Here is a 72089-nt window from a genome sequence, read left to right as displayed (position 1 = left end):
ATACAAAACCCATTGTCCAGAAAGTGAGCCTTTTTAGCATAATTATGTATTTGGGAAGAATCTTCATGTTTATTATTCAGAATCTGAGAGCCTGGTCACTGGATGATCCTTTCCCGCATCCAGAAAAGACTGGCCCAAGAATCTATGGTCAAATCAGATGTCAGGACTGAGAGACTTAGATGCCATCTGGAATGTACCATCTTCAAATATTGGTGACTGGAGGAAGCAGGTGGTGTTACACAAACACATAGACATGCGAGTTCCACTCCTGGGACCTGACTCTGTATGGCTGAAGTGCAGCATAGGACAGCTGCTGCAGACATGTGCCTGCTTATGCTGCTGCAGGAATCCCAGCACCCTGATCTAGGAGGCCTTCATGCAGTAAGTTGTCTCACTTGACAGATGGTAGGTAGCTTGGAGACCCTGAAAGATTTCAGGTGTTGATGAACTGATCAGAATTTTGTAACCTGCCCCTTGGTTTACAAAGCTAGTTCCTGCTGTGTCTTCCCCACCATTAGAGAGCTGGGTGCAACCTGAGGCATCGCCATTGAGGCCAGTGGTCACATGTCCCCTTCCCATTTCTCCTCCCCTAGATAGACCTTCCCAAGCCTTGCTCTGATTTCCTGGGTTCTTCAGGTTTCTGACCTGGGTGTGATTTAATTCTTCATATTCCACAGCTCCCCTCAGGGGCCAACTCTGCCCATCTCCCATGTTGGACTTTTTGTCCCTGTGATAAAATCCCTGACACAAGTGACATGAGGAAGGCATTATTTTGCTACAGCCGTCAGCCATTATGGCAGGGAAGGCACAGTGGGACAGGACACGTGACAGAGAAGTGGAGAGCAAGCTTCCTTCTATTGTTTCCAGCTCCTGACCCTAGGGAATGAAACTTCCCATGTATAGGGTGGATCTTCCACCTCAGTTAATCCTCTCTGGAAGCCTCAGAAACACACCAAGAAGTGCCCTTTTCAAAGCATTTCCCAATCCAGCCATGTAGACATTAACCATCCCCTCCCTCTACACATTTCCCCCCGGACTCTGCTGGCTCCAGTGGAACAAGGAGGGAGGAGTTTGGCTGCTCACAACTTCGGGACTCTGGATACTGTGCGTGCACCTTAAGTCAAAGCCCATGAAATTCAGGAAAATGTGAGCTCGTAGCCTAGCAGTTAGGCTGAGCTGCCTGGTGTCCCAAGCATAGCATACAGCAAAAAAACCAGCAGAGAAACCCAGGCCACTGTCTGTGGATGGGGTCCAGACTGGACATTGCCACCTTCCTTGGAGGTAAAGCCAACTTTTCTAATTAGGAACATTTTACAGTCGTTACTAACTACCCTCAAATTCCCGTGTTGAAGGTCTAACCTCCAACACGACTGTTTGGAGATAGGATCTTTATGAGGTAACAAAGGATAAACGGGTCATAGATGAGGTGTTATCTCATCTCATCACACCGTCGGAAGAGGCACACTAGAGCTCCCTTCTTGAGGACAGACCATGCGCACAGAGAGGTAGCTGTTGACCAGTCAGGAGGAAGCCTTAGCAGAAACCAATTTAGACAGCAGTCTGAGCCCTTTCTTGAGGTGCCAACTGTTCTTCCCATTGGCTTCTATGGCACTCTGCATGGGGCTCATGTTTCTGTAGTGCATGGTTTACATTCAACAGAGTTGGTTGTCATGTGACTCTCTACACCCCAAATCTCATTTCTACCAGTCCTATTCCTTGGAGACAGTCACAAGTACCAGTACCATACCCCCTCCATGAAGTTGTGGGGACTTGGATAGTCATGCTGTATGTAATACCAAGTGCAGTTTCCTCAGGACCAGAGTCTGGAGGATGCTGGGGAGGTCAGGGAGACAACAGCAGCACATCCCAGACAAGGCAAAGAGCAGAGACTCTATTTCAGGTGAGCAGTACATTGTCTCCCTTGAGGGAGAATGTCCTTAGCGAGTTAATGGACACTTGAGTTGGGGCCAGCAGTAACATGCTTCACTTGGCAAGTGGCACCAGCAGCTTTTCTGGGAAGCAACTGTGTTTATGCAACATAGCGCGCCCCTTACATCACAGAGGGTGGGGCTGGACAGGTCTGCTCTGAAGGTGCAGCACCTGTGCACTTTGAGCCAGCTAGAACAGCAGTCACTCTACACAGAAGAGTTCCTTGGTAGAGCGCTGGGTAAATAAGGAACATACACACACACTTAGCTGTCTCTCTCACCCCCCTGTGGCTGTCCTCCTGGGAAGAACTTGACTCTGGAGCCAGCTCTTCTGGTCCAGATCTTAGCCTTTCTTTACCAGTCCGTAAGACAATGATCATTTTCAGGCTGAGAGGTCATGTGTGCCCTGAACCTGGGTGGCAAGGACTGTGATAACACGGGGGCCAGGTGGGACGGGGCAGTGCCATGAGGAATGTCTAGATGATGTTGACAGAACCAGGGCCTAGATAATCTCGGGGACTTGGGGGAGCACTTTGGTTTCTGAGAGGGAGTAGGCTTTCTGTTTTTCTGTCATATAAAGATCATCAGGCTCACTCATTCCTCTTCCATCCAGTGCAGTCTGAGTGGGAGGCACCGAGCAAAGACCCCCAGCACCACTGCTGACCTGGGGTGAGTGCTGGATGTGCCGTCACCTACTATTGCCAGGGCAGTTTCTGAGCCGGCCAGCAGTCACACACCTCTTACAAACAAGGGGCAACTGGCCCCTCCGAACTAGGTGTCAATGACAAGGCCTCCTCAAGGCTACTGGCACAGAGTAGCTGGACCCCAGCCATTTTTAATGCTGGTCCTGACCTGTAGTTCCAATGGCCACGTGCAGAAAGACCTCATCTGGTCTTACACAGTAGAAATGTTAAAAATATAGCAGCCAAAATGGAACTAAGATGTCCAAATTTATCATTATTAGCACAGAATGTTCCAGAAACACAGGAAAGTATGAAAGACAGAACCTAATGGCCACCTTCTTCAAATCACCCAAGGTTAGTCCTGGTATATTTTCTGTTAGTCTTTCCTCCCTGGAGAGACAAATCTCTATCCCCGACTTCTTCCTTTGTTGTTCAATGTTCTTTAGCCACTCTTTTTTCCCTGGAGTCAAGACGAGCCACAGCCAGAAAGTGCTTCATGGAAAAGTGTGTATTTAAGGTGTTTCCAGTTCTCAGCTGCCAGGTACATCTGTAGCCAGTGGCAAAGAGTTCACAGGTCAATTGTTCCCTTTACTTTGAACTTCTTGGCAGATCTCTCACTTGACCGAAGCTGGAAGTTGCTTCCATAAATGTAGGAAATGAAGCCATCAATTTCTATGGTGAACACACAATTTAGCTTGGGGATAACTGAATGGAAAAGAAGAAAGGAAAAAGAATGAGGAACAATACAGACAGTGCGTTCATGTTCATGTAAGCATGATTCATGCACGTTTACAATTTAAATTGTATTAAAGTAGTCGGAGGCTGCTTGTTCACTTCCCAGCTGCCAAGACCCAAAATAATCACACAGAAACTATATTAATTGCAACACTGCTTGGCCAATAGCTTAGGCTTCTTACTAAGTAACTCTTACATCTTAAATTAACCCATTTCTATTAATCTATTAATTCTATTATTGCCATGAGGCTTGTGATTTACCGGTAAGGTTCTGGCATCTGTCTCCTTCGGCAGCTACACGACATCTCTCTGACTCTGCTTTTTCTCCTCTATCTCTGCTTGGAATTCCTGCCTTGTTCTGTTTTGCTCTGTCATAGGCCCAAATAGCTTCTTTATTCATTAACCAATAAAAGCAACAATACAAAAGGACTTCCCACAACATTATTAAGGTGATGCTAGACCTTTATGGCCAGCACTTAGGAGACAAAACAGGCAGATCTGAGAGTTCAAGGCCAGCCTGGTCTACATAGCAAGCTCCAAGCTAGCCAGGACTGCATCTAAGACTGTCTTTAAAAAAGTGTACAGGAATGAGAAGACCCATGCCAGAAGTACGCAAAAAAGACCTGGGCTATTTGATTCACAGTCTAAATATAACTCACTGCCTAATTTCCAGATTTAGGGGTGATTAACTTAATTCCCAGAACTGAGGGCTCTCACACCACCAAAGCCAATTTCCCATACAGTCTTGAATTGGTTCTTAGATTTGTGCAGAGTGGGGAAACTTCTACATTACTTCCTTAGACTTATAAAGTGAGCAGAAGAACATACAGGGAAATGGAAAAACAATGAAGCAAGGCTGTGGGGGTAGCTCAGGCGTAGAGCCCAGGATTAGCTTGGTCTTGATTTCTAGCATCAACAGAAATGAGTACAAACCCCTCAACTGTTGTTTGAACTTTGGATTTGTGGGCAAGGTCAGGTACTGGGGTATTGGAAGATTCAAAAGTACCTGCTGGAGTGGCAATAACCATGCTATGGTGTGGGATTTCCCCCTGTATGCTATGATTTCCATTAATGAATAGAAAAACTGCTTTGGATCTATAGCAGGGCAGAACTTAGCTAGGTGGGGAAAACTAAACTGAATGCTGGGAGAAAGAAGGGCTGAGTCAGAGAGAAGCCATGGAGCCTCTGCCAGAGACAAACTCTGGGAACTTTACCTGGTAAGCCACAGCCTTGTGGCAATGCACAGATTAAGAGAAATGGGCTAAATTAACATGTAAGAATTAGCCAATAAGCTAGAGCTAATGGGCCAAGCAGTGATTTAAATATGTGTGATTATTTCAGGGATAAGTGGCTAGGGATGAACAAATGGCTCTCTCCTCCCAACAACACTAAAACTCAAGAGTATCTCCAGCAAGGGTGCAGTTTTCAGAACTCCAGTGGCAGGCTGTTTTGGTTTCTTCTGCCTGTCTTTTAGTTATTCATTTGAGAGGTGGTGACCTTAGCAATGAGTGCCGAAGACCCAGATAAGCAGTTCTTCTGTCCTATTTATGGACAGGCTGCTGTGTTCATGATGTCTCTTGGTAGCCATAGGGGCAGGGGCCTCTCTCTGCAGTTCATAACATAGCAAGAACCTGCAGACTCTGACTCCATTGTCAAGTAGAACCTGAAAACCTCAAGGAAAGGATAATGCTCTCTCTCTCTCTCTCTCTCTCTCTCTCTCTCTCTCTCTCTCTCTCTCCCTAGGGACACAGCACACACCTTTCAGTCTGTCTTCTTTGGTGATGATCTTGAAGACACGCTTGGTCTCCTGCAGGAGCATTCCTGTGACCCCCAGATAGGAGGGGCACTTGGATTTTGTCACTGCAAAGGAGAAAAGCAGATGAGGGTAAGGCCTGGGTAGTGCCAGCAGTCACAGCTTGGCCTCAGGGACTAGGAGCCTGGCCCTTCTAAGCTGAGGAAGAGAAGGCCCAGAGGATAGTGGCTCTGTAGCTGGGCAATGACCAAGCCAGCAAGAGCCCAGGATTCCCAACTCTTAGTCCTGAGCTTTGCAATCTCTGGGCTGTTCTCAGGTATCCTTTGGGTTTTATGCAGGGTTCTGGAGCCACAAGGCCATACACATAAAGAACTAAGTCCAGTCGTGTTGCTTTGATGGAGTAAGTGCCATGGGCAGGACATCCATCATTCACTTTTGACTCTCCTGAACATTTCCTTGAATGCAGTCCTCCTGTAGAGCTGCCCAGAAGTGACAGGCGATTCACCTCACTGGCAGGGCCCTGCCTCCTCCATGTAATCAGCACTTGGAGCTAACTATGTGCTTAGTGTGCTAGGTCAGTGCTGGGACAGGACACTGAACGTGATGGCCTGTATCCTGCTCCTGTGAGCTGAAGCTCTCATGGAGGACAGTGATAGACAGCACGGGCTATTCTATTTCTTGATACTGATAATGGCTATGAGGAAAATAAGAACAGCACAATGAGAGTGGAGGGGAAACCTTAGTGGTGGTAGACTCTCAGGAAGTGACATTAGGAAAGGGACCTGAGTTACAGCAGGAGTCAATGCACGAACCTTCAGAGCCCCTTCGTGGAGAGAAGGAGCCAAGCCAAGGTACCAGGTGTGCAAGTCACACAGAGGGCAGCCAAAGGACACCATAGATTTTTACTCTGACTGGATGGGAAGCTGCTGGAGGCTTAGGACAGGCAAATGGCAGTCGGGAGTCTGATGTCTGATGACAGCCTTCATTCTGTGTATTTCTTCTGGTGTGTATGTGGGAATAAAACAGTATGTGAGCCGGGGGAGGGTGAGAGAAGCTTCCACAGCAGCTTGAGGGAGTTAGAGGCAGGTCAGATTCAGGAACTAGGTGTGTTAACCGACTTGAGGTGCAGGATTAGGAAAGAGGTAATGTGTATGTACTTCTAGGTCTCTAGCCTGAACAAACTGATATGGAGATGTGTCATAATCAGAGAGCTGACCTCAGGGGAGACCAAGGGCTCTGTGTGAGGTACTTTGAGGCCCCTCCTGGCTGTCCAAGTAGCTGTTGGGTGCCATGGGGTGAATGAGTCTGGCAATCATGGAAAAAGTCTGCACTGGTGATGGCACCCTGGAAACATGAAGAGGGGGATCTGTCCCCCAGAGTCTGCACTAGAGGCGAGGTGACAACAGTATGAGCTGACGGCATGCAGACACCACTTAGTGCGTGTTTAACAAGTCCCAGCACGGGTCAGGACACAACCACCTTAGATCCTCACTGCTTGTAACTTAGAGAAACCTCAGGATGGCAAGTGACAGATTCCAGGCTGAGTACTGCCACTGAGTAGCAGTCTCCAGATGACCATATGCTCTCACAGAAATTACCTGAAATAATAGCACCGTGAAGATCCGCCTTCAGGAGCTTTGCTTGAATCATCTGTGGCTGCCTAGGAGGTCAAGAGAGCCCACAAAGAAGAGCTGGTAACAAAGCAAACAGGATCACAAACGCCCACAGCCAGCTGGTTTCCCAGGCTGCGTCTCTAGTGCACGCAAGACTTGGGATCTAATCCCATGGCAGGCATCAGAAATAAAACTCACGTGTCTGGCTTGAGCCCGTTGCACAGGTCACGGATGTACTGCTTCCAGAGTTCATGCAGAGGGAGGAAGAGACTGTATCTGTCAGAGTCAGAAACACGAGCTTGGGATTTCCAGTGTTCGGCAAACCAGAGCTGGGCTCAAGGCCGAGAGTAAGCACGAGGGAATACCCGAGACTGCGTGGAAGCCGTAGGTGCCCTGACGACAATGTGACGAAGGCCAAGTACATTCCCCTCCTTGAACCTCAATTTCTTCCCTGGCAGAACCTTTTCAGGGCTAAATTACTGCTCTCGAGAAGGGAAGAGGGGGCCCTTTGCCTTGATGCCCTTCCTCCTGGCCAGTTGTAGACATGATGGAGGAGCCCCTGGCTCTGAGCAGGAGAGCATCTGAAGGTGGTGATGTAGCCTCAGCCATAACAACCCAGGTGCAGGTTTCCAGGCAGGCCCTTGTATAAGGTGGCAGGATCGTCTGGAAGGGAGGGTAAAGGACCAAGAGCTTTTCTCTGGGGTTATCCTTTGTCTTGGTGCCCATTCATACCAATCCAGGATCAGAGTCAGGAACACCAGGCTCGAATCTGAAACAGGCACTTCCTGCAAGGACTCCAGGAAGGCAGCCCCAGTGCAAAGTGACACTCTCTTGCCTTCTGGGACAAGAAAGGCTGCGTGGCTATGGAGTGTTATACAAAGCCTAAACATAGTGGCTGTAAACACAAACTCAGAACCATCTCGAGGGAGACATCCTTCCACAAAACAGTGACACATTCCTTTCAGAAACTTCTGAAATGCCAAGGCAGGACCTCTCTCTGGCAGCAACCTCTTAGTGGATGATTCTGTCTGGTGATGTTAAAGGGTATAGGAAAGCACATATTAAAGAATATCAGCCTGTTGCTATGGGAAACAGAGACACTTACTAGTGAGGCTAGGAGAGAAGTTAAATGATGAAAAGTCCTCAGTCTGACCAATGCCTGTCTTTTAGAGGCCAAACTATGACATAAGAAAATTGGTATCGGGAAGCCGCCCCCTTGTGGCAGATGGCGAAGAAGCCCCTGAGACTAATGGGGCAGAGCTGTCCAGGGAATCCTTGGGATCCCCAGTCCAGAGCCCTACCAGGAAGGCTAGGCAATGGTGAGTGGCAAGGCCATGGGAAGACTGGAGTACCTCTGTTGCTCTGGGCTAAAGTCAAAGAGCCTCTGTCTCTCCTCTGTTTGGAAGAGAGGCCTTTGGATTTCTTCTTCTGCTTTGGTTTCTGGCGAGTGAAGTATTCCAAGACCACAGCCTTGCGCTGCAGATGGCTCTCACAGTCTTGCTGGCTCAAATGAGGGATGGTCCGCTTCAGGAAGGCCCTCACAAAGGCCTCAGCCCGCTGGGTTCCCAGCTCCTGCTCAGAGACAGGGTGGTGTGGTTCACTGTTCCGCTCTCAGACACCAGGGCACTCATCCCGTTCCTGAGAGCCACCATCTCTGCTGAGCTAGGCTCACACATCTCCTGTCTGCCTAGTGTTTCCTACACACAACTACCAAAATGTAAAAGTCACACTCATGTGCTAACTGTGACACCGCCCCACACTGCAGCCAGGTCAAACGCTGACCAGTCCTGCTTCCTTGAGGTTACTCTACTGAGCATTCAAAATCCTTTGTAATGCAAATCTTCTCTAATCCTTGTGGGGAAGGAAGCTTGAGAAATGAACTACACAGGTTATTTAATAAGTCATGACCACAAGACTATCTTGAAGTGAAAGAGAACTGGGGTTGTTAGGGAAATGAGCCATTTCAGTATTAGGGGAAACTGTCTGGGGGTTCCAGGTAGGTCAAGGAGGAGAAATTCTGACAGTGAGCAGCACAGTCCTCTTCCCTTGCTTTCAGCCTTGTGGACTCCACGCGGCTGCCCTTGGAGAGGTCTGCTCCAGGCCCACTTTGAGGCAGAAAGTGTGAAGTGCATCTCGGGCACACTCACTCTCAACCACAGGACATATACAGAGTTATATGGACTCCTGGGGAAGGTTGGGAGACTGTTTCACAGCCGCATCAGTCCTGAAACATGCTTCGTTTCCCACCTCTCAGGCTGGGGTAGCAACAGTCTACTCTACACTGGCCGGCAGGTACCTCGCTTGGCCTTCATCTGCTGCAGCTCTGGGCAGTGTTCTTTCCTGAGCACCTACCTCTTGGCTGGGCCATTTGCTGGGTTCTTTTTGCATCACCCAGACAGTAAAAACAAGTCTGAGGCTAACTGCCAGCTTTAGGTTAGCATATCAATAGTAAATGATACCCTCTTTGTGCTAATACAGGAGATAAAAAGAATACATAATCTTTGAGGTAGTTCAAGTCAGGGATGGCTAAACATTCATCATCAATAGAAGGACAATTTGGTTCTTTTAAATACATATGTGGTCTCTCTTTCAAGGGGAAATACAATTAAAGGTGGTTAACTGGCCTTTTAACATCTTGATTTAAAGGATATTCATTCTCTCTCTCTCTCTCTCTCTCTCTTATTCTCTCTCTCTCTCTCTCTCTCTCTCTCTCTCTCTCTCTGAGACAGGATTTCTCTGTAGCTCTGACTGTCCTTGAACTTAGAGAGCTGCCTGCCTCTGCCTCCAGGTGCTGGGATTAAAGGCGTGCCCCACACAACCTGGCAGGATAGGAGCCACAGGTAAAGCTTCTGCCCAATTGACAAAGCCTGTGAAGCATCCAGAGAGAATCTGTAACATCCACTTATGGAATGGGCTGAGCACTGAATGGGGCACAGAAGCAAGATCAAGACATGTTTCTGGTAAGCACAGGCTGTCTGTCGTTCCATACAGAGTGGGAGATGACATGAAATTAAGAGCTGACTCCGGTACCCTAAGAAAGGAGCCTAGAACATGAAGACACCAACCAAAAAGACCTTGATTTGGCCTAAAGTACGACCTGTGCAGATGAGTAATCCATGGAAAAGAACAGCTAGATGAGTCTAAGAAGACATTGAGCCTGCTCTGCTGTCAAGTCTACTGCTCCCAGCCTCCTCTGAACGACTGTACCTGCACCTCGTGCTCTCTGGCTTCTTTGTGAGGAAATGCACGGTAAATCACAGCTGGGGACAAACACAAAAATAGACGATTACTTCTGTTAGGAATGAGTATAATACCCAAGGCTTTTCTAACTATGACAATAGCTACACTTATTTAGAGAAGGAATACTGAGTTAGTAGGAAACGGCAAAGCTTTCTTGGATGATCCTCCTGTTTTACTCTGCAGTGTTGGGGGGTTAAACTCAGTGGTGTTTTATACACGCCAGGCAAGTGCTTCACCTTGGATCCATGTCCTGACCCTACTGAACACTGCTTAGTTACATATTACTTAAACAAGGCCTCACTTTGTATCCTAGGCTCGCTTAGAAATTGCTATGGAGCCCACAGTGGCCTTAATCCCCCAACACTCTGGTCTCAGGCTCCCAGTGCTAGTTGCTGGGATAATAGACATGTACCACCTCAACTGTCTTACATACTTCTTCCTCTTTCCTCTGGCTGGATTTGTCCTAGAAATTCCCAGGATGAGGTTTAAAAAGAACACTTCTCAAAGCTTAACATGTTTAAGAATCACTGGTATCTTATTAAAGCATGGGTTTAGTTCCTACTCCAGATTCTGCCTGTCTAAAAGAAGTCCTCACTGGAGCACTCTAGAGTTGATCTCATTTAAAATACTGGTTATAGTTACACGTGGGCAGCGCTCACTAAGTAGTGAAGACTCTAAAGGTGAGGTGACATTAATGGCTAGGGCATGTGGTTGGTTGAAATACTACAATTTGCTGACTACAAGAAATTCGAAACAGATTTTTCACAGTTCAGAATCCTGACAAGATAAAATACAACAGTCTTTTTTTCAAGTTCTAAATATGTCCAGCATGATGCTGAAGTCCCTTTAACCATCCATGCTCCTGTTTCTTATTTGTTTGGAGGAAACCATCATGGTGGCACTGGGGGACAGAGTACAGGAGTAAATGGGATAAGAAAGAGCAAATGACCAGAAAATGTAGCTCACACGACCCCCTATACATTTATTTCTAAGGTGAGTGTAGTGACACACATGGTTAATCCTGTCACTTCAGAGGGAGAGGCCAGCCTAGTTTACACTGTGAGTTCCACCACATAGCTCGCCTTATCCCAACAGCAACAACACAAACAAAGAAACAAAAACCCATCTCTGTTCTCTTGGGCTTCCCTGAGTACATGTTTGCCCAAGTAAACAAACCAAGGTAGTTAGCAGTTTTACATGGAGAATCTGGTTCTCCCTTGAACTGTAGATTGAGTTTGTTTACTGAGAAAATTGTGCAGGGCCTGGGACCCTAGGAATAACTTTGTTTTACCTACGCCAGATGCCTATCATCAGGATTAGAAGTCTTTATGCATCAGTACACATGTAACAGCTCTGGTATACTCATTGCTTGTCAAGCAGTTGATTTAAAAGGACACAAATACACTCAGAAGTGTGTGTGCACATTTACTTTAGTCTCATTAATTCTTCTAAGCAATTTTAAATTAGTTATTCCTAACTATGCCCATAATATTTCAAAATTTTATTTATTTTTTATTTTTTTTCTTTTTAAAAGATTTATTTACTTTTATTATGTATACAACATTCTGCCTCCATGTATGCCCGTGCTCCAGAAGAGGGCGCCAAATCTCATTACAGATGGTTGTGAGCCACCATGTGGTTGCTGGGAATTGAACTCAGGACCTCTGGAAGAGCAGCCTGTGCTCTTAACCACTGAGCCATCTCTCCAGCCCCTAATCTTCTAAAAAAAAAGTATTTATTTATTTATTATGCATACAATATTCTTTCTGCGTGTATGCCTGAAGGCCAGAAGAGGGCACCAGACCTCATTACAGATGGTTGTGAGCCACCACGTGGTTGCTGGGAATGAACTCAGGACCTTTGGAAGAGCTGGCAATGCTCTTGACCGCCGAGCCATCTCTCCAGCCCAAATTTATTTTCTTAAAAAACCATCTCTTTACATTTTACATACCAATCCCAGCTTCTACCCCATCCCCCTCCTCCCGTTCGCTTCACCTTCTCCCCCACCCTACCACCATCCACTCTTCAGAGAGGGAAAGACTTCCCATGGGAAGTCACCAAAGTCTAGCAAGACCAAGGCCCTCCCCAGTATAAGGCCGAGCAGGGTATCCCTCCAAAGAGAATGGGTTCCCAAAAGCCAGTACAAGCAGTAGGGGTAAACTCTGGTCTCACTGTCAGTGGTCCCAGTCTGCCCCAGTCATACAGCTGTCACTATAAACTAGAGGGCCTAGTTTGGTCCTATGCTGGTTGCCTCTCTGTCAGGCTGGAGTCGGTGAGCTCCCAGTTCATGTAAGCTGTTTCAGTGGGTATCTCCACCATGGTCTTGACCCCGTTGCTCATATTATCGCTTTCCCTCTCTTCGACTGGACATTGGGAGCTCAGACCAGTGCTTCACTGTGGATCTCTGCATCTGCTTCCATCAGCTTCTGGATGAAGGTTCTATGATGACATTTAAGATAGTCATCAATCTGACTACAGGTAAGGCCAGTTCAGGCATCCTCTCCACTATTGCTTAGGGTCTTAGCTGGGGTCATCCTTGTGGATTCCTGGGAATTTCTCTATGCACATAATACTGAAGTCGAGATATGCCAAGGCACGCGATCTCTGAGAACAGGACAGGGCAGGAGTGCGAATCATCTTGATCGTATCCACTCTCCCCTCTAATAGTGCTCCAGTGCTTGCTTCCCCTTCCTGACACATCTGTGTTCTGATCAAATACCACCGCCTTAGGTTTGAGATACTGCGCCTGGGAAGATTTTTTTACAGGATGAAGCGTGAAAAGCCAGGCTGTAGAGGGGAGCAGGCACTTGGCCACAGTTATCAGGGCAGGCAATGCCTAGTTCTGGCCAAGGCCTTGGATCCACCTCTTCTAGTTTCCCGGGTGAGAACACACTCGATCGATCGTGACATCTATTCCTAGCTTAGAGAGAGTCGGGCCGATTCACACTCTGGGTCTCGATTTCTTTTGTGTGCTGAGTCAACTCCATGGATATTGTCCTGGGACTCTTTGGGACAGGTATCCCTGATTCATCTTCCAGTCCCGACCCTTTCTATACTGTGATCCGTGCCCAATTTCGTGTCTCTCATCCCGCTTACCCTTCATCGTCGGAACACTTCCGGAGCGCTCTGATGACGTCTCCTTCGGGCCTCACGATTCTTTCTTTTTCTTCGTTTTGTTCTGCAGCTTTCGGTCACCAGGACTCTTTCTTGTCTAAATTTCCGCTAGAAAACCAAGAAACAACGTAGGCACAGTACACAAACAGACTTGCTCCAGCGGGCAACAGTGGACTGCGACCAGATTTCGGAGATGGCGCCTTGCGTGACGTCATCAACGCGCGTTGTCGTCTGGCGGTACATGCGCCTTAGGTTTAGCTCCGCGGCCAAGGGAGGGGCGAGCTAACCGCCCCTTCTGTGCCGGGAGGAGTCCGTTCGTTGTGTCATCTTTCGTTTGAGTCTCTCACCGGTTGAAAGAGTCGGGTCACGGGTCAGAATTAATGAAGTACAGCGAGGCAAGCTGTCATGGAGGAGACGCAAGGGAGATTGGGGACAGGGAGGGCAGAAATGGGTCTGAAATAGTGGAGGTAATGGCTGTAGTGAGGTCTTAGGATTCCTTCAGCGTGTTTGAGACAGGGTTTCTCTGTGTAACAGTCCGGGCCGCCCTGGAACTCACTGTAGACCTGGTGCCCTAAGACTTAGACATCTGCCTGCCTCTGCCCCCTGAGTGCTGGGATTAAAGGCCTGACCACTACTGCCCCGATTGTCTGTCTGTCTGTCTGTCTGTCTGCCTGCCTGCCTCCCTCCCTCCCTCCCCCTCCCCCTCCCCCTCCCCTCCCCCCTTCTCTCTCTCTCGCTCTCGCTCTCTCTCTTCTCTCTATTATGGCGTGAACCACCGCCAACTGTTTATTTGTTTGTTTGTTTAGCAAGGGGCTCTTGTGACGCTGACTGGTCTAGAATTCCCTCACAGATACTATTCCCATCTTGTAACGGTGTCCGGGAATTTCCTTCTGTCTACTAAGGACAGCTACTAAGTTTTATGATCCCGTTTAAGGGTCTCTTTTCTATGAGTAAAGAAGGAGAGTAGCTTTATCTGCTTTTGCTCTCAGAACGCGTGCTTTTTTAAATTAATTTTCCCCTGTGAAGACAAAAGTCTCCCTGTGGAGCCCAGACACTTGCTATGTAGCCCAGACTGAGGATGGAAGTGTCAGTCCTGTCACAGCTCCTGGAGCACTAGAATTTCCCTGCCTCTCTGACTGCCTCTAACCCAGACAGCGTTCTTGAGACTGGGAACATTAATTTCTGTCGGTAAGATAAAAGACAACAAGTAATTCTCATGGCTAGAGATCTGGGACACAGAGGCCCAGCCCAGCCTTCTCAGGTTGCTTGGGTTCTGTCCAGACACTGCCCTTAACTTCTCATGAGTGCTGCCTCTAACTTGGATGGTGGGTGAGAGAAAGCAAAGTTATTGTCCCTGTACTCTCTTAAGTCAGTGATTTTTTAATACTGAGTACTATGCATACAACCTCCTTTTAAAGAAGGACAAAGAATTCTCAGAGAAACTTGGGCAAACACCACCACATCCTTGTTTAAGAAACATAGGCTTTGTATCTCTTTGGGTGATAGTTGTGTGCCATTTTGATCTTAGGCAGTATAGGACATGCTAACACACATATGGTTTAGAGCTTGAGGCCAGCCTGACAGCAACAGGATGGACATTCTGTGTGGCATTCGCAAAGGCCTGTGACTAGTTTAGCATCTATAAGACTGTGGAGAGAAAGTGCCCTTGGGGACTCAACATGTGAACTCAGTATTGTACCACTTGATTTCTTTTTGTGACTGGGTCTTTGTAGGCCTGACTGTCCTGGAACTGGATATGTAGATCAAACTGGCCACAAACTCTACCTGCTTCAATCCCAAGAGTGCTGGGATTAAAACATTTTAAAAGATTATTTGACAAAAATTGTATATATGTATGACATTTAAAATGACACTTTCAAATTTATATATTGTGAAGAATAGCTAAATCAGACCAATTAACCCAATACCCTCATATAATTGTTTTTGTGGTGAGACATTTAAAATTGTAGTGATGTTTTTCAAGCAAATGATGTTGCTATAGTTACTATGACATAATTAGAATATTATATGTGAACTTTTGGTTTTCTTTAAAAAGTTAATTAATTAATTATTGATGCTTAGGATCAACCCAGGACTAACTTATGCTGTATACCACTAAACTATTCCTCCTCACAGTTATGAACTTAGAGAAGCACAAGACAACAGCGGACTAGGTGTGTAGCTCAGTGGTAGAACACTTGCTTTGTACAATGAGGCTCTGAGTTTGATTCCCAGAGCTGCAGGGATGAGGTTGGGTTAGACAACAAAAGCAGCAGTCATTTTGTGGGTCGTATATGACTTCCGTGGACACAGTGACAGAGGCAAAGGCCAGTCTCTTTCAGGATCTTAGGAGTTTCTATTTTTAAAAGAACTATTTTTATTTTGTGAGTGGTTTTGCTTTGGTTTTCCAAGACAGGGTTTCTCTGTGTAACAGCCTTAGCTGTCCTGTAATCCACTTTGTAGACCAGGCTGGTCTGCAACTCATAGAGATCATCCTGCCTGCCTCTCAAGTGCTGGGATTAAAGGTGTGTACTACCATGCCTGGCTCAATTTTATAGTCTTTTGTCTTTACGTAGCTATGCGCACTGTGTATGCAGTGCCTTTAGAGGCCAGAAGAGGGAGCCAGATTCTCTGGAACTGGACTTAACACAGACAGTTGTAACCCTTTGTGGGTTCCATGTGCATTGATCCTGATCCTTGGGAAGAATAGCAGGTGCTCTTAGCTGCTGAGCCCTCTCTCTAGCCTAGTTATTAGAAACCACTTAATGAACTCTTTTCAGATAGCCAGCATAGCTTTGGGTATCTGCCAATGTTCCCTGTGATACTCAGATTACAGTAGGGTAATGAGTTCCCTAGAGCACAGTTGTCTGCTTACTAAATATTTGCTCTTTAAGAAGGAGATGCCCCCACTTTATCATCTTCAGAAAACAGTGCAATACAAGAAATATCTATTAGAATTCTTGTGATTATTCTTTATGATAGCAAAGTCTCAGAACAATATTTGACAGTCATGGGCTGAGCAAATAAAATATGTGCTAATTTATTTGGTAAATTTATCACGTAGGTGATAGAGGGCATGTCTATAATCCTAGCACACAGAAGGCTAGGCCAGGAGGGTAGAGAGTTTTTTTTTTAATTTATTTATTTATTAAAGATTTCTGCCTCCTCCCCGCCACTGCCTCCAATTTCCCGCCCCCTCCCCCGATCAAGTCCCCCTCCCTCATCAGCTCAACCGGCAATCAGGGTTCCCTGCCCTGTGGGAAGTCCAAGGACCACCCACCTCCATCCAGGTCTAGTAAGGTGAGCATCCAAACTGCCTAGGCTCCCACAAAGCCAGTACGTGCAGTAGGATCAAAAACCCAATGCCATCGTCCTTGAGTTCTCAGTAGTTCTCATTGTCCACTATGTTCAGCGAGTCCGGTTTTATCCCATGCTTTTTCAGACCCAGGCCAGCTGGCCTTGGTGAGTTCCCGGTAGAACATCCCCAATGTCTCAGTGTGTGGGTGCACCCCTCGCGGTCCTAAGTTCCTTGCTCGTGCTCTCTCCCCTTCTGCTCCTGATTTGGACCTTGAGATTTCAGTCCGGTGCTCCAATGTGGGTCTCTGTCTCTGTCTCCTGTCATCGCCTGATGAAGGTTAGTATTCAGGAGGATGCCTATATGGAGGGTAGAGAGTTTGAGACCCTCTTAGCATACACAGTAGGACCCTGTTTGAAAAAGCAAACAAATGAAAGGCTTCAAAAATTCTGATTCCTAGGCGTCTCTTATGAGAGTTGCCTAGCAGATGAGTACCTAGAATCTGTTTTTAAAAAGGATTTTAAAAATTTGCCAGAGAAACCCTGTCTCGAAACAAAACAAAACAAATTTGCATGTTTGTGTGTGTGTGGTGTGCATGTGTGTGTGTGTACACACACATGTGCACGTGTGTGCTCACTGTACCTGTGCCAGTAGTCATAGCGGCTAGAGAAGAGTTCCACTGAATCTGGAGTTTGTGGAGCCACCTGCTGTGGGTGCTGGGACCTCTGGATGAACAGCAAGATATCTTAACCCCTGAGCCATCTTGCAGCCCAGAATCTGTATTTTTAGAGGATGTTCTCAGGTGAGGTGTTCTTAAAGAACAGCTGAAGTAGGGTCACCTTACAGGTTAGATAATCACAATGTTTAGGATGGTTATGGAAAAATGGTAAATGACACCAAATCTACACTGAAAAATTATACAATTACATTGAAAGATATCATAATGGGTCACGAAATGTTTTTGCTCATTTAAAAAATTCATCTTATAGAAGTGACACCTTAACTTTCCCCTTTATAGCAATGAGCGGTAACCTTTGCATCATGGATGTGCACATATTTTTCCACAAGCGAATCTGTGGAAATTCTGCGAGAAGTTGCGGTTCAGTGACATGACAGTGACTCCACCCACCTCCAACAACTTAGTATGGAAAAGTTGAAGTAGGATTGGTGAGTTGGCTCAGCAGGTAAAGTGTTTACCATCTAAATCTGACCATTGAATTTCATCGACAAATTCCACTAGGACAGAAAAGAACTGACTCCAGAGAGTGACCTCTGACCTCCACACATGCCATGACACGCGTGTACCAGCGTTTACACTCACCCTCTCCAGGCTGTAAATGTTTCTATAGCTAGATTATTTTGCTTGCTGCCCTAAGACCTTCAGCTTGCCATACTGAAGACTGAAGAATTTTTCATATAGAAAATCAAGAGTAAGTTTCAGTCATTAAACACATGAGTATTTGAAAATCAAGTGATTGACTTGAATTACTTTCTTTTTTTCCCTTTTTATTTTATTATTGTTTTTTATTTTTACTTATGTGCATTGGTTTTTTTCCTGCATGTGTATCTATATGAGGGCATCAGGTACCCTGAAACTGGAGTTAGAATTGTGAGCTGCCGTGTGGGTGCTTGGAATTGAACCCACGTCCACCAGAACAACCAGAGCGCTTGACCACTGAGCCATCTCTCCAGCCCCCTTTTTTTCTTTTACAGTTATTATGTGTGTCTGTGTGTGTTTGTATGTGCGCACCACAGCGCATGTGTGAAGTCTAAGGACCGGTGTAGGGGTCAGTTCTCTCCGTTCACTCTGTGCCCCTGAAATCGAAGCCCTGCCATCAGGTTTGGCAGCAGCATATTCACCCACTGTGTTAGTTAGGATTTCTGTTGCTGTGATGAAGACTACGACCAAAAGCAACTTGGAGAGGACAGGGTTTATATAAATTTATTCACATCCTGAGTCACAGGCCGTTGAGGGAAGCCAAGGCAGGAACTCAAAGGCGAATGAGTCTGGAGGTAGAGGTGATGCGGAGGCCATGGAGGAGCGATGCTTATTGGCTAACCCCTCAGTGTTTGTTCAGTCTGTTTTCCTACAGAACCTAGGACCACCTGCCCAGGAGTGGTAGCAGCCACAGTGAGGTGGGCCTCTTACATCAATCACTAATTTAGAAAATGCTTTCTGGAGGCATTTTCTCAACTGAAACCTCAGTTTCACCCTGCAGTCGGGTGAACTCGTATCAAGTTGGCACAAAACTAGCCAGCATACTCACAGAACCAACTTGCTAGCCCCTTAGTTTATTTCTTGCTGCCGTGACACCATACACACAAAAAATAGGGTGGGAAGGTTAACTTTGGCTCAGGGTCTGTGATCTGCAGTCTGTCACAGCAGAGTGGGCGTGCTGGAGTGGCCCAGTTCATGGCAGCGGAAGTGTGTGGCAGTGACTGCTTATGTCATGGCTGACCAAGAAAAGCAGAGCGGCTAGGACTGTCTGGGCTCTAAACTCAAAGGCCACTCCTACTTATCCACTTCCTCCAGGAAGGCTGGGCTTCCTGAGGGTTCCATAGCCTTCCCAAATATTACCACCAGCTAGGGAACAAGTACTCAAAACATGAGCCTCTGGGGGACATTGCAGATTCAAGCCATGTGTTCCGTAGGTGACGGAGATCCGTTTATCTAATGACTTCTGGTGACGGTGGGAATTACTTTCTGTAGCCTCCTTCACTTTCAAATTAGGGAATCACATTTCTACAGGAGTTTCCCAACACCACTTAAAACTTAGGGATTAGATGAATTACCTCCAAGCGTGCAATTAGAGCCAGAAGGCCTGGTTAATCATCAGAGGTGTAATCTACCAAGTTTCCTTACTCTTTTATTTCATTTGCTGTATGAAATGTGTGTACACCCATGCATACATGTGTCTCAGCCTGCCCAGTGATGGGATTGTAGATCACTACTGTGTCCAATTCTGGCTCTTTTGAATATGCATGAGAGAGAGAGAGAGAGAGAGAGAGAGAGAGAGAGAGAGAGAGAGAGAGGCCTTTTTGTGCTTTCACAGAAGAAATCCCCTTGTGTAACAGCATGAGAACAACAGAGGGTGAATATTTCCCATCTTATCCAAAATGTCTGGGACCAGAAGTGCCTCTTTCTTTGGAGTTTTCTGAACTGGGGGAATATTGGCATGAATCTGCTGATTGAAGTATCTTAATCTGAAAACGCGAAGCTGGAAATTGTCCTGAAAATCTGATGGTTTTTCAAGATACTTTGGATTCTGGGTTACTTCCGATTTTAATTGTGAATTCTCCTGTGCTTGCTTCATAGCTGACTTGGAGTACTCTGCGATACAACACTGCCTGACAGGATACCCAGCTTTATCTATGCCCTCAACAATTAAGACACAGATTATGAACTTCCTGGCCCTGCTTTGCACTTGATCCAAATACTGGCCTCAGTACAGAGGATTGCCATGCAGGGCTTGGAGGTTGTGGATAGAGGAGAACATGGGTACAGTGGCACCAGCACGCTTCAGGTTGGTGATTACCTATTGTGTTTGGGAGTATACGTGTGTATGTTCACCATGCCATGTATGTGGACGTCAGAAGACAGCTCAGAAGAGTTGCTCTTTTCCTTCTATCTAGTTTAGGATATTGAACTTTGGTTATCAGGCGTGGCAGGCTGCTCTCTTACCCACTGACCCACTTTTCTGGCCATGGTCTTCTAGTTTAATAATGTCTCCAGATGCCACTGAAGAATCAAGAGACTGACCTTAGTTAGACTTTACGTTCATCCATTTATCTTGTTAGTCCCCACAATGTTGTGGATGGACCCAGTTTTCCCACTTTCCATGCAACAGATCTACTATTGAACTCTAGCCCAGCTCCACATTGAGCATTTCTCCTGGGCAGACCGTTTCCTGCATTGAATAAGTAGACACACTGGATATAGAAATTCCAGGCCTGATTATATGCACCCCCCTGGTCAAGAGGTGGCACTGTATTTTAATATTTGGAATTATCAACATTAGAAGCTTTGGCACATAACATGTATAGCCCAACATCAGTTTGTCAGATTCAATTCCCTGGTCTTTCAACTTGTGAAAGTGACTTTTCAGGCTATCTTGACCCCATGTTGTATACAATAGGGCTCTGGTAGATTTCTGTTCCACGGCAGTGTCTCATTATGTTGTCCTGGCTGTCCTGGTCCTCCCTGTGTGTTGATCAGAGTGGCCTTGAACTCAAAGGGATCCACTGGCCTCTACCTCCTGAGTGCTGGGATTATAGTATGAACCACTACTTTACATTTTCAGTAGATTGTTTAGGTGAGCTGAAGGGTCTTGCTGTGTGTTGATCCCATTGAGTAAAACTTGGTTTGGTTTTCTGTGCAGGGCTCACATAAATTTGAGGCTCTTTGGATTTGGGGGCTATTCCTGAGACACTGGAGGAGTTTGCAAGGGTCGCACTGTAGGCTGCAAGGGTATGCACTCAGTTCACACTGTACTTCCCTTTCTCACAAGTTCAGTCTCAGAGAAGTTGGCACTGGCTGCAGGCCTCAAGAGTTCCCTGTGCATGTTGCCATGGTGGTTCCTAATACTGGCAAGTGAGAGAGGGGGAAAGTGGTGGAAGCAGAGACTGAAGTTCGGCTGTGGTGATGTGTCCTAACACCTAGCTGGGAGGAAGAGCCCTACCTCCCCTTCAGGCCACAGTAGACTTGGAGCTACCTTAGCCTGGTTCTGTGAAGAAGAGAGCCCCTCAGCATAGCTGCTTGCAACAGTTTAAAAGCCCTGTGTCTTCTGAGATGAGGAAATACCTTTAGCTTCTCCTGCTTCTTCTGTCCTGTAATGTGCAACATGCAGCTTAAAATATAAAAAGCAGTATAGGAGAATATATAAAAAAGAACAAAGGAGAAAATGATGCAGATGCAGGAAGCCACAGGTTAGACCAGAAAGGACAGTGCTATCAGATGCAGGGAACCACAGGCTAGACCAGAAGAGGACAGTGATATCAGATGCAGGAAACTGCAGGTTAGACCAGGAGAGGACAGTGATATTAGATGCAGGGAACTGTAGGCTAGACAGGGAGAGGGCATTGCTATCAGATTCAGGGAACTGTAGGCTGGACCAGGAGAGGGCATTGCTATCAGATGCAGGAAACCGCAGGTTAGACCTGGAGAGGACAGTAATATTAGATGCAGGGAACTGTAGGCTAGACCAGGAGAGGACAGTGATATCAGATGCAGGAAACTGCAGGTTAGACCAGGAGAGGACAGTAATATTAGATGCAGGGAACTGTAGGCTAGACCAGGAGAGGACAGTAATATTAGATGCAGGGAACTGTAGGCTAGACAGGGAGAGGGCAGAGCTATCATATGCAGGAAGTTGTAGGTTAGACTAGGAGAGGACAGTGCTATCAGATGCAGGAAACCGCAGGTTAGACCAGGAGAGGACAGTGTTATCAGATGCAGGGAACTGTAGATTAGACCTGGAGAGGACAGTGCTATCAGATTCAGGGAACTGTAGGCTGGACCAGGAGAGGGCATTGCTATCAGATGCAGGAATCTGCAGGTTAGACCAGGAGAGGACAGTGATATCAGATGCAGGGAACTGTAGGTTAGACCAGAAGAGGACAGTGCTATCAGATGCAGGAAGCTGCAGGTTAGACCAGGAGAGGACAGTGCTATCAGATGCAGGAAGCTGCAGGTTAGACCAGGAGAGGACAGTGCTATCAGATGCAGGAAGCTGCAGTCTAAACCAGGAGAGGACAGTGCTATCAGATAAAGGAATCTGCAGGCTAGACCAGGATTGAACAGTGCTGTGGACATCTGAGATGCCTGAACCGGAAGGATCCATGAAATACTACGACAGACACATCAACAGCTTAGAGGAAAAGATGGCTGAATAGGTGAGCAAATGATCCTCAGAAATGCTAAAGACCTTGCTCCTTGTTCTCATTGGTGGCTGCACGCATAAAGTAAGCTCATGGATTATTACTGAGCATAAACCCACCCTAAAGTCACAGACACACTTCATGCTCAGTCGTTTGATAAACAGTTATATGTGCGATTGACCCTAGCAGCTGACGTGTACTAGGCAAATGTTCTGCCACCCAGCTTGATCTCTACCCTCTTTATGCGTTTTATTTGGAGCCCAGGGTAGGTGCCCAGGCTACTCTTGAAGTTGTGATTTCCCGGCCTCAGCCTCTCAAGTAGGCTGGAAAACAGTTCGCATCACCGGGCCTAGCAACAATTATCTTCTGCCAGCTCTGAGATCTTTCCCTGAACCTCTGGGACATCGAAGTGCTCAGCTTGGAGAAATAAATACAAGCCTGCAAAATCGCAGGAGGGTCTTCAGAATAATACTCGAGTTGCCCACTAGATGTCAGTGTAGCATCAGGAATTGAAATAAGACCAGTCCCTTCCTGGGGAAGAGAGTGATTTTCCTCTGTGCCTGTTTAAAGTCAGGATCACCCACCATTTCTGAGGAATGCAGCTGGTTCTTGTGAGAAGGAGCTGTGGACATTCAGGATCAGAATTATTTCTCTGTCCACATCCTGATTGGATTTTGATTTAATACTTCAACAGCTAGGTGGCTTCAGTTTAACAGATGTTAAAAAGGAGAAGAGGCATGTTTGCAGATGACATTCATGAACTGGTGGCTGCTCAAGGTGTTGGAAGAGCAGGCGGCCAGCCATCCCAGAGGAGAGGATGCACAGGTAGATCTTAGTGAGCCCAACACAGGGCTGCTCCTATGAACCCAAGGGGCTTGACTTGTCACTCTGGCTTCATCTCGTGTTTATTTCTTATTTATTTTTGATGGTATCCTTTTCTCTTTTCCCATGAAAGGCTTCTCTGCCTGGTGACTTTGTTATGGCCATGGAAGGACATTCATATCTGCAAAGTTCTCTGCATTGAACAGTATATATGTGTCCACCATTGTGTATTATGTATGTCCACAAGCTCATGAATTTAAGGTGCTGGTGTTATTTTCCTGTGACAAGTAAAACTCAAGCAGTCACAGGGAAATTGTTGCCAAATGAGATTATCTATTTTCACACTTAGTGTGTATATGATGACATTTATTGGTGTCATGTCATTGGGATTTCAATTTTCCTTCTTCATCAACATGAGAGACAAGTTTTTGTGAGAGGGGCTTCAGACATGTGTGATGGCAGGATCCCAAAATGCTGAGGTGTGTGCGGGGTGCAGACAGCATTTGTGAAGGAGTGTAGCAATGACTGAGTGACTGGCCCATGCTCAGGTAGCTTCCTAAGTGGTGTGATTCCAGGGAGCACCATAGCATGTCAGATTCCCTGTTTCTATCAGCATAGTAACAAGCAAGCTCTTGTTCCAAGGAACTGCAGGGCCCAAGTTCCCAACAGCAGAGAGGAGAGTCCTTCCATCAGCAGAGGTGGCCAGCTTTCTTCAGGGTCATATTCTGGAATGCACATGCTCTTGAGCGGGTACAAAAAGAACCCTGCTGTATCCCAAGGTACATCTGTAGCCTGCATCACTGATGGAGTCAGGATGTGAGCAGTGTCCCAAGGTGCATCTGTAGCCTGCATCACTGATAGAGTCAGGATGTGAGACGTGTCCCAAGGTGCATCTGTAGCCTGTATCACTGATGGAGTCAGGATGTGAGACGTGTCCCAAGGTACATCTGTAGCCTGTATCACTGATAGAGTCAGGATGTGAGCTGTGTTCTAAGGTGCATCTGTAGCCTGCATCACTGATGGAGTCAGGATGTGAGCCGTGCCCAAGGTACATCTGTAGCCTGTATCACTGATAGAGTCAGAATGTTAGCCGTGTCCCAAGGTACATCTGTAGCCTGCATCACTGATAGAGTCAGGATGTGAGCCGTGTCCCAAGGTACATCTGTAGCCTGCATCACTGATAGAGTCAAGATGTGAGCCGTACCCAAGGTACATCTGTAGCCTGCATCACTGATAGAGTCAAGATGTGAGCCGTACCCAAGGTACATCTGTAGCCTGTATCACTGATAGAGTCAGGATGTGAGCTGTGTTCTAAGGTGCATCTGTAGCCTGCATCACTGATGAAGTCAGGATGTGAGCCGTGCCCAAGGTACATCTGTAGCGTGTATCACTGATAGAGTCAGGATGTGAGCTGTGTTCTAAGGTGCATCTGTAGCCTGCATCACTGATGGAGTCAGGATGTGAGCCGTACCCAAGGTACATCTGTAGCCTGTATCGCTGATAGAGTCAGGATGTGGAGGGAGCAAGTGAGTAGGTAAAGATCACGATTGGGGGTGGGGAGGACTGAGGATCAGACAAGCTACACACACAGATTCCAGTTTTCCCCCTAAGGACAATAAGATTCCACCTGACTAGGACAGAGCCTCTGGGAGCTTGGCTCATCTCTGGTGTGTGTAACTAGGGAAAAGTAGCTTGTCTTCTTATCCACTGGGCCCCACCCACCAAGGATCCCCACAAAAGGTTGCAGGAAGGCGGGATGTGAGGAGACACAGTTTGAAGAGCTCACCCCTGTTTGTCACCTCCCTGAACTGACCACTTTACTTTGCCTACTGAGTTCTGTCTACTCAAGCTGAGTTCTGTTTGTCCCACACACTGTACTTTTCAAAGTGTCCCCCCCACTTCCTGGAGATGCACTCTCTTTTGGAGCCACAGAGCACACATGTTTCTCACTGTTCTTGCAAAGTGATCCCTGTTAATGCTGAACCCCAGTAGAGAGGCAGCCCCAATGGATATGAGAACTGCCCATAAATGCACTCTGGTGGGCAGAGAGGCTCTTCCTTCTCTTTAATTAGGAGATTGATCAGTAACATGGATGAAAAAACTCTGCCTGTTGACCATGTTCCTGGATGGATGGTAATCAGTGATGCTAATTTTCAGCACACGATTTCTGCAGTAGGCACTGATTGGAAGGGATAAAGCTGTGTGGTGGATCACGGTGTGAGATCTAGGAAAGACACACACTTAAAGGGTGTCCAGGAGGTTTGCTTTTACCCACCTAGCTAACAGGTAATGAAATGGGGAAACATTCCTTGTAGCTGGTCCTGAAGACAGATGTTTAAAAGTTGTTCCCTATGTCACATGAATGACCATTTATGCTCTCTGGGTTCCAGTGACAAGAAAATGACAGTGCAGAGCTGGCAGGAGCCTCTGTCCCTTCTGATCCAGATGGGAGTCACTACTGGGAGGCAATGAAACTTTTAGGATTTGGGGACATGGGAGAAGTTAGGTCATAAAGAGGAGTGTAAGATCCTGGCTCCTTTTTGACTTTTTTTATTTTAATTTTTTAATTTATTTTACATACTAACCACACTTTCCCCACCCTCCTCTCCTGCCATTCCTCCCCCACCACCTTTCTGCCCTCCATGCACTCTTCAGAAAGTAAGGGGAATCAACAAAGCATAGACTATCAAGTTGAGGCAGGACCAAGCTCCTCCCCCTGCATCAAGTCTGAGCAAGGAATCCCACCTTAGGGAGTGGGTTCCATGCACCAGGGACAGATCTTAGTCCCACTGGTAGGGGTCCCATAAATAGACCAAGCTTCACAACTGTCACTCACATACAGAGAGCCTAGCTGGTGGTCTTGAGTCTGTGAACTCCCACAGGCTTGTGTCATCTGTCTCTGTGGGTTTCCCCATCATGATATTGACCCCCCCCCCATCATCTAATCCCTCCTCCGTCTCTTCGATTGGACTCCCAGAGCTTGGCCTAGTACTTGGCTGTGCATCTCTGCATCTGCATCCATCAGTTACTGGATGAAGGGTCTGTGATGACAATTAGGGCAGTCACCAATCTGATTACAGGAGAAGACCAGTTCAGGTACCCTCTCCACTATTGTTAGGAATCTTAGCTGGAGTCATCCTTGTGGATTCCTGGAAGTTTTCCTGGCACAGGTTTTTCTCTAACCCCCAAATGACCCCTCTATCAAGATATCTCTTTCATTGCTCTTCCTCTCTGTCACTCCCCCTATGGACAATCCGGATCGCTCCCATTCCCATTCCCTGCCCTCTGTCTCCCTCAGCCCCAGTTTATCCAGGAGATCTCATCGGTTTCCCCTTCCCAGGGAAATCCACATATCCCTCTTAGGGTCCTCCTTGTTACCTAGCTTCTCTGGGACTGTGGATTGCATCCTGGTTATTCTTTGATTTACATCTAATATCCACTTAGGAGTTAGTACGTACTGTTTTTGTCTTTCTGGGTCTGGGTTACCTCACTTAGGATGATTTTTTTCTAGTTCCATCCTTTTGTCAGCAAATTTCAAAATGTCTTTTTTTTTTCCTTTTTTTCTTTTTTGCTGAGTAATACTCGATTGTGTAAATGTACCACATTTTCCTTAACTATTCTTCAGTTGAGGGCATCTTGCTTGTTTCCAGGTTCTGGCTATTCTGAACAATGCTGCTATGAACATCATTGAGCAAGTGTCCCTGTGCTATGATTGAGCACCTAAGAGTGGTATCACTGGTTCTTGAGGTAGAGACTCCTAATTTTCTGAGAAACAGCCCTACTGATTTCCAAAGTGCCTGTACAAGTTTGCACTCCCACCAGCAGTGGAGGAGTGTTCCCTTTACTCCAACACATCTGCAACAAAGCAGTCATCAGTGCTTTTGATCTTAGCCATTTTGACAGGAGTAAGATGGCTTCTCAGAGTCATTTTGATTTGCATTTCCCTGATTACTAAGGATGTTGAGTAATTCTTTAAATGTCTTTCGGCCAATTGAGATTCTTCTGTTTAGAATTCTCTGTTTAGATCTGTTCCCTTTAAAAAATGGAATTATTAGGTATTTTGATGTCTACTTTCTTTTTTTTTAAATGTTTTTTTTAAAGATTTATTTATTATGTATACAATGTTCTGCCTGCATGTGTCCCTGCAGGCCAGAAGTTGGCACCAGATTTTATTACAGATGGTTGTGAGCCACCATGTGGTTGCTGGGAATTAAACTCAGGACCTGTGGAAGAGCAATCAGTGCTCTTAACCGCTGAGCCATCTCTCCAGCCCCTGATGTCTACTTTCTTGAGTTCTTTATATATCTTGGATATCAGTCCCCTGACCTTAGCACAACCGACACCATGTTGTAGGGACCATTCTGACCCTAGAACCCAGCAAGTGGGTCCCAACACCTGCTAAAATGGGAACAAAGACCTAATCCTCAAAGACATAGTCAATAGTTCCAGGATACAGGAAAGTCTAAATGTACTAGCCTTACCTTTTGGCTTCTATAGTTCTGCTTCTTGCTAACTAAATTATGTCAACCCAGGAGGTAGTTTTTGTGCTTAGAAGATCAGAGGCAGTGAGTCTTGGGGCTGCATCATTTATGCAAGTTTCCCAGGCAGCTGCTGGCCAGAAATAAAGACTTTGTACTCAACTTTAAGAGTGTCCATGTGTGTTCTTTGTTAGAATTACCACACAACATAATCACAGTGGAGGCTCTTCAAAAAATTAAAAGTGAATCAGTTATACCACTCACGGGTATATACACACAGCATTTCAGTTCTTTATATTAGAGGCATATCTGCACATCAATATTGATTGCAGCATACTTAAACTAGTCAGGCTTCCTTAGAGGAACAGAACTGATAGAATCTATCCATCTGTGTATTTATAGAAAGGTGATTTACTAACGTGGCTTATAGGTCATAGTCTACCTATTTCAATAATGGCTGTCTACCATCAGAGATGGCAAGAGTAGAGTAGTTGTTCACACCATGAGGGTAGATATCTCAGCTGGTCTTCGGTATATTCTGGAATTCTGAAGAAGTAGGCTCTAATCCCAGTGAAGGAATGGACATGCTAGCAAGAGAAAGGGCCAGCCAGCAAAGAGCAAAGGGCTTTCTTATTCTTTATCCTTTATGTAGGCTGCCACCTGAAGATGTGGCCAAAGTTAAAAACAAAGCTTCCCATTTCAAAAGAGCTGGATTAAGTTGGGTATTCCTACTTCAAATGATTTAATTTTTTAATTAAGAAAGATCCCTTACAGGTGTACCCAATCAGTTGGGTTTTAGTTAATTCCACATGTGTTCAGGTTGACACCAACAGTAGTCATTGCGACAGTACGCAGTAGTTACATTAGGAAAATAGTCTGGGTGTCAGAATCAGAGAAAGGTATAAAGAAAATGTGACGTATCAGCATAATGGAAAATTATTTATTCATAAAAGAATGGAAATTATGCTTTTTTTGCAGGAAAAAAATTGAGTGGAGATAGTCATATAAGTTAGCCAGGTTCCATAAGCTATCCATGTTTTCTAGCAGATGTGGTTCCCAGATTATATTTACATAATGAGCTCCTGTGTGCATATGTTTCAGGAGACTAGAGGCAAAGCTCTGTAGCGGAAAATGATGACAAAGCACTGCGGGGAGAGATGAGAGCTGGGCGGACTGTGGTAACAAGGAGTGTGCTCATACTCAGTATGTGCTTCAAGACATCCCATGTCCAGTGAATGAAGTCACAAGGAGAACGGTTTTAATACCACTATAGCTTTTTATTAATTGATCCAAGATTAAATACATATTTTGTGAGCTTTATTTCATATAGAATATGATACTGCAATTAGAAAACATAAATGTTAAATTATCAGAGAGAAATATTCAACCACTCATTACTCACAAATAAAATAACAGACTTAAGATTTTTAGAGAGTTTTACTAAGTACTCAATTATGTGTGAATAGAAATATTTTACATATCCATCTATATCTACATGTCATCTGTACGCCTATACTTGTGCCAATGTATCAATATATTCACACAAGTCTTTAAAACCTATGTATGCCTGTGTTTTGGTACTTATATCTCTTCTTAGTCACATTGAACAGCACTTTACTCTGAAAACCTGGCTAGCTCTTACATTGCATACCCATAATATTTTGAAATTTCCATATCCTTCTCCCTCTGAAGGAAAAACTGCAGTTTTCCCAGAGAGGTACACTTGGCAGCATTCTCTCGCTCCTGTTGAGCCCGCCTCTTCATGGCTTCCCTCTCTGGCCTCTGCTCTTCAGTGATAGGCTGTGAGATGACTGGCCCTGGAATGTCCACTTTCCTCCATGGGATGGGTTGGCAACTGAAGTCTAGCAGCAGGTATTGGGTTTTAGCTTTGGGAGATGAAAGGGCCTTGTTCCTGGCAGCAGAAAGAGGCTCCCTGTGGAGTAAAGTGTGAGATGATGCTCTGTAGGGTGCAGGCAAAGAGGCAGCCGGCTGAGGCCCAGTGCAAGGCTTGGTTATGTTGGCTCGTGTGGCACTGGTGCCATTTGGCGGAGCTGGCTTGTCAGAGGCCATCAAAGATGTGCTGGCAGGAGCTGGTTGGGATGGCTTGAGCGTGGGAGGCTGAGCTGAGTGGGAGTGAGGCCTCACTGGGTAAGCCATAGTGGACCTGCGTGAAGCCAGGCAGAGAAGCTTTCTAGAAACAGGTTTAGTTTGAGGCTTGTCCGGGACTGGGAAAGGCAGAGGTACTAATTTGACCTTCCCAGGTGGGGGCAGCTCATACTGGGATGGAGATGGACACCGCTTGGGAGCACTGCTCGCTGGTCTCTGAATCTTGCCCAGGCTTTTGTCAAGGCTTTGGCCCTCACGTGGCATATCCAGCAGTGATGTGGTATCAGGGCCTGTCCTGGGATCTTTGTTGCTGCTCAAGTTCAGCAGAGCCCGGGAGGAGGAGACGCCAGTTTTCCTCTCACTCTTCTTCCCCAGTGGGTGAAAGACCTGCACAGACGCCAGCATGTGCATGCCGAGGTGAGTTCGAGGCTTCTTAAAGCTGTCATGGCTGAGCTCAGGTGGATTCCTCTTCCTCTTGGTCTTTGGGATGGCGGGCTTCTCTTCTGCCTTGACTCTGTGACTTGATGGCTTCAGCTCCTCTGTTTTCTTGGAGTTGTTTTCTCTAGTCTTCTTGGCCTTGTCTTGCCCATGTGCCCTAGCTCTGCTGCGCTTTCTGGGTGTGACTTTCTGAGCTTTGCCCTCCAAGTGCTTGGCCACGTTGTCGAAAGCCCCTTCACTGAACCCAGCACTGCCCACAGCCTCTTCTCCCTCCACCAGTTTCTGGAGCTGGATTCTGGCTTGAGGAGCTCCATCAGGCAGCTCAGAGACTTTCTGGTCATTCTTTCTTACTTGGTCTGAGAGTGCACTGATGACGCTGGAGCTTTCCTGGGCCTGATCCCTCCCGATGACTGTGGAGTCTTTGGATTGAGCTGCTCTGGGATCTTGGAATTGGTTTAGCTCTGTGAGGGAGTTGAAGAGTTGGGGAAGGTGAATATCTGCCACGAGTGCAGTCATGTCTGCAAAGTCCTTGTTGGAGCCCACCACACTCTGAAGCACCCCAGGCTCTTCCTGACCTAGGCTGCTGTTTCCCAAGGTGTCATTGTCAAGAACAAGGTTCTGCTGTAGGCTTTCAGCATCAGTGTATTTCAGGGTCTGCTGCATGTTGGGGTGCACTAAAGGTAGAAGTGCTAGTTCTTGGTTTTCTTTTGTGCCCTCATAGGTAACCAGAGGTGTTGATAGATTGGCTATCTTGAAATCCAAGTTGTTATTTTCTGTTTGTTCCAGGCTTGGAGCTGGAGGCAAGGGCAGGAATTCTGAAGGACTGTGGATGGGGGCAGTTAATGACCTGTCCTCACTGACAGGTGGTGTCCTCATCCAGGTGTCATGGGTGCAGGCATTGCCAAGGTCTGGACTCTGCAGCAAACAGAATGTCTGAGCTGAAGGTGTCAATTCCAGGGGTGTCTCCATTTCCACCACTGAAAAAGAGTCAAGTAAGAAGTCAGTGCCTGGTAAGTGAGATGCTCCCCTCCTCTTCCCCTCCTTTTAGTGCTCCTCAGTACTGAGACCCTACAGCAGTGGGGCAGGCATTCCTATGAGCTCTGCTTGAATAGCAAGGGGCAGCACCTCTTTTGGGAGACTCGTAGTGAGTGCTCTGTTCTTTCTGGTGATAATGCAAAGTCATGTTTTCACAGATAATTGTGTGTTCCTTTGTGTTTGTGTGGTGTGTGCACGCGTCTTCACCATGGGGAGGTTACAGAATTCCCTGTGTGTGCCCCTCTCTTGCTTTACCCTTTGTCTTTGAAAGTGTACCCCTCATTTCCTTGCAAGTTTGTTATTAGGCAGGTTGTCTGGTCCATCATTTTTAAGAACTTAATCCATATCTTCCAACTTCTTTAAGTTTTTGTCATTACTTAAATACCCCCAGAATCTTGGCTTTTTATGTGGCTTTAGGTATCCAAACCAAGTTTCTCCACTCCTACAAGTCAGGCAGTTCAACAACCCAGGATTTCCTCCAACCCAACATTTCAAAGTCTTGTTAGTAGTGACAAAAAATTGGTTTAAGAAGTAAAATCAGCCAGGGAATGGTGGCACACACCTTTTATCTCAGCACTTAGGAGGCAGAGGCAGTCAGATCTCTACGATCGAGGCCAGGTTGGTCTACAAAGCAAGCTCCAGGACAGTCAGGGTGGAACAGAGAAACCCTGTCTCGAAAAGCAAAGCAAAGAGAATAAATGATGTAGGTGGGTCTTCTTTCTATGTGTTGCTTTTATTGGTTAATTAATAAAGAAACTGCTTGGCCTGATAGGTTAGAACATAGGTGGGTGGAGTAGACAGAACAGAATGCTGGGAAGAAGGCAATGGGGCAGTCTCCATGAAGCTCTGGCCCAAGATAGACGTAGGTAAGCCACCACCTCGTGGTGCTACACAGATTATTAAATATGGGTTGAAGGAAGATGTGAGAATTAGCCAATAAGAGGCTGGAACTAATGGGCCAGGCAGTGTTTAAATGAATACAGTTTCTGTGTAATTATTCTGGAGCTAAGCTAGCCGTGCAGGAGCTGTGCGGGATGAAAAGCAGGCCTGCTCATCTCATCACTACAAACAAACAAACAAAATTGTAAAATCTTTGGGCTTGAGTGTGACTGTGTTGTAGAAAACATGTCCTAATGATCATGGTCTTAGAGAGAGAGGGAGAGAGAAAGAGAGAGAGAGAGAGAGAGAGAGAGAGAGAGAGAGAGAAGCTTTACCCAACTTAGCAATTGTACATGGGTTATACTGGACTCTGGATGCACTTATATTTGTAAGAGAATTGCAGGGCCAGCACTTGGAATCTGGGAGTAGTTCCTCCAGGACTGGTTTGGAGTTGCATTGTTCCAGAGTCAGATCTCAACACAGGGAAAATCAAGTGTTATGGAAACAGAAAGGCCTTTGTGTCCTCTAGAGCCCTGAGCAATAAATTAGGAAAGAGGTGACTGCTGTGTGTTGATGGATGGGATGAATTAGCTTGCAGGGTGACATACGTGTCTGTGGGGGTAGTCCTTGGACATGTCTTAATGAGTGATGGATGCCACTCATTGCCCTACATTCTCTCATTATAGAGACTGAAGACTGCGATGATTAGCCCGAGGCAAACCTAACCTATCAGAACTTACATTCTCCCTTTGTATGGACTGTCCACTACTGAGAGGTAAGTTGTGCCCTCTTTGTTCGAGGGTTGATCTCACTCCTTCCCCTCCTGGCTCTGTTCTCACCTTGAAGGCTGCTGTCCGGCATGGCTTGAGCAGATGAGGGATAGTAGAAGGCAGAGGTGGAGAAAGGTGTTTGAACGTTCATTGAATGAAACTCCCTTAGCATCATCACCATCTCTGGTTGCAGGGAGGAGGCCTGAGTTCCAGAGTAGGACACAAGGCGATAGGCCTGCAGGCACTGCTCGAGTTCTCCAGCCATCAGAGGGCCCAGGCTGTTGAGGCTGTAGTAATAGAGCTGGCTGCCATCCTGGTAGGAAGGTGCCAGGTTGTATCCTTGATTTGGCACCTCTGATGGTGTGGCCTGGACGAGGCTGGCAGAGAGTGTCGGATAAAGAGGGACTAAGGCATTGGGATCTAGAATGTTATCACACTGGGCTGTCATAGCCAGGGAGGAGAGTGTGGTATTCTGGTCAATGATAGTTACAGTGAAGTCCTGGAATGCAGTTTCTCTCCTGTCAGAGCTTCCTGTGAGATCACACTGGAGAACACCTGCATAGGGGAGTGCCAGGGTGGAGATCTGGTTCTGGTTGGTCAGTGCAGTCAACGTGGTAGTGCCAGCTCGTTGGTAAAGGGAGGCACTGTCTACGAGCTGCTGGCAACAAGTGCTGGAGTCTGATGGCAGGAGCCATGCTGAGCTCGCGGCTGGGGTGGATACCCCATAGAAGTTGCACACACTTCCTGCTGAGGGTGTGGCATTCCTCAGCACAGGCACAGAGGGCTGCAGAGCACTTTCTGCCCCAAAGAATGGTGCACTTTGACAATTTTCTGTAGGAAACAAGAGGACAGTGGGAAAATGGTGAGATGGAAGCTTTCTCGCTTCCTGTGAGGAGCAGTGCTGTCTCCAGGTTGTACTATCCGGAGGAGTCTAACACCTATGTCCCCTCACATATCCCAGACAAATGGGTTCAGAATGATTCTTGTTACTATATAGGATGGCACTCATTTAATAAGCTGCCGGTTCTTCCTGTGTGGAACTGTAATTCCCAGTTGATCTGCTTTAACTCTCACTGTGCTCTAGACACCACTGTTCTTTCCCCTGCTTTGTCTTGCTCTAATACCTGCTTTGACACCGCCTTACAACTGTGTCCTAGAACAAAAGTGTTTAGAGGTAGGAGAACCTTAACAGCTTCTCATGGCTGTATCTTTACCCTATTCTGTGCAGATTTTTACTCTGTGTAGACACAGGGTCTCATTCTGGTCTTGAAATCACACAGATAGGCCTGCTTCTCTATCCAGAGTTCTGGCTCCATAGACATTTGCCATGTCCACCGGGCTTGTCTCTACTCTGAGCTTTTTAAGTAAATGATGTATCAGGAATTTCATATATAAGTACTATATTTAGGTAATTATATGTTCCTCCCCTAACGCCTCCTGTTTCCCTCTACTTCTTGTATAAGTCATGATGTCTTATTTTGTATAGCCATTGAGTGCGTATGCATATATGACTGCACGAATAGCCTGGTGATAACATTTCACATTGCTTGCCTGTGTTTCATGTGACATCTTGGGAATGCTAATGTAGTATGGGTTCCTCTCTGAACAAGATAGTTTCTTAATCTAATAGTTGGTAACTGAATCTTAAATGATCAGTTCCTCAGTAACTGTTAATTTCTTGTAACTCTTTCTAGTGGGCATCCTTGTGAGAATTCCCCCCACCCCATGTGTCAGTTCTTGTCCAGAGAACAACTGACCATGGAGTACCCAGCCCCTGTTGAAATCATCCAGCACAACAGTGCACATAAGGTGTTGGGAATGCTCTGGAAGTTGGGCTGGGTAGATGTTAAGAGCCAGAGACCAGAGTGGGATGTTGTTTTCTATATTTGATAGGGAATCTCAGCAGTGTGGTTGCCTAAAAATGGCTTGGAATATAATGCTATCTTGTGCCTTTAGATTTAAAATCTCTGGCTGTCTGTAACATTCAATTCCCAACTACCTACATGTACCTCTACAGCCATCTGTGCAGTTTATCTTCTTTTATTTCTGTTTTCTAACCCCTGGTAAGAACCAAAGCTAACTGTAACATTCAACCGGAGATATCTATATCAACATGAATAGTGTGCCCATTAAACAAAGATTTAAAAGCATAGTGAAAGTAAGAGAAGTGATCAAAAGAAACATGTTAAAGTTTCTTTCCTTACCTGACATGGTCGGGGGAGAGGATCAGCAATCCACAGTACAATGGAGGAAGGTCATCCTTGTCTGATCAGCTGACCTCAGTGGCAAGTGTGTCCAGTATCAGACAGCACTTACTGGTCACTGGTCACAAGTGATCTGTGATGATCCAAATTTGTTTACAGGCATCACCATGGAAACACCAAGATTCTACCAGGTGCTGGTAGGGTAGGAGGGAGAATGATGTCATAAATAGGCAGCAGCCAATGGGGATGTCTGATTCCTAGCTAAAAGATGGGATTGGATAGAGCAGATGCCAGAAGACCAACAGCAGTCATGAAGGCTGAAATTGGGCTAATGAAAGGAGGAAATTATGGTACAGAAATCCTGCTTCCCATGGTGTTTAGCCTAGGCTATCATGGCAGTGCTTCTTCTAAGGTTCACTGATGAAGCTGTGCATGATGCCCCATCAGCCTACCCTGTCCATACAGTCGGTAGCCTTGGGCAGGAAGGAGAGGAACACCTAGGTTGAGGGAACTCAGGTGGGAAACCATTTCAGCTGATCTGCTTTATGAGCTGTCTATTAGGGTCCGAGAGAAGTCCCATAAAGGACCACCTGTCATGTATGCAGTCAGCAAGAACATTTATTAAAAAAACTGCCAACATGTTGGGGTGGCAAATGGCAATCCCCAGAGAAGCTCACACTTATGTTTTATACAGGGTGAGGGAATTCTAGAGAGGAGAGGTTATTCTGAGGGATGGTTGGTGGGTATAAATCAAACTTTCATGGGATTGGCAGGTGGCTCTAGGAACTTTGCAACAGCAGGGTAGGGAAAGCTATCTTTAGCTAGTAGGAGGCTGTGGGGCATCTGCTGAGCTAGTAGAAGGCTGTGGGGTCCCTGGTGACTGGTTGCTCCTGAGTTGTGATTTTTCCAAGAACTGCTTGCTCAACTCCAGCCAGTTCCAGTAAACCAAAACTAAGGCCTGGTCACTGACAGGGGTTGTTAGAAACCTGTCATGCCTGTGGTCTGGCTCCCTGGCCCTCTCATCCCCCCTTGAGTAGAATTTAAAATCCTTGAGATGTTTTTCTTCTAAATTTATAGGCTTGTATTGTTTTTTAGAACCACTAGTTGGACCATAGAGATCTGCTTCTTTATAAATTTGACTAGCGCGTTAATGATGCAAGGTCCATAGGTTAAGGCCAACATTAAGTGGATCAAAGGCACAGCCAATGATGACAGGAGAGTAATTAACCAGGGTGACCAAGTGAATAGAGATTCATATCATAGCTTTTTATTCTTTTATACATTTTTATTGATATTTATTGAGCTCTACATTTTTCTCTGCTCCCCTCCCTCCTCTCCTCTTCCCACTTCAATCCTCCCCCAAGGCCCCCATGCTTCCAATTTATGTTTTTTTTCTTTTTTTCTTTTTTCTTTTCTTTTCTTTTCTTTTCTTTTTTTTTTTTTGATTTTCGAGACAGGGTTTCTCCATAGCTTTTTGGTTCCTGTCCTGGAACTAGCTCTTGTAGACCAGGCTGGCCTCGAACTCACAGAGATCCGCCTGACTCTGCCTCCTGAGTGCTGGGATTAAAGGCACGCGCCACCACCACCCGGCCATGCTTCCAATTTACTCAGGAGATCTTTTCTTTTTTTACTTTCTGATTCCCATGTAGATTATATCTATGTAAGTCTCCCTTCATGTTGACATTGTTGTCTAAGTTCTCTGGGTATGTGGTTTGTAGGCTGGCTTTCTTTGCATTATGTTTAAAAACCACCTATGAGTGAGTACATATGATAATTGTCTTTCTGGGTGTGGGTTACCACACCCAAAAAATAATGTTTTCTAGCTCCATCCATTTTCCTGCAAAATTCAAGCTGTCGTCATTTTTTTCTGCTGTGTAGTACTCCATTGTGTAAACGTACCACATTTTCCTTATCCATTCTTCGGTCAAGGGGCATTTAGGTTGTTTCCAGGTTCTGGCTATGACAAACAAAGCTGCTATGAACATAGTTGAGCACATGTCCTTGTGGCACAATTGAGCATCCTTTGGATATATACCCAAAAGTGGTATTGCTGGGTCTTGAGGAAGGTTGTTTCCTAATTTTCTGAGAAATCGCCACACTGACATCCAAAGGGGACGTACCAGCTTGCACTCCCACCAGCAGTGCAGAAGTGTTCCCTTTTCCCCACAACCTCTCCAGCATAAGTTGTCATCAGTGTTTTTGATGTTGGCCATTCTTACAGGTATAAGATGGAATCTCAGAGTTGTTTTGATTTGCATTTCTCTGATGACTAAGGATGTTGAACATTTCCTTAAGTGTCTTTCAGCCATTTTAGATTCCTTTGTTGAGAGTTTTCTGTTTAGGTGTGTACTCCTTTTTTTTTTATTGGATCATATGTTCTTTTGGTGTCCAATTTCTTGAGTTCTTTGCATATCTTGGAGATCAGACCTCTGTCTGATGTGGGGTTAGTGAAGATCTTTTCCCATTCTGTAGGCTGTCGTTTTGTCTTGTTGACCGTGTCCTTTGCTCTACAGAAACTTTTCAGCTTCAGGAGGTCCCATTTATTAATTGTTTCTCTCAGTGTCTGTGCTGCTGGGGTTCTATTAAGAAGTGGTTCCTGTGCCAATGTGTTCAAGTGTACTTCCCACTTTCTCTTCTATGAGGTTCACTGTGGCTGGCTTTATGTTGAGGTCTTTGATCCATTTGGACTTGAGTTTTGTTTATGGTGATAGATATGGGTCTACTTTCATTCTTCTACATGTTGATATCCAGTTATGCCAGCACCACTTGTTAAATATGGTTTCTTTTTTCTGTTTGATATTTTTTGCTTCTTTTTCAAAGATCAGGTGTTTGAAGATGTGTGGATTGATATCTGGGTCTTCTACTTGTTTCCATTGGTCCTCTTGTCTTTTCTTATGTCAATACCAGGCTGTTTTCAGTACTGTAGCTCTGTAGTAGTGTTTCAAGTCAGGGATTGTAATGCTTCCAGATGTTCTTTTATTACATAGGATTGTTTTGGCTATTCTGGTTATTTTGCTTTTCCATATGAAATTGAATACCGTTCTTTCAAGGTCTGTGAAGAATTTTGCTGGGATTTTGATGGGCATTGCATGGAATCTGTAGATTGTTTTTGGTAAGATTGCCATTTTTTACCATGTTAATTCTGTCTACCCAAGAGCATGGGATATCTTTCCACTTTCTGGTGTCTTCTTCAATTTCTTTCTTTAAAGATTTAAAGTTCTTGTCATAGAAGTTTTCCACTTGTTTGGTTAGAGTTACAATGTATAAATATCTTAATCAGAGGTAGAAATATATAATGCAATATGATAAATACATCCTAAAATTGTATCAATATACAAAATGTCTTAAACAGAGGTAGAGACATGCATGAATGCATACAATATGACAAAATAACTTCACGTAGGTGTACAGATGTTGTAAAGTGGAATAACAAATATAATTTGATCTTGTATCAATATACAAGAAACTATACCATGCTGGAGAGATGGCTCAGAGGTTAAGAGCACTGGCTGCTCTACCTGCGGTCCTGAGTTCAATTCCCAGCAACCACGTAGTGGCTTACAACCATCAGTAATGAGATCTGGTGCCCTCTTCTGGCCTGCAGGGATACATGCAGGCAGAACACTGTAAAGATAATAAATAAATAATAAATAAATAAAAAAAGAAACTATACCAGTGTAAATTTTCCATAAATAATAGCTCACAAGTATTCACTCTATTACTCACTATTATTACTATTATCAGTATGAATAAGTTCACACTAAATTACCTATTATCCTATTCAATCTTCCTTTTTTTATCTCTAGGCCTACATAATTTCTACCCCAACCCTCAATCCTATGTGAGTAATAATCAAACCCTAAATCGTGTCTCTAACCGTGAGGACAAACTTTGTGGGGAGAGGGAACAAACTTTGTGCTTTGTGGAATTGCTTCCTGCTGTCATGGGGCAATGGGATCTTGTAAAAAATAAAATGATGGTTAAGTTTCAAGATTACTGTTTTGTGCAAATGGTCTCTGAGTAGTCCATAGGGTCTTTTTGTTTGTTTGTTTTGAAGTTCTTATTTGGAGTTCTGGCCAGAATGTTGTAAGAAGGTGCACCATTTCTGCTGGTGGTACCCAAAAACTAGTCTCATAATAGCGTTACCAGCATCATGACGTCATATCAATCAGGTGGAGTCATTGTTGTGGGGCACCATCTTCTTCCTGGAAGCTTCAAATGTTATGGCAGGAAAATCTACTGTTCATTGTGGGAAAACTAAAGCATTATTCATATAGACATATGTTCAATGAAAGATATGATATAAATAAAATGGTCACGGAGAAAGTAAAATATTTCCTTTAAATATATCTTCTTTCTGTACCATACCAGATGGTTCTTGACATGAGACAGAAATTCTGAACTTTTCTTTTAACTCCTTGCTTGGATTTAGAGAAGGATAGCCATTGTCCAGCTCCAAAGCCAGCTCTTATTTTTAAGTAGAGATGTATATGTGTCTAAATAATCAAAATTTACAATGCTGATAATACAGCATCATAAAGCAGATTTCTTTTTGCTTGTTGATTCTTTATGGATAGCTATCTTTTTATCTTTAGGCATCTAGATGTTCAAGGTCTCTCTACTCTTTGAAGATGAATATTTTCCTGCAAGGACAAGAACAGAACCCTGCCCCAATCCTTATGAGGTTTTCTTACCACCTGCATAATTGTCATCTTTGTGTATGAACCATCATTTCTATTTCTCAAGAGGTTTCTCCTTTTCAAACTGAATCTTTATCAATTTTGATGGTATCCATAGCTTTTTCCCCTGTGGAAACAAGTTCAAAACCCCTTCCCCAATGTAGCACATCTCCTGGTGAAGTGATGAGGTGAGCAGGCTTGCTTTTTGTCCCGCCCGGCTCCCGCATGGTTAGCTTTACACTCGAAATAATAACACACAAATTGTATTCATTTGAATACTGCCTGGCCCATTAACTCTAACCTCTTACTGGCTAACTCTCACATCTTGATTAACCCATTTCTATTAAGGTATGTAGCACCACGAGGTGGTGGCTTACTGGGAGGATTCTAACCTGCATCCATCTCGGAGAGGAGAGATATGGCGTCTGACTTTCTTCCCTTCTTCCCAGCATTCTGTTCTGTCTACTCCACCCACCTATGTTCTGACCTATCAGACCAAGCAGTTTTCTTTATTAATTAACCAATGAAACAACAGATAGATAGAAGACCCACCTATGCCATCCTGGTTTCCATTGTGAGGTTAGCTGATGATGGAAGTCACAAAAATAATCCCATACCAGTTCAGAATTATGAATAATCAAAGGGTTATTTATTTAAGAAGAAAACTTACAGATCACTGTCCTAGATAACAGTCCTCTGTGTGAACAGGAACAGAGTCTAGCAGCCAGAAGTGGGAGCCATAAGCAAGAGACCAGGCACATGCTTTACAACTGCTTTTAGAGTATCAGAGACCATACCCAATTGGGCTGGTATCTTAAAGGCTATTGGCTGAAGAAGTGGAATGTGCTTGCACAGTACCTTCCCCTTTTGTTTTAATAAGAGAGTTCCAAACCCAATACAAAACTATATACACTAGGAACAGATATCAAGTATAATTAGAATTACAACCAGCATAAACAATATTAAGCAAGGAACACATGCTAAATGCAATATGAGAAAATATTCTAAAAGTTGTATCAATATACAAAATGTTCTAAAAGAGGTAGAAACATGCATATATACAATCTGACAGAATAACTTTGCATAGGTATACAAATAATGTAAACAAAAATAATAAATATAATTTGAACTTGTATCAATATACAAAACCATACCAATGTAAATTATCCATAAATAATAGCTCACAATTATTCACTCTATTATCAACTATTATTATCCCTTTATTTTCTACAAACACAGTTTTCACCCCAACCCTCTATCTAGTACAAGTAATAATCAACAACCCCTAAACAGTGTTCCCAACCCTAAGGACAAACTTTTTTTAGGGGGGTATGGGGGAGTTGTCTCCTAGGATTGCTTTCCACTATCATGGGGGCAATGTTATCCTAATGGGATCCTGCAAAAGTAAAGTGATGGTTAACTAGATGTATAGATGCAAATGATTTCTGAGCAGTTGATAGGGTTGTTTTTTTATTTTCCTGAAGATCTTATTTGGAGTTCTGGCCAGAACATCATGAGAAGGCGCACCATTTCAGAAGCTGGTACCCATAAATACCAGTCTTATAGAGCGCTATCAGCATCATGCTATCATCTCAGTCAGGCAGAGGTCTTGCTGTCAGGCCCCATCTTCTTCCTGGAAACTTCTGAGTTCAAGGCAGTTGCCCATTGAAAACCTGAATACGTACGTGTCTGTGGTGTGGTGTACATATTTTAATTTACCAAATTTCATAGAGTGGAACAAATCTATCTGCCGTATCTCATTCCTCTGAGTACCCTTTGGGTTATTCCCTGCAAGCAATGGTGTTTGACTATAGAAAGAGCAAGTAGCACATCTCTTTATAATCTCCTTAGCTTGTTGCCATGTAATAGAAAACTTTCTTAAGCCTTGGCTATTGACATGATGTTTTTAAAATGAAATTCAGAGGCCTGAAATACACTTCCAATCAATAATTGATCAATTTCTGCATCACCTTGTGCTAGAGGACCTGGCAGACCTGTATGGAATCGGATGTTGGTTATGTATATAGAACAAAGCCTATTCCTGATTATATCTTGAACCTATATGAATAATAAACTCAATTCTGCATCATCTGGTATAAATTCAGTGGTTTCAATATGCAAGACAACTCTTTCTGAATATTGCGATCAGTAACTCTATGAGAGGTTCTTTAAAATCCCTTAGTACCATGAGAATAGCATATAATTCGGCCTTTAGGACAGAAGTATAAGGGCTTTGTTCCACCTTAATCTTCTGATTTGTAACCTGCCTTTCCTGGTTTATTTGCATCTGTATAAAATGTACAGGCCCTAGTTATTGGTGCGTCATGTACAATTCAGAGAAGAATCTAAGTAGTTCTCTTTATAAGGTTAAGTCTATTGCTTTTGGGATAATTGCTATTAATTTCTCCCCAAAATTTAGCACAAGCTCTTTGCCAAGGTTCTTTGTCTTCCCATTTTTTTTTATTTCATCAGTAGTAAAAGGAACTATACTCTCTGCTGGGTTTATGCCTGCTAATTGATGAAGTTGCAATTTACCTTTTATAATGAACTCAGATACTTTTTCCACATAAGTTTTTAATTTTTTTTACTTGGCTTATGTGGTAAAATTATCTATTATAAGATATCTTCCCTCTGCATTAAGATTCTTGTATGGGATGTTCTGGAAGGCAATATGACTAGAATAAAATTAAGATTTTGGATTTACTCTTATCTTCATGTGCCTCCTGTAATTTTTCTTCAATGACTATCAATTCTTTTTCAGCGTAAGCTGTTAATTCTCTGGGACTACTTAAGTCTTTGTCACCATTTAAGGTTTTGTTTCAATTAACTATTAAGTCAGGTATTATCCCAACAGCCAGCCATAGACTGGAAATATCATCTAAAAAATTTTAAAAGTCATTATGAGTCCACAACCATTCTCTCCTAATCTGTTTCTTTTGTGTTCTAATTTTCTATAAACCTATTTTATAACCTAGGTAATTGACAGAATCTCCTGTTTATATTTTTTCAGGAGCAATTTTTAATCCAGATTGTAGAGGGCCCATAGGTTGGGTAACCTTGTTGAGAGCTCTTAGATCTGTCACCATTCTCCATTTTCCATATTTTTAACAACAAATACAGGAGAATTCCAAGGGCTGCTTGATTCTTCAATATGGTGAACATCTAATTGCTCCTGTACCAGCTTTTCTAAAGCCTGCAGTTTGTCTTCTATTAAATGCTACTTTTTAACCTATATGGGTTTCTCAGTACAAGGCTGTTAGTACCTCTGAAGGTTTGATAGTTACTTTGTGTTCTTGTCCAGCCTGAATGGCTGGTGACCTTCCTTTATAATATCTTATATCCTTCCCAGAAACATGAGTTTTTGGGACTGCAGCATTGTCAACCTGTGTATTCCATTGCTGCAAATGGTCTCAGCCTCATAAATTAACTGCAATATTAGCTACATATGGCCTTAGCCTTCCTTTCTGTCCTTCTGGCCCTATGCATTCAACCCACCTCATGCTTTGTTTTACTTGAGATAGGGTTCAAATTCTTTGGAATTGAATATCTGCCTCTTGAATAGGCCAATTTGGATGCCAAGATTCTGGAGTAATGATAGTCACATCTGCACCTGTGTCTAGTAATTCCTCAATTACAATGTCATTTATATGCACTCTTACCTTTGGTCTCTGATCATTTATAAAAGTCTGCCAAAATATACGTTTCCTATTTCCCACTGGAATTTTTGACTAGTCCTCCAGGTCTATTCCATCGTCCAGAACTATGGTATGTTTTTTTTTTTACAGTATTCACTGGATTGTTTAATATTTCTGGTGAGACATGTTCTCCACAGTTCATGGGAATGGCTGGGCCTTTTTGACATAGTGGCCTGTGAGAGGTGCCCCAAGGAGTTCCCAGTGGTATCAGTTTGCCTTGTCTGTCTCTTGCTGACTGACATTCATTAGTCCAATGTTGGTCTTTGCCACACCTACATATACCAGAAGGGTGAATCCTCCTATTTTTGCCATTCCTAGAGGAGACATTATTCCTAGGAATTTCTTATCTACAGTCCCTTCTTAGATGTCCCATTCTTCCACAATTAAAACATTTGGCATTTTGCTGTCTTCTCATACCATTGGAAATCACTTCTCCTACCCAAGCTTCAGTTGGTCTTTGCCACACCTACATATACCAAAAGGGTGAATCCTCCTATTTTTGCCATTCCTAGAGGAGACATTATTCCTAGGAATTTCTTATCTACAGTCCCTTCTTAGATGTCCCATTCTTCCACAATTAAAACATTTGGCATTTTGCTGTCTTCTCATACCATTGGAAATCACTTCTCCTACCCAAGCTTCAGTACTACAATCAAATGTTTAAACATTAATTTTATGCAAGATCCATTTATCTAAGGGTGCTGATCTAACCTTTAAAGGTCCAAGGATAATCTTACATTCTATGCTGGCATTTTCAAAAGCCACGAATTCAATTACTACATGTCTAGCTTCAGGGTCTGTCACAGCCTTAGTTAATCTTTGCAGGAAGTCAGTAAAGAATTCTCTCTGGCCCTGTTTAACCCTAATATATGACTCAGTCCTCTTTTCTGGTTCCTGAATCCCATCTCATGTGTTTAAAGCTGTTGTACTATATAGGGACAAGGTGTGTTCATCATAGCGAGCTTGTTCCTGAGGATCAGAGTAATGACCCTTGCCAAGAATTTTATCTTGGGAAGTCTCAATCCTTTTACTTTCCCCTGTTGTTCTAAATTTTTTTGCCTCTTCTCTCCAATAACAGTTCCAAAGCAGCTAAGGTCCATTTTCTAGGACTGCTGAGATTAATTGAAGCCAGTCTTGTGGGGTTGCTTTAGTGCTTAAAGACCACATTTTCACCACTTCCCTGACAAATGGTGAATGTAGCCCATAAGAAACTAGTGCTTATTTTACTTCTTTTAGTTCACTCATATGTATTGGTTCCCATGCATATTCTTTGACTACCTTAGCATTCTTTGTACTAGATGGTTTCTCTGAGGAAATTACTCGACATGCTCTTGAAACTCTGTATAACTCATCCAGGGGTTTGGCATGTACTGATGAGGCTAAATCCTGTCCTTGTACCTTCTGTCCCTGCTCATCAATTTCAATAAATTCTTCAATCTTTTCAAATCTTTTACTACTGCCTTTTTAAAAGTCTGAATCTCCTGTCCAGTGGTCTGTTCTAATGAGGATTCCGACTTGTCCAGTAAAGATAATGTCTCATCCTTGGACATATAACTTTTCAACAGATTCTGACAGATTCAACACCACAAATTTTTTCAGAAAATTTTGCCAATCTGATATTATCCCTCTCCATAGTATTGAACCATTTTTAATGAGATAATATTGAAAACAAAGCAAATCCCTAGAATCAAAAAATAGGAAGGAAAATAGCCTAAGTCTTGTACAATATCTTCCATAATATAAGCAAAATAATTATTGAAATCCTAGATGTTATCAGTCATTTTTTGTAGTTTTTCAGATCTTACCTGTCGTAAAGTAATTCTAATGAATTGGAGCAGGTGTAATAATCGTTAGCGGCCAGCAGGTGTCGCACTCGCAGCCATGTGACCGAGAGACATTAGCAGCAGTGAACAGCATGTGTTGCTTACTTAGGTATGGAAAATATGCTTTGTTTAACAAATTAAGAACAGTTATTAATGCAATCAAATGATTCTGAGAGTTGGGGCCCAGGATAAAGAGATGACTCAAAGTTTTCCGTTAGTGCAAGTTGTGGGCTGTGTACACTTCAAGGATCGCAGGCAGCAGTGTGTGGGCTGGTGTGTGGGTCATGAACTGGGATCCTCGAGCTGCAGCCTGCTGAGTCTGAGGGCTGGCTAAAGCCGTGGACAGGAGAGTCAGTCTGTAATGCACCACATGGTTGGTGGACTGATCCCAAAAAGTGTGGACTGGTCCCCAGATTTGGGAGCCAGATGATGGAGGAAGATACAAAATAATCCCACACTAGTTCAGAATTATGTATGATAAAGGGTTATTTATTTAGGGAATACTTATAGATCATTCTCCTAAATCACAATTTTCTTCACAAATGGGGAACAGGAACAGAGTCTAGCAGCTGGAAGTGAGAGCTGGAAGCAAGAAAGTGAGCGCATGATTTACAGCTGCATTTATAGTATAAGAGACCATGCCTAAGTGGACTGGTATCTTAAAGCTATTACCTGAAGGAGCAGAAGGAGCTCCCATAGTGTCTCAATAGGTTAAAGTGACCTGGTTTGAAGGGCAGGCTTGTGAGGTCAGTCCTTGTCAAAGACACTGTTTTAGCTTTCTTAGACCTAATTTTCTAGGCTTTTGGGTAACCATTACCTTATTGTGGCTCAAGGGTTTTCATGGCTGTAGGGGCCAAAATTCTAATTACAGGGTGAATAATGCCTCTAGGTCTTTCCCTATTGATCCTTTCATTTGGTGATATAACCTAAGGCCCCAGGTTTTCCTGACTCCAACCATATGTCTTCTTACCAGCATCAGTGAATTGAATTAGATTTGCATGCCCCTTCTCCAGAAAATTAAGACCATCAAGCTCCCACATTGTTTCATTCACCTTTTTTAGTTTGATAAAGTCTCTATCTCTTGGGGGCCTTCCACCATGTGTGACCCATGGAGACAGCTCCATGAAGCACAGAAATAGTTGCTGACCCCCCACTATTCCCTATCTGGGCCTATCTCTATCATGTCCAGGGCAAACATAAAAATGGGTGACTTCTTATAACTTAGCATCAGATATCTTAGTCCAACCATAAAGCATCCCCAAGATAAAGTACAAATCAGGAGAGTCAGTCCCTAAAGAGGCTTCTTGGGAAGTATGGCCCAGGATCTTTTCTGAGTCAGTGTTTATGATCTTCCATGTGAGAACAAGGGTAGGTGGTGGTTGTTGTCCCCCTTGATGGCCTGACTGGAAACCCCAGCAGGTTTGTACTAAGGAAGCACAGGGACAAGTCCATCACTTAGCTGCATCAGTGACTTTCTGCATTCTCAGTTTTAGAGGGTCCTGTAGGCATGCAATGGCTCCCCAAAGTCCAATGTTGACTCTCTCTGGAGTGTGGTAGACCTCCAAATCAGCCCGTGGATTCACACTGTGGGTGTTGCCATGATGATTGTAAGGTCTCTTCTAGCCACGCTCCAAGGACTTTTTTGTAGTGATATTTTGTTTGTAATCTAACAAATAAAGCTTGTCTGAAGATCAGAGTGCAGAGTTAAGCCAGTAGTTATCTATAGTAACCAGGCTTTGGTGTACACACCTTTTAATTCCAGCAGTCAGAAGACATAGGCAGCTGAATCTCTGTGAGTTCAACACGCTGGGCTACATGAGATTGAATTCAACACTTGGGATCACATGCCTTTAATCCCTGCACTAGGAAGGTGGAGACAGAGATATGGATGGGCAAATAGAGGACTGAATATAAGGTGAAGGAGATAGGAACTCAGATGTAGTCTGAGGATTCACTGAGCCAAATGTAGTCTGAGGTTTCATAGAGACAGCAGCAGTCTGAGGATTTGAATAGACAGGATCATGCCTTTGGTCTGAGCATTGAAAGAGATAAGAACTCTCCAGTGTTTGACTGTTCTGCTTCCCTGATTTTTTTGTATTAATCCTTATATCTGACTCCAGGTTTTTATTATTATTTTTAATTTTTTTTAAAAAAGTATTTTTTCTAATTATACATGCCAAATCCATTTTCCTCTCCTTTTCCTCCTCCTGCTCCCTCCACCTTTCCTGCTCCCACACACCATCACACCCCTATCCACTCCTCAGAGAGGGTATATCTTCCAATGGGGAGTCAACAAAGTCTAGCACATTGCTTTGAGGCCCTCAGGGTATCTAGGTTGAACAAGGTATCCCTTCTGAGAGAATGAATTTCTAAAAGCCAGAACAAGCAGTAGGGATAAATCCTGGTTTTACTGCCAGTAGCCCTACAGTCATCTCAGCCATATAACTGTCACCCACATTCAGCTGGTTCCCTTGCTGTCAGGCCAGAGTTGGAAGGCTCCATTAGCTCAGGTAAGCTATTTTAGTTGGTATCCCCATCATGGTCTTAGCCTCTTTGCTCATATTCTCACTCCTCCCTCTCTTTGACTGGACATTGGGAGCTCAGACCAATGCTCCACTGTGGTTATTTACATCTGCTTCCATCAGTTGCTGGATGTAGGTTCTATGATGGCATTTAAAATAGTAATCAATCTGACTACAGGGCAAGGCCAGTTTAGGCACACTCTCCTCTATTGCTTAGGGTTTTAGCTGGGGTCATCCTTGTGGATTCCTGGGAATTTCTCTAGTGCTAGGCTTCTTGCTAACCCCATAATGGCTCCCTCAATCAAGATATCTCATCCCTTGCTCTCATCTCTGTCCTCCCCACATCTCAGCTTTCTATTCCCTCTAAGTTCTCCTCTCCCTCCAATTCTCCCCTCCTCCCCTTCTACTTTCCCTTTTCTATCACCCCCATGCTTCCAATTTTCTCAGGAGATCTTATCTATTTCCCCTTCCAAGGGATCTATGCATGTTTTTCATAGGGTTCTTCTTGTTACTTAACTTCTCTGGGGTCATTGATTATAGGCTCCTTATTATTTGCTTTAGAGCTAGTATTCACCTATGAGTGGGTTCTTACCATGCTCATCTTTCTGGGTCTGGCTACCTCACTCAGGATGGTTTCTTCTAGTTCCATCCATTTGCATGCAAACTTTAAGGTATCACTTTTTTTAATCACTGAGTAGTATTCCATTGTGCAAATGTACCCCCATTTTCTTGTTCCATTCTTTAAGTGAGGGGCATCTACATTTGTTTCCAGGTTCTGACTGTTACAAATAATGTTGCTATAAACATAGTTGAACAAATGTCTTTCAATATGGTTTAGCATCCTTTGGGTGGTATTGTTGGGCCTTGCGGTAAGTTGATTCCCAATTTTCTGAAAAACTGCCATACTGATTTCCACAGTGGTTGTACAAATTTGCATTCCCACCAGCAGTGGAGGAGTGTTCCCCTTACTCCACATCCTTTCCAGCATAAGCTATTATTGGTGTTTTTGATTTTAGCTATTCTGACGGGTGTAAGATGGTATCTCAGAGTCATTTTGATTTGTGTTCTCCTGATGGCTAAGGATGTTGAACATTCCTTTAAGTGTCTTTCAGCCACTTGAAATTCTGTTGAGAATTCTATGTTTAGATCTGTACCCCATTTTTTATTTGGATTATTTGATATTTTGATGTCTATTTTCTTGAATTTCTTATATATTTTGGAGATCAGTCCTCTGTCTGATGTGGGGTTGGTGAAGATCTTTTCCCATTCAGTAGGCTGTCTTTTTGTCTTATTGACTGTGTCCTTTGTCTTATAGAAGCTTCTCAATTTAAGGGGGTCTAATTTAAATTATTGTTGTTCTCAGTGTCTGTGCTACTGATGTTAAATTTAGGAAGTGATCTCCTGTGCCCATGTATTGAAGGTTACTTTTTTTTTGTTACTTATTTTTTTTATTGCGAAAAGAAAAAAAAACATAAACAAAAAACAAGTTTCCACCTCCTCCCAGCCTCCCATTTCCCTTCCCCTCCTCCCACCCTTCTCCCCCTCCTCCCACCCTTCTCCCCCTCCTCCCACCCTTTTCCCCCTCCCCCCGCTTTTCTCCCCCTCCCTCTCCAGTCCACAGAGCAGTCCGGGTTCCCTGCCCTGTGGTAAGTCCTAGGTCCTCTCCGTCCATATCTAGGAAGGTGAACATCCAAACTGGCTAGGCTCCCACAAAGCCAGCACATTAAGTAGGATCAAAACCCCCTGCCATTGTCCTTGGTGTCTCATCAGCCCTCATTGTTCGCCATGTTCAGAGAGTCCGGTTTTATCCCATGCTTTTTCGGTCACAGTCCAGCTGGCCTTGGTGAGCTCCCCGTAGATCAGCTCCTCTGTCTCAGTGGGTGGATGCACGCCTCGTGGTCCCGAATTCTTTGCTCATGTTCTCCCTCCTTCTGCTCCTCCTTGGGACCTTGGGAGCTCAGTCCAGTGCTCCTGTGTGGGTCACTGTCTCGATCTCTATCCATCACCAGATGAAGATTCTATGATGATATGCAAGATATTCGTCAGTATTGCTCTAGGATAGGGTCATTTCAGGTTCCCAATCCTCAGCTGCCCAAGGAACTAACTGGGAACCTCATCTTGGGCACTAGGGAGCCCCTCTAGGGTCAAGTCGCTTGCCCACCCTAAAGTGGCTCCCTTGAAGGTTACTTTTAACTTTCTCTTCTATCAGGTTCAGTGTGGTCAGATTTATATTGAGGTGTTTAATCAATTTGGACTTGAGTTTTGTGAATGGAGATAGATTTGGATCTATTTTCATTCTTCTATATGTTGACATCAAGTTATGCCAGCACCATAACTTGTTGAAGATGCTTTCTCTTTTCCATTGCATAATTTTAGCTTCTTTGTCAAAAAACAGGAATTCCTAGGTGTGTGGATTAATACCCAGGTCTTCATTTCAATTCCATTGGTCTACCTCTCTGTTTTCATGCCAATATCAAGCTGTTTTCATTGCCATAGCTCTATAATAGAGCTTGATGTCAGGGATAGTGATGCCCCTGGAAGTTCATTTATTATACAACATTGCTTTTGCTATCCTGTTTTTTTTTTCCATATGAAGTTGAGTATTGTTCTTTCGAGGTCTGTGAAGAATTGCGTTGGGATTTTGATGGAGATTGCATTGAATCTGTAGATTGATTTTGGTAGGACTGCCGTTTTTACTATGTTGATCCTACCTATCCAAGAGTGTGAGAGATCTTTCCATTTTCTGATATCTCTTTCAGTTTCTTTCTTCAAAGACTTTAACTTCTTGTAGAACAGGTCTTTCACTTCTTTGGTTAGTGTTACCCTGAGATAATTTATGTTATTTGTTGTTATTGTGAATGGCGATATTTCTCTGATTTCTTTCTCAGCTTTTTTTATCATTTGTATCTATCAGGAGGGCTACTGATTTTTTTTTGAGTTGATCTTGTATTATGCCACATTACTGAAAATGTTTTTCAGCTGTTGGTGTTCCCTGGTAGAATTCTTGGGATCACTTATGAATAGATATGGAGAGAGTGGACAGCCTTGTCTTATTCCTGTTTTTAGTGCAATCACTTAGAATTTCTTTCTGTTTATTTCAATGTTGGCTGTTGACTTGCTGTTTTTTGCATTTATTATGTTTAGATATGTTTCTTGTTGAACAGGTCTTTCATTTCTTTGACTAGTGTTACCCAAAGATATTTTGTGTTATTTGTGGCTGTTGTGAAGGTTGATACTTCTCTGATTGCCTCAGATTCTTTATTATTTGTATATAGCAGGGCTACTGATTCTTTGAGTTGTTCTTGTTTTCTGTCACATTTTTGAAGGTATTTATCATCTGTAGAAGTTCCCTAGTAGAGTCTTTGGTATCAGTTATGTATATTATCATATCATCTGCAAATAACAAAAATTTGACTTCTTGCTTTTCAGTTTGAATCCCCTTGATCCCCTTTTGTCTTATTGCTCTAGCCAGAACTTCAAGAACTTTGTTGGATAGATATTGAGAGAGTTGACAGCCTCATCTTGTTCCTGATTTTAGTGGGATTGCTTTGGGTTTCTCTCCATTTAATATGATGTTGGTTGTTGGATTGCTATATATTGACTTTATTATGTTTAGGTATATTCCTTGTATCCCTGATCTCTCCAAGACCTTTATCATGAAGGGCTATTAGATTTTGTTGGATCCTTTTAAAGCAGCTGATGAGATGATCATATGGTTTTTTTCTTTCAATTCATTTGTATAGTGGATTACATTTATAGATTTTCATATGCTGAACCATCCCTGCATCTCTGGGATAAGGCCAACTTGATCTTGGTGAAAGATTTTTTTTTGATATATTCTTGGATTCAGTTTGTCAGCATTTTATTGAGTGTTTTTGCATCTATATTCATGCATGAGATTGGTCTGTAATTCTCTTTCTTGGTTGAGTCTTTGTGTGGTTTTGGTATTAGGGTAACTATAGTGATGGAGGAAGGTCATTGGTTAAAAAATAAAGAAACTGCCTTTGCCCATTTTATTGGTTAGAACATAGGTGGGTGGAGTAAACAGAACAGAATGCTGGGAGGAAGAGGAAGTGAGCTCAGACTCGACAGCTCTGCTCTCTGGAGCAGAGGCCATGCTCCCCTCTCCCAGGCAAAAGCATGAAGCTCAGACCCAGGATGGACGTAGGCTAGAATCTTTCCCAGTAAGACTGATGCTACACAGATTATTAGAGATGGGTTGATCGGGATATGAGAATTAGCCTGTAAGGGCTAGAGTTGATGGGCCAAGCAGTGTTTAAAAGAAAACAGTGTCCGTGTAATTATTTCGAGGCGTAAGCTAGCAGGTGGCTGGGGTGCTGAGGACGCAGCCCCGCCGCTCCTAATACTACACTGTAGCCTCATCAAAAGTGTTTAGCAGTGTTCCTTCTGTTTCTATTTTGTGGAACACTTTGAAGAGTATAAGTATTAGCTCTTCTCTGAAGTTCTGGTAGAATTCTGCACTGTTCCTGGGCTTCTTTTGGTTGGGAGGCTTTTGATGAAAGCTTCTATTTCTTTGTAGGTTATAGGTCTATTGTTCACCTGGTCCTGATTTAATTTTGGTATGTGATACCTATCCAGAAAATTGTCAATTTCTTTTACATTTTCCAATTTTGTGGAGTATAGATTTTTGTAGTATTACCTAATGATTCTCTGCATTTCCTCAGTGTCTGTTGTATTGTCCTTTTCAATTCTGGTTTTGTTAATTTTGTTTTTTTCAGTGTTTATTATATTTTTTATTACTTTAAAAATATACCAATCTAATTCTAAATTTTCTTTAGAAGAAATTCCCACTTCTTCCCCTCCTCTCGCTTCCCTCCCAACCCCCCTACTCTCCTCCTCACCGCCTCCAGTCCTAAGAGAGGGCAAGGCACCCTATTCTGTGGGAAGTCCAAGGCCTTCCTCACTACATCCAGGCTGAGCAAAGTATGCATCCAAAGAGAGTAGGATCCCCAAAAGCCAATACATGCAGTAGAGACAAATCCCAGTGGCATTGTTATTGGTCCCTCGGTCTGCCCCAACTGTCAACCACATTTAGAGGGACCAGTTTGAGCCCATGCTTGTTCATTCCCAGTCTAGCTGGAGTTGGTGAGCTCCCATTAGCTCAGGCACACTGCCTCAGTTTGTGAACCCCTCATGGTCCTAACTTCCTTGCTCATATTCTCCCCCCTTCTGCTCTTCAACTGGACCTTGGGACCTCAGTCCAGTGCTCCAATGTGGGTTTCTGTCTGTCTCCATCTATCGCCAGATGAAGGTTCTATGGTGATATTCAAGATAATCATCAGTCTGACTATAGGACAAGGCCAGTTCAGGCACCATCTCTTCCACCGCCCAGTGTCCTAGCTGGGGTCATCCCTATGGACTCCTGGGAAACCCTCCAGAGCCAAACCTCTTGCCAACCCCAAAGTGGCTCCGTCAATTAAGATATCTCCTTCCCTACTCCCATATCCATCCTTCCTCCATCTCAACCATCCCATTCCACTAAGCTATCTCCAAACCTCCTTTTCTCCCCTTTCCCTCCCTCTCTCCCCTTCTCTCTCTCCTTTGTCCCCATGTTCCCAACTTTTGCTAGGCGATCTTGTCTGCTTTCAGTTTCCAGGTAGATCTCTCTCTATATGGTTTTCTTTGGGTTCCCCTTATTACTTAGCTTATCTAGGATCATGAACTATAGGCTCAATGTCCTTTCTTTATGGCTAGAATCCATGAATGAGTGAATAAATACCATATTCATCTTTTTGTGTCTGTGTTATCTCACCCAGTATAGTGTTTTCGAGTTCCATCCATTTGCATGCAAAATCAAGATATCATTGTTTTTTTACCACTGAGTAGCACTCTAATATGTATATGTGCCACATTTTCTTTATCCATTCTTCCATTGTTGGGCATCTAGGTTGTTTCCAGGTTCTGGCTATTACAAACAATGCTGCTATAAGCATAGTTGAACAAATGCTTTTATAGTATGATTGGACATCTTTTGGGTATATTCTCAAGAGTGGTATTGCTGCATCCTGAAGTGGGTTGATTCCCAATTTTCTGAGAAACCACCACACTGATTTCCAAAGTGATTTCACGAGTTTGCATTCCCACCAGCAATGGAGGAGTGTTCCCCTTACTTTACATCCTCTCCAGCATATGCTGTCATCGGTGTTTTTTTATCTTAGTCATTCTGACAGGTGTAAGGTGGTATTTCAAAGTTGTTTTGATTTGCATTTCTCTGATAGCTAAGGAAGTTGAACATGTCCTTAAGTAACTTTTGGCCATTTGAATTTCTTCTGTTGAGAATTCTCTGTTTAGTTTAGTACCCCATTTTTTAATTTGGTTATTTAGAATTTTAATGTCTGGTTTCTTGAGTTCTTTATATATTTTGGAGACCAGTCTTTTGTCTGGTTTGGGATTTGTGAAGATCTTATCCCATTCAGTAGATTATCTTTTTTTCCCTATTGACTGTGTCCTTTGCTTTACAGAAGCTTCTCAGTTTCAGGAGGTCCCATTTATTCATTTTTGCTCTTATTGTCTGTACTACTGGGGTTATATGTAGGAGATGGTCTCGTGTGTCTATGCATTGCAGACTACTTCTCTTCTATCAGGATCATTGTGATCAGATTTATATTGAGGTCTTTAATCCATTTGGACTTAGTTTTGTGCATGGTGATAGATATGGATCTATTTTCATTCTTCTACAGATTGACATCCAGTTATGCCAGTACCATTTGTTGAAGAAGCTTTCTTTCTTCCATTGTATACTTTTAGCTCCTTTGTCGAAAATCAGGTGTTCATAGGTTTGTGGGTTAATATTCAGGTCTTCAATTCGATTCCATTGGTCAACATCTCTGTTTTTATGCCAATACCAAGCTGTTTTCATTACTGTAGCTCTGTATTAGAGTTTGAAGTCAGGTACGATAATGCCTCCAGAAGTACTTTTATTGTATAGGATTGTTTTGGCTATTCTGGGTTTTTTGTTTTTCCATATAAAGTTGATTATTGTTCTCTAAAGGTCTGTGAAGAATTTCATTGGGATTTTGATGGGGATTGCATCGACTCTATTGATTGCTTTTGGTAGAATTGCCATTTTTACTATGTTGATCCTCTCAATCCAAGAGCATGGGAGATCCATTTTCTGTTATCCTTTTCAATTTCTTTCTTCAAAGACTTAAAGTTCTTGTCAAATAGATCTTTCTTTTCTTTTTTTTTTTTAGACTTAGAGTGTTGGCACGTGGTACATTTTTTTTTAAATTTATTTATTTATTAAGGATTTCTGCCTCCTCCCTGCCACCGCCTCCCATTTCCCTCCCCCTCCCCCGATCAAGTCCCTCTCCCTCATCAGCTCGAAGAGCAATCAGGGTTCCCTGACCTGTGGGAAGTCCAAGGACTGCCCACCTCCATCCAGGTCTAGTAAGGTGAGCGTCCAAACTACCTAGGCTCCCCCAAAGCCAGTACGTGCTGTAGGACAAATAGATCTTTCATTTCCTTGGTTAGAGTTACCCCAAGATACTTTATGCTATTTGTGGCTATCGTGAAAGGTGATGCTTCTCTGATTTCCCTCTCTGATTCTTTATCCTTTGTGTATAGGAGGGCAACTGCCACATTACTTAAGGTGTTTATCAGCTGTAGGAGTTCTTTGGTAGAGTTTTTGGGGTCACTTCTGTACACTATCATATCATCTGCAAATATCAAAAGTTTGACTTCTTCCTTCCCAATTTGAATCCCCTTGATCTCCTTATGTTGTCTTATTGCCATTGCTATAACTTCAAGCACTATATTGACGAGGTATGGAGAGAGTGAACAGCCTTGTCTTGTTACTGATTTTAGTGGAATGGCTTTGAGTTTCTCTCCATTTAATTTGATGTTAGCTGTTGGCTTGCTGTATATTGCTTTGTTACCAATTATGTGATCAAGTTTTGAGAAGGTTCCATGCGATGCTGAGAAGAAGGTATATTCTTTTCTGTTTGGGTGGAATGTTCTATAGATATCTGTTAAGTCCTTTTGGTTCATTACATCTGTTAGTTTTTTTATTTTTCTGTTAAGCTTCTGTTTGGTTGACCTGTCCATTAGTGAGAGAGCAGTGTTGAAATCTCCTACTATTAGAGTGTGGGATTTGATGTATGCTATAGTTGAGGGAGGTAGGAAGAGGCAGTGGAGGGAGAATTCTTTTAATTTGGGATATATTTCCATAGGGATTTCATTGCTGTTCTTGGTAGAAACATCTAACTGTGAGCTGATCATAGATAGACTCTCCCTCCACTGCCTCTTCCTACCTCCCTCACCTATAGCTCCATTCCTCCAAATCCCTTAACTCTAGGGCTTGCTGTTTGATGCTCATATCTCTCCTACTCAATATGAGGGAAAACACCAGGTCCCTCAACTTCAGAATGATCCTGACAAAACCACCTATTCTTTCCCTCCCCCTGCTCCACTTGTGGTGTTTATGACAACCAAGCCTAATCATGCCTCTGTTGTTCTCTGACTACTAAAGTACCCTAACTCCACCTGTGAGGCAGACTCCATTTTAGAAACCACTTGCCTGACCTGCTGTGAATACAGAGCTGCCCCTATTCAGCATCCTTGCCTTGTCTTCCCCATCTCTGTGCTTCCATTCCTCACTCAGTGTAATCAGATCTGAGGCAGAATGGGTAGAGGTGTGGGGACCTAAGAAAATCGACTTGGCCTCATAGACTCCATTTTGAAAAAGGGCCTCCATCTTTAGACATCTGGTAACCAGGGGTTGAATTCAGTTCCAGAAAAAAAAACAACAAAATGTGCAGTGGCAGAGAAACTTAAACACTGACCCCTAGACACAGCCAATTAGAAGATAGGACAATGAACTTTACAAGGTCCGGATGGTCAGATATCCTGTTGGCATTTGTGTCTTTGGGCAATAGCCTGACCAATGATTTTAAAAATCACCTGGCCCCATATCCTCGACCCAATCCTGAAATGCCAAGACATGGAACTCCCTGCTTGTGGTTGTTCCCCTTAAAAACTTACCCTTCTCTGAGTTTGGGGTCATATTTTTTCCATCTGCTGTGTTGGAGTGTTGGGTTGCAGACCAGGCTTGAGCTTGTCAATAAAGACCCTTGTGTGTTTGCACTGGAAACCAAGTCCTTGCTGGTCTCATTGAGGGTCTTATGACATGGGTATAACACAAGAAGATGGCCAAGTTTGAGATCTAAAGTTCTTATCAGTAAAGCTGTGTCTTCCTGCATAAAAGAGGTGGAGACAATGTCTCTTATCTACAGCTAAAGAATCCTGAGGAAGAGATACATCCCTAAAATAATCCAAGCAACAACATTTATTTTGTTAAATTTATTTATTTTACATCCCAATCACAATTTCTCCCCCCCTCTACTCTTCCTATCTCCCCCCACCTCTCCTCTGCCCCCACCCATCTACTCTGTTTCTGTTCTGGAATGGGTATCAACAAAGCATGGTGTATCAAGTTGCTGTAGACTAGCTCCTCACATTGCCTTTTGTAATAAAGAGAAACTTCCAAGGCAAAAAGAAAAAAAAACCCAAAGATTCCTGAACATCCCTTACTGTAGCTTTGTCAAATTTTACACTTCATCCTGTTTTAGGAGTCATCCCTACACACCACTCCACTGCCTTCTGTAACTGCTTTCTAAATGTTTCCACCAATGCAGTTTTAAAAATTAAATTGTTTTTAAAAACTATCTTTTTTCATTTTACATACCAATCTCAGTTCCTACTCCCTTCCCTCCTCCCAGCCCCATCAGAGAGGGTAAGGTTTCCCATGGGAGGTCAACAAAGTAAGGCCTCCCCACTATATTTAGGCTGAGTAAGTGTCCTTCCAAAGTGAATGGGTTCCAAAAGCTGCATTTTTTCAGAGCCATGATTTGTAACTTTCTTTGTTCTGTTACTGCTCTGAAACTGCTTCCATGTGGGGACATGGAACCTAGGTTAACTGGACTCTGTGTTTCCTGGGAAACAAAATCAAATTTTGCTCCAGAATGGTCTTTCATCCCTTTTGAGGTAAGAGCTGTAATTTTTGCATTAACAGAACACTGAAGGCAGGTCATTAACGATCAGGAATGAGGACTAGTGGTCATGGTGCAGGAGCAGGACCTCTCAAAATGCTGGCCTGAACAAGACATTGCCTATTATTGAGTGGGGATAGAGTAATGGGGGAGCCTACAGTATCTCCATTCCATCTTGACTCAAGGTCAGAGACTTCAAGTTTGTTCTTGCTCCTCAAGGCCAAATAACAGGATGTCTGACCAAAGATGTGGTTATTAGATGTTTTGCGAATTAAGGAGGTGATTATGCTTGTTTGTTCTTTGAACCATGGTAAGAACCTCTTTCACTTTGGGTATAAAAGGGCTTTGAGAAATGAACTTGGGGCTGCTGCAGTATTCACTGAAGCTCTCCTGATTCTATCTTCTGTCTTTTATCTCTTTCTTAATCCTCAGGCCCCTTTCTGGTGCTGTTCAACAGGTCGGCAGGTTCACACAGCGTGAGAGCACCATGGGGTAGACAAAGGCATGGGGCCATCTTGTTATAGCAGCAAGGCCTTGTGCTACCCTTCAGGATGTGCTCAACCCTGATTGGTCCAATGGTGACTAGTAGCTGTGCTCTGAGAGTCTGCCCCAGGCCAGTCCACTCGTAGGAACATGAAGTGACACATTGGGGGATGCTGGCCACTGAGCTCAACCACACTAGTGACAGCCTGGACAGCCATCCTCGGAGAGGTGGATGGTGGGACAGATAACTTCCCCTCTCCTACCTTTCTGATTAGGGTTCAAGAAGTCCTGGGTGTGGAACTCTGTCAGAATTGGCCCCAATACCAACCTGAACACATGGCATAAGTGAAAAAGTAGGAGGAGCCTTGGGACGGGGAATCTGAGGGCACAGCCTCTCTTCTAAACAGAGTTTGTCCAGGTTTGTTCCCCAGGGGCCTGGGAAGAAAACTCACCAGAGGTGCTTTTGTTGTGGGCTAGGCTGATGATCCCCGTGGCCTCTCATGGGTCATTTTAAATTAGAGTCAAAATTTGAGTGCTTACTAAGTGAAGTCATCTGCTAACAACGCAGTCAGGCAGTGGCCACTGGGAGAAACCATGAGGCAGGACTGATGCCCCCTGCCTTCCTTTTTTTTATTTCTATTTATTGATTGATTGATTGATTATTTATTTATTTATTTATTATGTATACAATATTCTGTCTTTGTGTATGCCTGCAGGCCAGGAGAGGGTACCAGACCTCATTACAGATGGTTGTGAACCACCATGTGGTTGCTGGGAATTGAACTCAGGACCTTTGGAAGAGCAGGCAATGCTCTTAACCTCTGAGCCATCTCTCCAGCCCCGCCCCCTGCCTTCCTTAAATGTGTGTTCAGAGGCCTTCCTTGGAGATGCATGAAAAATATCAGTGTACCTGGATCCGGTATTAACAGCAAACTGAAGAAAGGATTCTACCCGAGTCCAGCTCATTCAGACAATTGGAGCTCCTTGCAGAAGTGTGGGTGTGGAGTGACTTACAAGAAGGGGTGACTCATGGCAGTTGCATCGCGATGCCTGTCCCAGCACTGGCTTCAGCTGAAAAAAGTTGCATTTCTGGAGCTCTCTGACAACCTGGATATCATGCCCTGCTGGCCATTGTGGTTCATAGACATCCCAGCTCGGTACGACTATTTATGGCTCCTCCCTCTGAGAGCCTCCTTCCTAAAAGCCTGAAATGATCTGAGATCCTCAAGTGCAAAGGCCACTGAAGCGTCATATTGGCTTAGACTCATGAATAAGGAAATGTCGGCCTTTTTGATCATTGAGGCAGAAGCTACTATGGTGCCCTCATTTCTTTACTCTTGCTGTAATAAGACACCATGAGAAGGCAAGAAACTTGTAAAGGAGAGAGTTTAATTTAGTTTTACAGTTTATGGAATTAGTGTCCATGATGGTAGGAACAGCTAAGAGCATGCTTTGACCTACAAGTAGGAGGCAGAGAGGCAATCACTGGGAAATGCATGGGCTTTTGAGACTGCCAAACTCACCCCTAGTGACACACCTGCTCAAACAAGGCCACACCTCCTAATCCTTCTCAAAGAGTTCCATGGACTGAGGACCAAGTAATGACACAGGAGACTATGGGAACTGTTCTCCTTCAATCACTTCAGAGATCCTTAGCATTATCACAAGAACAGAAAAAGTTATTGAGGGCAAAAGAGGTGACAGTCACTGTGGGTTAAGGTGAGCAGTGTGGGAACTGTTTCTTGTTCACCGGGAACAGTCGTGAGCATGTATATAAGTCTGTGCTCTGGGTTTGAGTTTTGTCCCTACACTCTAGGAAGCTGTTCTTTTTGCAACCTAAGGAACTCATATGTACCTATGTTGGTTTCATTTCCAGTTGTTGGATTGAGATTTTCCCAGGACCTGTCAGGAGAGGAGCAAGGCAGCTGCTCTGCCTCACTTCTAGGCCAGCCCCTTCAGAAAAAGAGCCTCAGGAGAAAGTAGGTGTTACTTCTTACTAAGGTTGTGTGGGCTTGACCCTGTAAAATTAGCCTCTTCTGGCCTCGCAAGGGACCCAGCAGGCACACAAATCTTATCTTAGAAAGCACAGAGAAGTATCTGTGCTATGTTTTTTTTTCTTTTGTTGTTGGAAATGCCTGTTTTCCAAAGGTCACAGCATTTGCATGCAACCTGCTTGCTCCATATCATGACGGCATCTGTTTTTAATTAAGAACTGAATGTGCTGGGGAGGAATTCTGATTTCTGCTGGCAGAAGAGGTCAAGAAACAATCTGAACAGATCATAACAGCGATCAAATGCTGCCAGAAAACAAAGTTGGAACCACCCACTTGGATGCAGACAGCAATGTCAAGGTCATTGCCATTGGTCTCAATTCTAAGGGTAGAGTTGGGCATGAACTAAGCTCTTTAATGCTCCCAAACCCTTTCTCAGAAAAGGATATGATGAAAATAATGGGTAGAATTTGGGCAGGATGCTTTCTGAGTTTTGAACACTTGACACCGCCCCTGCTTAGGGAACAGCATTCACAGAGTGCAATGCATCCTAATAGGGACATACAAAATTCCAGGTCATGCCTCTGGGCAGCTAAAAACCCTCATGCACCAACTTTTGGCAGTTGTACCACAGAGGTCACCCACTACAAGATACTCAGAAACTCCTATGGTTCACTAAATATGAGCAAAGTCCACAGACTATTCCAAGTGAGATCTGCCCAGGCCACAGCAACTTAGCACTGTGCTCTCCGCTCTTGGGCATGACATGAATATGATCTGTGCCTCAGTGCAGAAGAGAGATTCTGAGAAAAAGAAACATGGGGATATTTCTCACCCTGAAAGGGTGTCCAGTACCTTGGGCTTGTCTGAAATACCTCTGCAAAGATCATATACCTTCCGGTGCCACACAAATTCTACCCCTTCTGCTTTCCTACAGAAACCAAGAGCCAGTATCCTGCCCTTGGCCTTTAGGGCATCTGCTCTCAGGTAAGCACCTGTTTGAGGACATGTCACAGGGGAGAGAAGTGTCTCCATGCTTTTTGTCTTCTTCTATTGTCCCAAGAAGTAGAGCCATCCACCTCCACCGGTAGTGCCCAGTTCCCCCCATGTTCAGCTGTGCCTTTCCTTTGCATGAGATTCAGCAAACTCTCAGAAGCAATGCCCTTGCCACCTGGGGCAGCACCCTGATTTTGCAAACTGCTTCCACACTGAAAGGAGCCCAGAAGAGGCAGGGAGGGGGATGAAGGCATGCCTTCCATGATTCTTTTGCTGCCTGCAGCTCAAAATAAATGCACACTGGTATCTTCCCAGATTGATGGCAAGGCCTTCTCCCTGTTTGATGGTGTTTGCATACTGGTATCTTCCCAGATTGATGGCAAGGTCCTTCCCCCTGTCTGATGGTGTGTGGACACTGGTATCTTCCCAGATTGATGGCAAGACCCTTCCCCCTGATGGTGATTGGTGACAGGCCTTCTGTAGATTTTGTCATAGGGACAGGCTTTCAGCATGCACTTAAGTGCAGCTAGAAAGAAGTCCCCATCATAGGAGGACCCAGAGAGCAACAGCCCCTGCAGAGCTGGAAGAGGCCTCACTGGGACCCCACTCTCTATTATCTGATGAGTACTCACTGCAAATGCATTTTCCTCTAGTCCCTGAGCAATAGCTGAGGAACTGAAGCCCAGGACACATCAAGGAAGGGAAAGGGGCCGGGCACAAAGCCCATCGATCCTCAGAAGAAGCCTGACAGAGGGAAGAATGCAGTGTCTGACTCTTCAAAGCCAGCTCGCCATGTCCTCACAAGGAATCCTGTGGCCAAAGACGTCAGACTCCAAAAAGAGAAAATTACAGATATTGAAGTGACCTGTTCCCAAGCTTAAGTTGTAGGATTGTCATCCACTTGTCATAGCTGATGGAAACAACGGCTGAACACCTTGATTTCCTTACAGAATCTGAGCATCCTGTTAGATGCACTCCACAACACCAAGGTCATAGATAGTTGTCTGGAGACAAAGTGTAGAGCCGGGCGTACACTATCACGGTCCTAGGGAAATGCAAATGGAGACAGCAGGGATACAAGGAACATATCTAAACATATTAAAGGCGATACACAGCAAGCCAACAGCCAACATCAAATTAAATGGAGAGAAACTCAAAGTGATTTCACTAAAGTCAGGAACAAGACAAGGCTGTCGACACTCTCCATATGTATTTAATATAGTCCCTGAAGTTCTGGCTAGAGGAGTAAGACAACAAAAGGAGATCAAGGGGATTCCAATTGGAAAGGAAGAAGTCAAACTTGCACTGTTTGCAGATGATATGATAGTATACATAAGTGACCCCAAAAACTCTACCAGGGAATTTCTACAGCTGATAAATACCTTCAGTAATGTGGCAGGATAAAAAATCAACTCAATAACATCAGTAGCCCTCCTATATACAAATGATAAAGAAGCTGAGAGGGAATTCAGAGAAATATCACCTTTCACAGTAGCCACAAATAACATATCTCTGAGTAACACTATCCAAAGAAATGAAAGACCTATTTGACAAGAACTTTAAGTCTTTGAAGAAAGAAACAGAAGAAAATACTAGAAAAATGGAAAGATCTCTCATGCTCCTGGATAAATAGGATCAACATAGTAAAAATGGCAGTCCTACCAAAAGCAATCTATAGATTCAATGCAATACCCATAAAAATCCCAACACAATTCTTCACAGTCCTTGAAAGAACAATAATCAACTTCACATGGGAAAACAAACAAACGAACAAAAAACCCAGGGTAGCCAAAACAATCCTACACAATAAAGGAACTTCCGTAGGCATCACCATCCCTGACATCAAGCTCTATTATAGAGCTACAGTAATAAAAACAGCCTGGTATTGTCATTAAAAACAGACAGGTTGACCAATGGAATAGAATCAAAGAACTGGCTATCAATCCACACACCTATGAACACCTCTTATTTTTGACAAAGAAGCTAAAATTATACAATGGAAAAAAAGAAAGCATCTTCAACAAATGGTGCTAGCATAACTGGATGTCAACATGTAGAAGAATGTAAACAGATCCGTATCTACCCCCATGCACAAAACTCAAGTCCAAATGCATTAAAGACCTCAGTTCTGGCACCTTTAATTGAACCCTGAACGGAAGCCTTACAGGCTAGAACTTTAAGACTCCCACTTACTGGCTCCTGAACAGATTTCTAGTTCCCTTTCACTTATTGTGGAGACCTTTTTTTTTAAATGCTGAGGGGGTTCCTGGAGAGATGGCTCAGAGGTTAAGAGCACTGGCTGCTCTTCCAGAGGTCCTGATTTCAATTCCTAGCAACCACATGGTGGCTCACAACCATCTATAATAAGATCTTGTACCCTCTTCTGGTCGCAGGCATACATGCAGGCAGAACACTGTATAATAAATAAATCTTAAAAAATATCCTGAGAGGGGTCTCTAGAAGCTGAACTTTTAGGGACCCCATTACCTGTCACCTTGAACTATGTACTCAGGATTCAAAAGAAGTAGGCATAAAAACACCCCCGGAGAAAGAGGTGTCACTCATTTGGAACTGTTCCCATAGATGAAGCTTCCTGGAGGTACTGATCAGGAAATATCGCTGAAGGAACAGGAGATCTTTTTTGAGGGATGATCAGGAGACCCTAAAGCATCAACCTCACAAATAAGATTTCACCAAGTGTCCTTCAGACCCCGAGGACACTGACCCCCTTGTTGAACTGGTGAGTAGGATTGAATAAACCCCCTCAGAGAATACCCTAGAGAGGTCTCTTCTGGAAGCATCCCAGGGACACTTCCAGTATCGGCAACTTTTCAGAGAGTCCTCACCAGTAGAAAGCTACTGGTTTGAAGGACATAAATGCCCTGTTAAGGATGAATGATTTCCCTCCTTAACCCTCCTAAAATGTTCACTTTATGTAATTTTCTCTCTTACTAGAGGTCAAAAAAACTACAATGCAATGGGCAATTGTTCAGATTAGCAGTTCCATAGATGATACTGATACATCAGGCATAGAAAACTTTACCTTGAGGATATAACTGAAAGTCAAATGCAGACAAAAGAGGCTGCTGCTCTTTTACTTGGGGTCTAACAGAGAGGCAGTGAAACACTACAAACCTAATTGGTGTTCCTTGTTACTTCTAATGAACCATTTAACAAGACCCCCTGAGAACGCAGCAAGGACCAATGATGTTTCTGCCACAATCTCCAAAAGGCTTTCTTTACTATGACTCCTGGAAGCTAAAGGGTTAAATTTTGCTCTAAAACTCCCTAGACCCTGCTCCAGGGAGCTCAGCTGCCCCCACTGCTCCTCACTTGGGTGCAAAACAGGTTTCCCTGACAGACAGACAGACAACTCTGCACCTACAGGCTATCAAACTCCTCACGCTGATTCCCCAAACTTTGTAGAGGATTTCTCTAGGCTGTTTCTCCTATCACTGCAAATCTGTCTCTCCTTCTCTTTATCTCTATATGGATGAAGTTATCCAAGCAGACACATGGGGCAGCCACAGCTCTGGATGGAGGGTATAGCTATAAGTGGGGCTCTTCTTCTGGGGATAACACAGAAGCTTGGAGGCACTTCTGACTATCTTCTGCCCTGATAATGCCAGGACATCAGGCAGGTGCTGTTGTGAGGGCTGGGTGTGAATGAGGCTAAAGGTGGGCTCGCTGGTTCTTTGTTTTGGGGGAAGACGAGAGATATAGGATGTATTGGAGATGGAAAAGGCATATGGCCAAGGTGCGCGGGCTTGGCTGAGGTGGTAGAGCCAACCTCTAGTTCCTTGTGTATCTGCTTTTTGATGATAAGGTATGTCCCTACCATTTAATCATATTTTCTTTTTTTTTATTAAAAATTTCCACCTCCTCCACTCCTCCCATGTTCCTCCCCATTCCCCCACTCCCGCTCCCTCTCCAGTCCAAAGAGCAATCAGGATTCCCTGCCCTATGGGAAGTTCAAGGTCCTCCCCGCTCCATCCAGGTCTAGGAAGGTGAGCATCCAAACAGACTAGGCTCCCACAAAGCCAGTGCATGCAGTAGAATCAAAACCCAGTGCCATTGTCCTTGGCTTCTTAGTCAGCCCTCATTGTCAGCCATGTTAAGAGAGTCCGGTTTGATCACATGCTCCATCAGTCCTAGTCCAACTGGCCTTAGTGAGCGCCCATTAGATCAGCTCCATCATCTCAGTGGGTGGGAACACCCCTCACAGTCCTGACTTCCTTGCTCATGTTCTCTCTCCTTCTGCTCCTCATTTGGACCTTGGGTCTCTGTCTCTATCTCCATCCATTGCCAGATGAAGATTCTATGGTGATATGCAAGATATTCATCAGTGTGGCAATAGGATAGGGCCAGTTCAGGTGCCCTCTCTTCAGCTGCCCAAGGAACAAGCTGGGGACATCTCTTTGGATACCTGGGAACCCCTCTAGAGTCAAGTCTCTAGCCAACCCTAAGATGGCTCCCTTAATTAAGATATATACTTCCCTGCTCCCATATCCACCCTTCCTCCATCCCAACCATCCCATTCCCCCATGCTCTCCCCATCCTCCCCTCCTCACTTCTCTCTCCCCTTCTCCCCTAACACCCACCCTACCCCCACGCCGAATCTCCCAACTTTTGTCTGGCAATAATGTCTACTTCCAATATCCAGGAGGATAACTACACGTTTTTCTTTGGGTTCACCTTATTTAGCTTCTCTAGGATCACGAATAGTAGGCTCAATGTCCTTTATTTATGACTAGAATCCACTTATGAGTGAGTACATACCATATTCATCTTTTTGGGTCTGGCTTACCTCACTCAGGATAGTGTTTTCTATTTCCATCCATTTGCATGCAAAATTCAAGATGTCATTGTTTTTTACTGCTGAGTAGTACTCTAATGCGTATATATTCCACACTTTCTTTATCCATTCTTTCATTGAAGGGCATCTAGGTTGTTTCCAGGTTCTGGCTATTACAAATAATGCTGCTATGAACATAGTTGAACAAATGCTTTTGTAGTATGATAGGGCATCTCTTGGGTCTATTCCCAAGAGTGGTATTGCTGGATCCTGGAGTAGGTTGATCCTGAATTTCTTGAGAAACCGCCACACTGATTTCCAAAGTGGTTGCACAAGTTTGCATTCCCACCAGCCATGGATGAGGGTACCCCTTCCTCCACAACCTCTCCAGCAAAGGCTATCATTGGTGTTTTTGATTTTAGCCATTCTGACAGGTGTAAGATGATATCTCAAAGTTGTTTTGATTTGCATTTCTCTGATCCCTAAGGAGGTTAAACATGACCTTAAATGTCTTGTGGCCATTTAAACTTCTTCTGTTGAGAATTCTCTGTTCATTTCAGTGCCCCATTTTTTAATTGGATCAATTAGCATTTTAAAATCTAGTTTCTTGAGTTCTTTATATATTTCCTCTTTTATAGGGATTCCAAGCTGGTATTTGCATTAAACCCAAGACCAGAGAGGATTTCAAGAATGCTAGAATCTGGGTTGGTGTCACTTGAGATGTTTTCTTCATATTTCATGTCCCATGGATGTTGCTGAAGGTCTTCAATGGAGGGCCTCCTGTCTGAGGCAACTGTGAGCATTTGGTGAATTAGGTTTTCAAGTTGCCCCAAGACGTGAGCTGGGATGTCATAGGTCCCATTGGTGATGATATTCCTCTTGGACTCTTTCAGGGTGCTTCCTCTGAAGGGGTGGTGCCCAGTGGTGATAAAATAGAACAACTTCCCAGACTTTGCACACCTGCCTTCTTCCCATCATAGCCTTCTCTCAGTACCAGTTCTGGGGCTGTAACTCTTAGTCCCACAGCGCCCTTGTAGCACAGTGCCAGCTCTACACCTGGTGGCAAGACCAAAGTCTCCCAGCTTCATATTGCCATCTGCATCTAGTAGGATATTTTGGGGCTTCAGGTCTCGATGGATGACGTCATGGTCATGGCAGTACTTGATGGCTGACACTTGCTGCCCGGATATTTTCTGCGACCTTTCGTCCTTTAGCCTGCCCATCCTTCATTAAAACTTGGACCTAATTTCTTCCCAGGGCATATTATGTTATAAAATGAGAATGTATTTATTTTACTAGAACTCTGAGAAGGCAAATGATATTAGGATGCTCTAATATTTTGAGTGTCACTGTCTGAAGGTGCTTTTCTCTGTTGTCTTCAACTTTTATGGCCACCGTGCATGCTGCCTGTGAGGCAATGATAGGCCAGTTTCACAGGGCCCAATGCACCTTGACCAATGGTTAATAGGACCCTTGTACTGGTTTTTCAGGCTAAATTTTTTGGGATGGAGGTCATTGAGCTATGATGTGCTAAGGTCATTTGTCAATCTGTTGTTTCATTGGTTAATCAATAAAGAAAACTGCTTGGTCTGATAGGTCAGAAAATTAGGTAGGTGGAGTAGACAGAACAGAATGCTGGGAAGAAGGGAAGTGAGCCAGACACCATGCCTCTCCTCTCTGGGCAGACATGATGAAGCTCCAGCCCAAGATAGACATACACTAGAATCTTCCCAGAAAGACAATACCTCTTGGTGCTACACAGATTATTAGATATGGGTTAGTCAAGATGTAAGAGTTAGCCAACAAGAGGCTAGATATAATGGACCAGGAAGTGTTTAAAAGAATACAATTTGTGTGTTGTTATTTCAGGTATAAAACTAGCCAGTGGCCGGGAGCTGGGAGGCCGGAAGCAGCCTGCAGCTCCTTACTACAAATGATGCCCAACGTGGATAACTGAATCCACAGAAAGCCTGAGAAAGCTTGGGAAAGAATAGAGTGAAAGAATAGAGTAAAGCATGTTTTCTTGGCAGCAATTATTGGGTCTGCTCTGCTTGCTAGAGGCAAGCAAGCAAGTGCTCTCATCTAAGAGAGGCTTCCTGACTGAGGTTTAGCTGCAAAACCCTGCACCTCTTAAGAGGTCCTGCTATGAAACACTTAAATGGTGTTGATAAAAGCTGACTGCATGCTTATTTGTTTTCAGCTGTAGCAGGAAAAAAAGTTGTGCTGTTTTGAAATGCTGGTGTTCTGGTCCAAACTTCCAGGGCAGACTCTGACTCTTTCAGACAGGCAGGCCAACTGAATGTGGTCTGTGAGCAGAATGCTGCAGCTTGCTTGCTGGCAAGGACCTTGAAATGCCACAAAGTTGTAGCAATAAAAATGGCTCCAGGGGTACCTCCTCCATGAGGCTGGAAAGCTAAGAAATGGGCTAGATCCAGCCACCAAAGCCATTAGCTAGATTTGGAAACAATAACTTCTCCAGTCTGTTGTTAGTACCAGATCTGGGGTACCCTAATATTTTCCGGGACATTGAAGGTCTTGGTGTCACACATTGCACTTGCAACATAGTGCAAGCTCTACACCTGGAGGCAAGGTCAAAGTCTACGAGCTGCACATTGCTCTCTGTATCTAGCAGGTTGTTTTGGGACCTCAGGTCTGGAGCGACAATGTCAAGGTCATTCTTGGCAGTGCTTGATGACTGACACACTCTGTCCAAGTGATTTTTGTGCCTTTTCCTCCTGAAGCCTGCCATCTTCTTATCAGCTGGAACAGGTAACCTTGAAGGACATGTTCTGTAATGAAATAAGAATGCTGGGGGCCTGGCGCAGAGCCTGCGTCTGGGCTCCCACTCCCATATCTCAGGCCAGCTAGTGGACTTCCCTGCCCTTCCTTCTTGTCTTGGAACAGGTCTTTCACCTCTGTTCACCTCCTCTGCCCATCTCTAAGCTGCAGAGATCAACTGGGGGATGGAAAGCAAAGCCCAGATTGGCTAAGTTTTCTGGTCACAGAAACCATGAAGACTATGAAAAGGATCAGCAAATAGTGTCCCTGGTGACTCAGGATTGCAATAGGTCCCTGGTGCCCCAAAACTGCAGATGTTAAGGGTAAAGAATAGACTGTAGTGTCTGAGAATTAAAGTGTAAAAAGCCACCATTTACCTCCTGGAAAAAGACACCCACATGGTTAATTCATGGGCTTCATCTTATCACCTGCTGAGGGTGCGAACATTTCAGCTGGGCATGGTGAAAAACACCTTTTTACCCACAGCCACTTGAGAGGCTGATGTGGAAGGGTCTCTTGAGCCCAAGAATTCAAGACCAGCCTGGACATTACAATGGTACCCCATCCCAAAAAAGGAGGGACATAGTCTTTGACAAAGTACACTTCCTTTGCCTCTTCTGTGTTTATTTCAGTCTTTTCAGTTTATGCAAAAGCTATGCATTTTCGGAGTGACAGAGGGGTGATGCATGAAAGGAAGATTGTGGTGGGGCATAGGGGTGGGTGGATAAATGTTTGCTTCCAAAATAAAAACACAGCAAAAGTTCCAACAGCCAGAAAACATCTTTGAAAATTAAAAAAAAAAAATGTTTTCAGGTTTCCAGAACCTGGAAGAGGCTAATGATGTTGGGTTGCTGTTGCATTTTGAGTGTCACCGTCTCTGACATGATGGACTGAAGGTGCTTCTCTATGTTGTCGACAACTATAAAAGCCACCGGGTTGCCTGAGAGGCAATGATAGGCCAGTTTCACAGAGCCAAGTGCACCTTGACCAATGTAAACAGAACCTAGTATTGCCTTTTAAGGCTTTTTTTTGGGGGGGGGAGAGGCAGGCCATGAGGCTAGGTGGTCACGGGCATTGAAAGGTGCAGCTGCCCTTCAGTCACCCCTTCTTTAAAGTGATTCTGCACCCACACTTCTGCAAGGAGCTTCAGTAAGCCTACTGATTGAGTGAGCTAGATTTGGGTAGACTCATCCCTTTAGTCTGCTGTTAGCACTGAACCTGGTGATTTTTTCTGGGTCATAGAAGCTCTTGGTCCCTCTTCACTATCGCAGCTCATGCCAGCTCTACACTTGGTGGCTAAAACCAAAGCCTGACAGTTTCACGTTGCCCTCTGCAATGAGCAGGAAGTTTAGGGTTTCAAGTCTCAATGGGCAATGCCAAGGTCATGGCAGTATTGATGGCTGACAGTAGCTGCCTGGATATTTTCTTGGCTTTTCCTCCTGTTGCCTGCTCTCTTCCATTATCAGTTGGAAGAAGTTTCCTACTGGGCTGTATTCAGAAATAAAATATTAATGTTTTGATGTTACTAGAACCTGGAAGAGGTGAATTATTTTAGAATGATTTATTTGAGTTTTGCCATCTCTGACACGATAGACTGAAAGTTCTTTATGTTGTCTACGACTTTTATGGCCACCAGGGTGCCTGTAGGACAATGATAGGCCAGTTTTACAGAACCAAATGCACCTCGACCAACATTATAAAAAAATCTTTTATTGACTCTTAAGGTTCCTCTTTTGGGGGAGGCGGGACATAAGGCTATGTGGACACTGTGCTTTTCTGTACATAGGCTGTGGGGAAGCCTCAAACCAACAGCTATTTGAGTAGGTAGCTCGTAAGGAGCCCCATAGGCATTGAGATCACCTCTCCGGTCTCTAGAGACAGAAATGCAGTCTGCCCAACAGCCTTATATACAGGACATGCTTTCTCCCATCACAGTGGCAGTTTGTGAGGTCAGAGCAGGAAATGGACCAATCACAGCGGGCTATAGCTTACAGAGACCTGTCTCCCTTCTTATGAAAGTACTAGTGTCTGCTAGCTTCTGCTTCATAGAATCAAAGAGACAGACAGATATTTCTTCATTTAGAAATTACAGCTAGAACAGTGTTTAGTGGCCTTTATAGCTGGATCCTGAGTCTCCCAAACCATTTCTGACCTTTTGAGGTTGAGGTACAGTTTGATCATGTGTCCTACAAAGAGACAAAGTCATTAGAGGATTTTGTCAAAGCCGCGTTTACAGTCTTTCATTCTTGGGACCAGGGGGAATAACGGCAGAAAGATACATAGCATGGGGAACTTTTGGCCACTCTCCAGCCTGAACCTGTCAAATATGTGGTCCAAGGGCTTGCTTCCAGGGTGGATTAAAGGGCACTTGAAGCGTGAATGCTCAGAAAGTGAGAGGAGGTGACCTGGGTTCTTTTGGGCATGGAGTTACTCTCCTCCAGGGGAGGCAGTGATGGTTGGAGGGAGGAACTTTAGGCTTTTGCCATACATATTCACTTTAAGGAGTTCAGGGAAACCACTGTGTAGATTTGATTCTTACATATAGGAGATCTGGATTTCTCCCTTCTTATCCTGGGTGCTGATTGGCCTTATAACCAGTGAACAGGGACTCTCAGGACAGCAGCTATAGTGGGGATGCAGCCTCTCGCCTGCTTCTCAAGCCATCTCCAGTCATCCCTGTCTCAAAAAGTCAGACTCTCGAAAGAGAAAATTACGGATATTGAAGCCTGTTCCCAAGCTTAAGTTGTAGGATTGTCATCCACTTGTCATAGCTGATGGAAACAACGGCCAAACACCTTGATTTCATTACAGAATCTGAGCATCCTGTTAGATGCACTCCACAACACCAAGGTCATAGATAGTTGTCTGGAGACAAAGTGTAGAGCCAGGTGTACACTACCAGGGTCCTAGGGAAATGCAAATGGAGAGTAATTGATGCAGCTGATCAAAGGGGCCAGTCTGCTGAGGAACAAAGAGACCCAGAAACCTCATTTGTTACGTGATCTCTGTCAAGTCACTTCATGGAACCTCAGCTCCTTAATATGCAAGTTCCTGGTCAGAATGCTTGCTCTGCCTCCTCTTGAAGGCTGCAGGTGGAGGATGCCAGATAGATAATTATATATTACTCTTTAATATAAAAGCCTATGTGGTATGTCCGAGTACCTGTGTCTGTATTACAACCCAGAGGTCCAAGCGCTCAGCCCACCTAGACTGAGCCCATTTACTCCATGTCGTCAATCCCTCCAACTTGTCCCTCCAGGGCTGACTGACAGCATTTCAGGGCAGGGGTCCCTGTTCTTATCTTCAGAGCATGACCCCAGTTTCCTGCATGTTCTCTCCCTTGCACT

The 72089-nt window shown here is 44.1% G+C and overlaps 1 protein-coding gene and 1 pseudogene across 1 annotated transcript; both read right to left on the bottom strand.

The window, feature by feature from the left end:
* Positions 1–1774: 1774 nt before the first annotated feature.
* Positions 1775–13268, bottom strand: LOC121443220 (annotated as a pseudogene).
* Positions 13269–29176: 15908 nt separating this feature from the next.
* Positions 29177–67187, bottom strand: LOC121443190 (uncharacterized protein C2orf78 homolog). The gene is made up of 3 exons (XM_041644863.1): positions 66959–67187; positions 32836–33597; positions 29177–31059 (listed from the first exon to the last, which is right to left on the bottom strand). Exons 1-3 carry the CDS (start codon positions 67185–67187, stop codon positions 29177–29179), a joined length of 2874 nt encoding a protein of 957 aa, XP_041500797.1.
* Between the last annotated feature and the right edge of the window lie 4902 nt (positions 67188–72089).

Source organism: Microtus oregoni, unplaced genomic scaffold (genome assembly GCF_018167655.1).
Source record: "Microtus oregoni isolate MIOR12 unplaced genomic scaffold, Mior012 000102F_ref0000329, whole genome shotgun sequence".
Taxonomy (NCBI): Eukaryota; Metazoa; Chordata; class Mammalia; order Rodentia; family Cricetidae; genus Microtus; species Microtus oregoni.
Note: the sequence above shows the minus strand (reverse complement) of the source record. Positions and strands in the feature narration are given on the sequence as shown.

What these genes read in the sequence shown, in the direction of transcription:
- LOC121443190 (XM_041644863.1), bottom strand. Translation starts at nt 67,187, where the DNA reads ATGGGCAGGCTAAAGGACGAAAGGTCGCAGAAAATATCCGGGCAGCAA. An exon ending in GAGTTACAGCCCCAGAACTG is followed by an intron (nt 33,598 to 66,958) that starts GTACTGAGAGAA and finishes TGTTTCCTACAG; the next exon opens with AAAATTGTCAAAGTGCACCA. An exon ending in GCCGGACAGCAGCCTTCAAG is followed by an intron (nt 31,060 to 32,835) that starts GTGAGAACAGAG and finishes ACTCTTTTTCAG; the next exon opens with TGGTGGAAATGGAGACACCC.